Source organism: Leopardus geoffroyi, chromosome B4, assembly GCF_018350155.1.
Source record: "Leopardus geoffroyi isolate Oge1 chromosome B4, O.geoffroyi_Oge1_pat1.0, whole genome shotgun sequence".
Classification (NCBI taxonomy): Eukaryota; Metazoa; Chordata; class Mammalia; order Carnivora; family Felidae; genus Leopardus; species Leopardus geoffroyi.
In genome coordinates this window covers 119,175,626-119,247,714 of record NC_059341.1, presented here as the reverse complement: position 1 = coordinate 119,247,714, position 72,089 = coordinate 119,175,626, and positions in this window count along the sequence as shown.

Sequence of the window (72,089 nt, the reverse complement as noted above, 5' to 3'; positions counted from 1 at the left end):
AATCCTGCTACAGCTAATGACATCCCAAATCTGATTGACGAATTCTAGTTTTAATCCTAAAAAAACTTTAAGGGACAATTCATTGCTCTGTGGGATAGTGAGAAATAAGGTAGGATCAAGAACCCACCTTTTGCCAAGATGGCGTGGCTTCCCACTGTGGGAAGTACATAATGATATGAGCACTGATGAATTGACCCAGTTCCAGGACTGTCTTGTCCTCACCACATCACAAAGAGCACAGAACTAACTGTCCAAACGCTTGCACAAAAGTAATGTCACCATGTACACAGTTCACTAAGTGTGCTTTCTTAGGTATGATCACATGGAGGCATTACTCGGCAAACAAACCTCAGCTCCACCAAAATTTAAATTAGAAAGAGTGGTCCAAAGCAAATGGAAAATGGGCTTTTACTGCACACTGATCAGAAGAAGACATACTCCATTTCTGTGCTTATGCTTCTGAGATTAATTGGCTACGGCTAATGTATCCAAACTCCAAAGAGAGTTAGAACACTCAAACTCTTACAGCAAAGCAGCTACCTTGCATTTAGATAACCTTTCATTCTTTACAAAGTACAGTTTCATACCTGGTATACTTTGAGATACAGTATAGCCCAATCTGAAAACCATGCTGTAATTGCACTTAGGTTTCTTTCTTACCTAATCCATCCTCTCATTCTACAGAATTTCGATTGTGAAATCATTCTCTTATTCCTATATTCCAAATAGCTCATGATAACTGAAAAGATTGAGCCACTGGGCCTGGGTAGAAGTAAACAAACACAATTTCCTGCATCAAGGACACATCCAAAATATGTATTTCCTCAGAAAGAAGGCAAAAAAGAAAACCATCTCATCGCAATTCGCATGCAAAACAAGATAGGATATTCAGTACACATTTTTTTCTCTTTCACTTTCTGAAGCTGTTTCTCCATTTCTCCATTTCTTCACTTTGTCTCGCACACAATGGGATTTGTATTTCATTATCCAAAAGGAAGTTAAGATGCCCTAGGCATCTTTACGTTAAGGCAATAAAGACTTAATAATAAAGGCATAATGATATTAAGCATAAAGGTCTTTGTTTTTATTTTGTTTGCAAGATTACGGTTCTGTTGAGTCGGGAGATTTTCATGGTACTGAATAATAAGATTTTGTCTTCTTCAGCTTGGACCCTCACCTGATGATGAAATATGTCTATCTGTCAAGTAGCAGAGTAGGGAGCACACAACAGAGAAGGTTAGATACGCCATTCTAGGTTTAACAAATCATGGCTATAGACATCTTGAGGAGCCCATTAGAGAATGTCAAAGTCCCTATCAATCGATAAAGGCCACTAATAGTAAACTTTATACCAATACATTCACAGAGCCTGAAAATCATCTCCAAAAAGACATAAGGTCTAATACAATGATACTACCAACCTCAGCACGGATGATGAGAAACACACATGAAACCAGGAGAGTCTGAATAAAGAATCCATAATAGATGAGACTTTTCTTTCAACTTTATTGGGAAAGGGTGGTCATCGCTTTCTAAGTGAGGACAAATTGGTAGTTTATTTCGGAACTTGGTATACACAGAATTTATCATTTATTTATGTATGTATAATATCCTAGTCTATTTATACTATGTAAGTCATGTCATTCTTAACCATTTTCTTTTGTTTTTGTGAAGTCTTGAGTTAAAGCCCCTCCTGATGATATTTCATATTGATTCCTTTAGGATAGACCCTCAAAGGCTATTTCAGTTAAACTTCATAAATCCAGAATGGGTGCATAGAAGGCTTAACAGGGCTTAATCTTGTCAGTGTGCTACTCATGCATCAAGGCATTGAGCCATTTAAACTTTTTATGACTCTGCTGTTGTTTAGTATAGCATGAACATGTAATCATACAATTTTTTATCCTATTTTCTTGTGATATTTAAATAAGCTAGCCTCTTTATCTGCTTATGGGAGGCATAGGAATTATCTCACACAGTTTAGAGAGAGTAAACAGGAAGATAGAAGTAAAATGACTTGCTTAGAGGCTCAGTGGATTCTCTGGAAAATGAAAAACTGCTATCAGAAGTCCTTCCCCTCAGGGCTAATTCTCTATTGCACTTCCTTCCTGAGCAAATATACCAGAATCAAATCATCTCTCATCCTTGTCTTAACAACATCTACTTATGTAAGCTCTGCAAATTCAAAATCCCTACAAGAAAAAGGACAGAGCATTTATAGTTGTGACCCACACGATTTAAAGTTAGCTGGGAGGCTGGCAAAACACAGTGTCATGCTGAAGTTATTTCCAGAACAGCAGGCATCTCTTCAAGCAAAGCAGCTAAAAAGATGTCAAACTTGCCAACCTATTTTCTCCAACACAGTTCTTTTAATATTGAGTGAATGGTAGAAAAATTTTATCTTCCCATATATTCACATTAATTAACCAGGAATTATGAGTCAGACTATAAAACAGAGATCCCAGCAGCAGCATGGAGTCTGGAGTTGGACTCTATGGGTTTGAAACCTGGTGCTACCACTTACTGGCTGGGCAGCCTTAGTCAAGTTACTTAATCTCTCTGTGCTCAGGTTCCTCAATGGGAAAGTGTTGGTAATAATAGTACCTGCCTCATAGGGTTGTAACTGAATTAATTCATGTGAAGTGCTTAATGAAGTGCTCATGAATGCTAGCTGTTTTTGTTTTTTGTTTTATATCATATCCCCAATACCTGGTCCAAAGCCTGTCACATTGTTATCTTTTAATAATGTGAGCTGTACCCTTGAACTTTCAAGAAGTTTTTATTCTAGTTGGGAAACAAGATATACATATAAGACAAGAGTAACCAAATAGTATGGAAAACATACGTACAAGGGTATATTTATCATACAATAGTAGATCAGATGAAGGAATGGTCATTGGAGGCCAAGTAGAAATAGAAGCGTCCATGGGAGCAGCCAAAGAATCTGTGTGGACAATAGGTCATTCAACAGATATTCACAGAGCATCTGCAATGGTCTAGACAGTGAGAATAAAAGTTCTTCCCCTGACATCAAGATTAGTTGAAAACTTTCTGTGAAGAAAATGGAAATGGAACACCTATGAGATATCAACTTCAAATTGTAAGAGAAATTATCAGGTTAGCTCTCTTGAACCCATGTTTATGTTTGGATTCAGAGAAAAATCTGTAGGATCCTTCCTGGGAGATGAGAAGTTGGGAGAGCGGGGTGAAATGTATATGAGGTCATTCCATTTTTACTATTGTTTTAATTTTTAAAAATAGTTCAGGTTAATTAAAAAGGAGACAAAATGCATGACTGGGTTTTAAGGATTCTTGTATGTGCATTACTTAGTACAGTGATTAGCAAATGGCGGGCACTCAATATATTTTTGTTGAATGAATGAATGAATGAATCAAATAGTATTTAGATGAATTAGAGAAATACCATCACAAAATCTCTCTACCCAAAACTTTAGAGAATGGTCTCAAAGAAAACAAAAATGGACTTGAATGAGGAAGAGGCATAAAAGTTCACTAATGTATCCATTCATCCATCGATGGAGAAAATGTGTGTGTGTGTATGTATATATATATATATATATATATATATATATATATATATACACACACACACATTGGAGTATTACTTGGCAATCAAAAAGAATGAAATCTTGCCATTTGCAAATACGTGGATGGAACTGGAGGGTATTACGCTAAGTGAAATTAGTCAGAGAAAGACAAAAATCATATGATTTCACTCATATGAGGACTTTAAGAGACAAAACAGATGAACATAAGGGAAGGGAAACAAAAATAATATAAAAACAGGGAGGGGGACAAAACAGAAGAGACTCATAAATATGGAGAACAAACAGAGGGTTGCTGCAGGGGTTGTGGGAGGGGGGATGGGCTAAATGGGTAAGGGGCATTAAGGAATCTACTCCTGAAATCATTGTTGCACTATATGTTAACTAATTTGGATGTATATTCTAAAAAATAAAAAATAAAATAAAAAAATAAGATGTCAGAAAAAGAAAAATTCACTAATGTAAGGATCTCTGTCTTATATTCTGGATGGTACTATAGGAAGAGGCAACCATTGTTCCCTCTTCCCCAGAGAGGCGAGGAAAGCCACCTGATGGAGTGGGAAGAATGGTTCGTGAGTAGAGAAGGACTGAAAGACAAACTATTCCAACACTTTTTTTAAACAGTAAGGAAGACTTTATTCAAGGCTATTAGAATAGGAGAGAAAGATTGAACTCAGTTCCAAGTATAGAAAGGGCAGCTGGAGATTTAGTCAGAGTGAAGGGGGCCGGTAGACAGTTCTTGAGTATATATCAAGAGTAAGGGATTATTGCTAACCTGGCCTAACAAGTTTCTTGGCTAATCAAAGGCCAAGGACCTAAAATTCAAGGGTAGAATGGGGAATTTGATCAAATAGCAGGGTAGGGAGATTCTCATTAAAGTGAATGATTCTCATTAAACTATGCAAAAATGTTTTCTACACTAATGAAGCTTTATGTCTTTATTTTTTGTGGTCCTCTTGTGGAAATCTTCTTTTAAGACCTGATGTTTCAGAGAAACTAAAACATGAAGCTAGTGTGTAGGCAGCTTTGGGGATCCTTGCACCCCACATTCCTCTGTTTGAGAAACAACTCCTTCCCCGATGTCCTTCAACATCTATAGATATTTCTGTGTTCTGTCTCCCTCCTTCTGTAATACAACCCAGAATATTATTCAGAGGTCCTTATGTTAGTGAACTGTTGTGTCTGTTCCTCATTCAAATCAATTTTTGTTTTCCTTGAGGCCATTGCTTCCCTGATATTTTGGATAAAGAGGTTTCACAGTGTTATTTCTCCAATTCATTTAAAGCTTATTTGACTAATTTATTAATTAATTTGTCAAATACACATTGATTGAGTACCCACCATTTGCTCATCACCAAGCTAGGGATAAGGTATACAAGAGCACTTTCCTGGCTAGACCAGAGGTTGAAAAGACATTGAATAACTCCTAAAGTTGAGTAGAGTGAATTGGATTTTATGTTTGGGGATATGGACAGATCAAAGTCAAGCTGGGCCATAGACAAGCAGAGAAAAGACAGTTGCCGAGAGATTGTCTTCACATTCCATGTCCCAGAGCCAGCCAGTATAAAGTAAAGCTGAACCTCCTACAGATGAGTCCCTTGAGGTCCTTCTGTATTCTTAATTTGGCAAAGTTTTTGTTTGTTTGCAATCAAATATTCCCCAATCAGTCCTTCCAGTGGCTCTATAATGGAAGAGGTTATCTACGGTTTCTCCTGCTATGGGAAAATGCCACATCTGCTTAAAAACAAACAAACAAAAAAGTGATGGCTTGAAGACAACTCACAAAGATAAGGTGTAGATCACTGTATTTGTGCCACCTCTGCCCCAATTTCCACTTTCATTTGTGCTCTCAAATACTAAGAATTTATCCAAGGGGAGAAATAATTGGTAGGAATAACTTAGGAGCACCCTCCTAAATCACGGTACTCACAATCAAGGATCCTGGGAATGCTAGAGATTGCCTCACCCTGTGTACATCCAAGCTTCAGGGGATACAAGACTCCTGATAGTCCAGGGAAGATGAATCTAAAATGAGATAAACTCAGATTTCTGCCCCACAGTCACCTGTAGCCCTAGCATTTGACTTGCAAGTTTGCATTGAAAACATTATCCAGCAAGGCTTCCCTCACGTCTCTTTTTCTAGAGAGGTGTTACTCCTCAGGCCAAATTTAACATTTACCATATGCCAAGATCCTAAGAATTTTTGTATTTTATCTGTATGTGCAAATTTGTCTTTTGCTTTAGGGAATAGGAGAAACTCCCTCCCCTCCCACGGACTTTAAAGGCATGGTATACTCACAATAGCCCTGATTTTGAACTTTTATGGAGTGGGGAAAATAAGTTTAGTGTCTTAAAAGGACTCCACGATGGTAGCTCAATGGAAAAATCACGTCTGATGATTATCAACTGTGAGATTTCACTTCACTAAAAGCCCTCTGAATTGGGTCCATTTCTGAATAAAGATTGCAACTACTCTCCCAAACACCTCCGCTCTGCTGGAGATCCAGTCCTTAAGTATACTTTCTGGTCTTTTTAGATTCCTATCGCATTTGCTTCTCAAATTCTTTTTCGTTCATGAAAACTGAAGTGATAAAGGGTAGGTAGCAAATATAATCATGGGTTTCAGCCATGAAAATGCAAGCCGGGGAACAGGTTTGCAACAGGACAGCTTCAGTATCCTTTCTCTGTGAAGGCTCTTTCCCACTGGGATGCTAATGATGAAGTAGGACCAGCTAGGTAAGGGAAAAGATGGAAAAATGGGAGCAAGTGAAAAACTGAAAAGACACTGGTAGCATTTTCTGCTACCAGTAACAGGGCATTTTCTTTTAGCAAAGCTGCCCTATATCAATCTGTTATTCAGTCAAGTTTGTTGGCTTTATTAGCATGTGGATAAGCAGAGTGTAGCTGGCTATCCTGCGGCCAAAAAGATGAGGCCCTAAAACAAGAAATCAGATGTTCTCAACAGAATGAGCTTGCTGATGGGAGAAGCAGTTTGTCAGACGGAAAGAGGACTGCCAGGCTATTATGATGGCCAAGTTGACAGGACAGCAATTGTATTTATAGGAATACAACCTGGGATTGTCACCGGGTATGTCTGGAGTGGTTAAATCCAGGTCCCTGTACAGACTCCGAAGGACAGTGCTGGTTATCAACAAATGAGAAAAGAATTTGCATGTTGATCAGTTTCTAATAAGGAGAACGCTTATGTCAGTTGACCAAAGGTAATGTTGTACATTGTTAAAATTATAATGCACACTGGTGAGTATGAAATCACCTGGGATGTTAAAGCCAGGTATCAGTTCTGCTTGGACTAAAATCGAGAAATGAATTCAAGAAGCAGCCAAAGTCAGAAGTACAAAGCTAGCTACAGATAAGGAAGTAGTCAGGCCTCTGGAGCCTTGGTGCCTGTCTATCCCTGAGAATAGTCTTGAAGATTTGCAACCTGTTAGTGAATCAGAGCAAGGTCTAGTGTTTACTGACAAAGCCAGGCAAGTGTTTGGCATCGAGGAGGAATGTCAGGTAATATCAGATAGGCAGTCACTAGGCACCAGTTCAAGGAGCAGGCTGCCATTGCTGTCAGGAACTGAGGCCCCAGAGAAGACACAAAGATGAAGGCACAATGGTAGAAAAATTGGTCATTGGAGTGGGGCTCAAGTCCAAACTAAAGGTGTGTCCAGAAAGACAATGCAAGGCCCAGAGAGAGGCGCTAGAATCAATCAATCAAACTCTCCCTACGCCAGGTCTGAACTGATTCCAATGGCAAGGAATTCCCCATTTATGAAAAGAGAGCAGGAGTAAGAAAAAGTGCCTGCTATCCTAGGCAAACTCCAGATGCTGCTTTGCCAAAGAGCAGGATGCTAAATATTTTTGAGAAAGTCTTTCTGGACTTGACAAGGGAAAATGAAAGCCAGTCTTGTCATTTGACTTTTAAATGATCTCCTGGAGGAAGGTTATCTTGGAAATATTCAGCATAAGGGGATCTTTTTAAGGCAAAATTAAAGCAAGAATTTTCCCTTGACAATAACCTTAGAAATTACCACGCTAGCTCGAATATTTCAAGCCCAAAATGATTGTATGCCAAAAAATGCCAAAACCATCATGCAATACTACAAAGGATATGAGAAACCTGGCTCTCAAGTCATTTTTTGGAAGTGAGTGCAAATAAATTCTGAGTGTAACAAATAACTTCCTGCTGGGTGATTTATGCTAAAGGACATCTAAAAAGCAAAAAAAAAAAAAAAATATGAGAACTCAAGTTCTAGGAAACAACTATCCAAAAGACTAAAAGAATACCTTCCTAGGGGTGCCTGGGTGGCTTGTTGATTAAGCATCAGACTTCGGCTCGGGGCATGATCTCACAGTTCGTGGGTTTGAGCCCCATGTGGGGCTCTGTGCCGACAGCTCAGAGCCTAGAGCCTGCTTCGGGTTCTGTGTTTCCCTCTCTCTGCCCCTCCCCACTCCACTCTGTCTCTCTCTCCCTCTCAAAAATAAATAAAACATTAAAAAAAAAAAAAGACTTTTTCCTAATGGTCACATGACAATGACTACAAACAATTCCTGTGCCATAATCTCAGATATTGTTGCCCATGCAAGGAATAACACTCTAAAGAAGAGAGATTTTGTGCCGAGAGAAAACTTTGAGTTGAACAAATTTCTTCCATTTTTAGAATAAACGTTGTGCCCCAAACTGAACAGTTAACCAGCTGCAATGCCACCACCGGATTTGGGACCTTGTAGTTTCCAAAATTTCTATTATTCCAAACAAAAGCCTTGAAGTCCAAACCATATCGTGAAATCTCTTGTTTCTAAAAGAGTATTCCCATCTTTCTTCCCTCAGAATTAGACTCATTCAGAGTTGCTTAACAGATGGTTTTAGAAAGTGTTAACTTACCCTTTACACACTGGGAAGGGGGTGGGCACCAGTAGCCGGTCCCCTCCCAGTCTCTCCCCAGGCTTAGCAATTGCAGGCACCGCTTTCCACTCTCTGGGCTGGACATCCAAAGGTCCCATAAGGCCCATGGCAGTTCAGGTTCTCAACTTGCTACCAGGAAATTCAGCACAAAGAGGATCTGGATTATTAGTTATCTATTGAATGAACACAAATCTGGCATTTGGAGAGTCATTTCCATGGTTTAAAGGGAAAAACAACTCAGGAGGGAACGAAGTACTATTTTGCTTACTATAAAAATTAAACCTTCTCTAGCGTTTGCTTTATGTTCAAATAACTCCAGTCCTTGGGGGACCCTGCTGACCCCAATTTTTGATTCAGCTTAGACTGTGCTAAGATTTAGCATAATTAAAGACAGAAAGTAACTTAACTGTCCAAGATTACGATGTTGAGTTTGTGATAAGTGTTTCTCTGCTGAAGAAGGCAGTCTGGTTGTGATTGAAACACCTCCTCCTCTGCGCCCTACTCTTATCAGGCTCTGCAGTCAGCATCTTTGACCTATATTTGATTCCCTTTTGCAATATGCGCTTTTGATCACGAAACTGCCAGGGAAAGGTTCCTTCTAAACCACAAAACAAGGTAAGCTGTTTCTTATTTGTTTGAATATACGGGAAGCTGGTGACAACCAATTTTCTTCTTCTACATCTAAGCAATCGAAAGGTCAGGTGTTAGGAGGGATTAGGGAGAGTTTATGAGGCAAACAGCCCTCCCCACCATAAGCCTTATCAGGAACAAGCCCAGCTTTCTTTCATAAGCCTCTGGTGGGCGTCTTGTGCTCAGAACCACCCTGGCTGGCAGTCCGGGGTGCACACCGCACAGTTTATCATCAAGCAGCATCTTTGAAATGCCAAACTTTATTTATTGATCTTACAATTCTCTGTTATCTTCAACAAGCCATGGGAAAACTAATACGTTTTGTATGGATTAATCCTTGTAATTCTACACAACGTACACCCAGCGATAACTCAAGCTTGCTTTGTCTTCTCATTATCTAAACAGACATGTCTTTTTTTAAGTCATCAACAGAGGTCATCTCCCAAATGCCCTTGTGGAATATTCATTAATCAAATAACTAAATTGAAATGGACCTTCAAAGCATTATTCATTTCCCCATCATTCTCCCAACATCAGTTTAAATGCTTTGTGGGTATAATGATTAGGCTGATATTTAATTAATTGTGAAATTGTGAATTAAGGCTAAGTTAAAAGATTAATCATTCTTCAGTGCATTCAGTAGAAAGAGAGAGAGAGCCAGAAAGGGCAAGTGAGCTTGACTGGTGGCTTTAGTTGGGCATTCTTAGCAAATATCTCTTTATTCACAACACCATAAGAAACATTTGATTTTAAGGTTAACCTTTGTGAAGCAAAGCTTATTTGTCCATTCTTTCCTGATGGACTTCAGATTCGTCACCACACCAATGACAAGATGCTACAGGCCAGAGCACAGATCTAGGTATAACCTGCTACTCTTAAGTATTGTGCAAAAAGTGAAACAACAATCGCTGAAGATCCCAGTATGGAAATCACAGCCCTGATTTTGTTTACTGTGTGTGATGATCAGAATGCTATAGTTTTAACCCTAAGGAGTATAGGGTTGATTCCAAACTGACGCCTTCCCCAATCATTCCTGCCTTCATGCCCCACACCGTGCCTAACACTCATTATCAGGAGCGTCATGATATCAATCCATCTTTATTGTTTACATTTTTTTTTAATTTTTTTTTCAACGTTTATTTATTTTTGGGACAGAGAGAGACAGAGCATGAACGGGGGAGGGGCAGAGAGAGAGGGAGACACAGAATCGGAAACAGGCTCCAGGCTCCGAGCCATCAACCCAGAGCCTGACGCGGGGCTCGAACTCACAGACCGCGAGATCGTGACCTGGCTGAAGTCCGACGCTTAACCGACTGCGCCACCCAGGCGCCCCTTTATTGTTTACATTTTTAAACCCGCCCATTTCTTCCTCTTTGACTATTTACTCCTTGGACTTCAGGGTCCAAGTCTTAATCATCTTTGTATATTCAACATGACTTTTATTTTTTTTATTTTTTTAAGTTTATTTATTTATCTTGAGAGAGAGAAGGAGAGCAGGAGAGGTGGAGAGAGAGAGAGAGAGAGACAGAGAGAGAGAATCCCAAACGGGTTCCCCACCACCAGCATGCAGTCCAACTTGGGGCTCAAACCCATGAACTGTGAGATCATCAACATGACATTTAAAGCCGAATTCTCAAATTGAGCAGAGCTGGCTTTGGGCTTGCTCTTCCTTTCTCCTGGAGCACTCTTTCTCCATATGTCCACTGGCTCACTCCTTGGCTTCATTCACACGGCTACTCAGATGTCATTTGCTTGGTGGGACCTACTTTAATCACTGTCGTAGTCCATTTGGGTGGCTATAACAAAGTACCATACCCGTACTTGGATTTATTTTTTTTTTCTTCATAGCACTTAGCAGTACTTAATACTGTATTTGTATTTGTTTGTTTATTGCCCATTTTCCCCCCTCCTCAATAGAATCTCCATGAGGAAGGAAACTTACCTATTTTTTTCACCACTGTATTCCTTATGGGGGTACATGGGCGTTAAAGAAACATTTAATTTAATTAAATAATAAACGATGGGGAAAATAAGCCTTTCTTTTCATTGTCCTTGTTAAATTCTCAGAAACTACTATAAGAAGAAAGTCTGGTTGAGAATGAAGTCAGCAACAACCAAAAAGCAGATCCCAGAGATAAAGAGACAGATTCTTGGGTTTTTTTTTAATGTTTTTTTTTTATTTTTGAGAGAGAGAGACAGAGCGTGAGTGGGGGAGGAGCAGAGTGAGAGGGAGACACAGAATCCAAAGCAGGGTCCAGGCTCTGAGCTGTCAGCACAGAGCCCGACGTGGGGCTCGAACCCACGAACCGTGACATCATGACTTGAGCCGAAGTCAGACACTTAACCAACTGAACCACCCAGGCACCCCAGAGACAGATTCTTGATTTGAGAGGTTGAATCCAGATATGCCTGAAGCAAACACACCCGTGAACATTTCAGTTTTATGAGCTAACACATTTCCTTGTTTATTTAAGATGGTTTATGTTAAGTTTCTTTCATTTGCAACTAAAAACTCAACAAAGACATAGTCACCTACAGGTCATCCACACATTAATTTTATTATCATCCACCTGCTTAGAGTACCAGCTGGTTCCATCTTCTGTGATCTGTCAGTGTGGCTGTATTTGCTCACCTTTAGGCACCTCAGCATCTCAGTCCCATTCTTCACCCCTGCCAGGGTGTCTGGTTTCCAAGGCTCAGCCCTCCCAGCCTAGCCCATCTCACAGACTATTGGACGGCTACCTCTATGACATTTCTGGCTGATGGAACCTGTCCTGAAACACCTGCTCTGTCCCCTGTCTGGTCTCTAAAAGCCAGTCCCAGCTGGTTTCACCCACCCTGGTGTCTATTGAGCCCTGGTTCCGACATAGCAATCTCTCAGATGCAGAGTACTACAGCACATTCCTTCTATACAAGAGCTGTCCCAGCAGCCCCCTGAGTTGGAATGTTAGCTCCACTACCTAATAGACATATAACCTCACGCAAGTCACTTAATCTCTCTATGCTTCAACTTCCTCATCTATAAATCCAGAATAATAACACTGTCTATCTCATAGGGTTGTAAGTGAGATAATATATGCAAAGCACTTAGAATAGCACCTGGAACATAGCAAGTATGCAATAAATATGGCTGTTATTGTTTTCAGTAATAGATAGAACCGGCCTTTCAATGAGATGCCAGAAGGATGAAAAGATTTTATACTCCCTTATAGGTTTCATCAAGCTCTATTGAAAGCAAGACTGTCTTCTTTTTCTTTACCAATCTTATTTCCCAACTGGATAATGAGGGCCTGTAGGGCAAGGCTTGCATTTTGTCTTTCTGTGGCTCCAGCCCAGTGATGATCATTAAGGACAGTCACTAAAGCTGTGCTTGGATTGATTGGCAATACCCCATAATCAATAATCATTCTTGTTATCAATAAGCACAAATTTTATGAACGAAAAATCAGGGTAATTAGTGACTGGTCTCTATTCCTTTCTTTCCCAATGAGCTTTCTTCTGGGTTTAGTTTCCAGGGAACAATGCACTCCTCCAGGACAAGCAAATGCTGTATTCTGTATCCTTCTCTGCTTTTCTTCCCTGGGGAATTGACTGTCCCTGGGAAGCACTTATCAATATCGTGTTTCTCTCCCTTAAAATATTAGGCTTAGAGCAAGCCCTAATCTGTCAGTTGGACTGCTTCACCTCTTCTGAAGTAGAAGCTTGAAACCCGCTCAACACTTCTGAGGCCAACTATATGCCCAAGAGTGCTCAGCATACCAGCAAACGCCTTAACTCTAGGTTAACATGAGTGTCCTATGGGGTGCCTGGGTGGCTCAGTTGGTTGAGTGTCCGACTCTTGATTTCAGCTCAGGTCATGATCTCAGGGTTCGTGAGATCAAGCCCCACATCAGGCTCGGCACTGACAGTGTGGAGCCTGCTTTGGATTCTCTCTCTCTCTCTGCCTCGCCCTCCCCTGCACTTTTCCTCTCTCTCTCTCTCTCTCTCCCTCAAAATACATAAATAAACTTTAAAAAATAAAAAATAATAAAATGAGTTTCCTAAAATCCCCTTTCCTTTCAGTCCATTTTTATTACCTCTCTATCTCACTGTCCTAAGAATATCTTGCATAAAATAGTCACTAATAAAACTTTGATTTTTAATGGCCCAATGAATGAAGGAATCAGCCAATCAATGAATAAACCAATGCATGAATAAGAAATGGGTAAGGGGTGTTTACTGTCTTCTCTATTCTGAGGCCTGGAGGGTGAGGCACTTATCTTCTAGATCACACTTATTTTTCTTGCTTACTGGCTTTTCGGCATTGTTTACCTCCATCGTTCTTCAAGAAGGCACCAAAACCCAAAGAAGCTGGGGGAGGTAAAGAAAGTGGATTTAATAGTACCACCTAACAAAAACTCAGTACTCTATAGAGTGACCAGTATGTTACTCTTGAATATCTCTTTGCTTTCTACTTAGGCAAAGAAAACTCATCCTTCTAAGTCCCAGGAAAGAACGGTCTTATGTCTGACTGGCTTCTTAAATAAGCCTTCACAACGCTACCCCCCACCCTACTTCCAACGGTTGTTCTAACAGGAGTGGTTCTGGTGGAGGGACCATGAGCACTTGCAATGTGATGGATGATGTGCAATTCAGATGTCACCAACCATGAGGTTTGGCTGAAGCATGCATATTGCTAACTCGGTGTGATGGCTGTTGTGGATAAACAAATCAAAGTAAAATTCACAGGTCAATTACTCTGAAGAATGCCCTGCTAATTTTCCTTTTTGAAAAAGTACGTGTAAAGGTTTTCAGATGAATCAGAGGCTTTCCACCAGCTCAGTTTCTTTGGCTAACAAGTGTTTCCGAACCCTTGGGTAATGCTGGAGAGGCCTTGAGGCTACAGGAGTTTAGGAGGTACCACATGCATGTCTCACTCCAGAGTAGCACGTCCCCTAGCAACCAGTAATGCAACTAACAAGCTACATCTCATCCTGAGCAAAACAGAGTTTTCTTAAAATATGCCAGACACAGTAAAAATCAATTCAAAATCAAGGCCACCTTTCTTTTTCTAAAAATGAATGTTCTGAGAAGTCTCTTGTAATTTCTCACTGTGGTTGTTCAGTTCTGAGGCTTCCCAGTGAGATGAAGCAGTTGGTTGAGACCAGGGATCCAAGGTCAATGGATCTCATGAATCAGTAAAATCTCCTTCCTGCCCCAAAATATGGAAAGGCACCATAGGGCTGCCAACACTTTCACTTGCCAAATACAGGCCATAAATTAAATTACACAAAATAAAAATTACTTTCCACTATGATCATGGTTTAATAAAATAAATGATAGACTAACAAATATCAAAAAAGTAGAGAGGATATAATTTTAGGGAGAAAATGCAGCCCTTTAAATTGAATTAATTCAGCTTAAAAAAAAAGTTCCATGTTATTCTTATTTTTCTGATTACAGAAGATGGACGCAAACATTACTTGAAAACTGGTTTTCAGAGGAGCCTCTGAAAAACAACGGTCTAACTTTTAGCTCTATAGGTAAAATGCTTAAGTAAATTAAGGCAGGGATAGAGGTAGGAATTATGGTGAAATGTGTTTTGAATATCCACCCATGTCTCCTGGCACTGGCCCTCTCCCTGTCTGGTTTATCCTGCTCCCTGGGTACCTCCTCCCCTTCCTCCTCATATTCAGGTCAGGTAGCCCCTGTCCTCTAACAGAATGCCCCTCACCGACTGTTAGGTACAGGAGCCTTTAGAAACTCCCTCCCTGTGCTTTTTATTCCTCATCTGTAGAAGAGAATGTAGCCAATAGACTAGCCTTTAGAATCCATTCAGTTCTGAAGCATAATTCCAAACACCTTTCCATTATCCTCTCCCAGAATGCTCTAGGCTTGTTCCAGAATCCTATCAGTGATATTTCTTTCTTTTTTTTTAAATAAAGTTTATTTTATTTATTTTGAGAGAGAGAAGGACACCATGAGTGGGGAGGGGCAGAGCGAGGGAGGGAGAGAAATCCTAAGCAGGCTCCACACTGTCAGCACAGAGCCTGACGCGGGGCTTGAGATCATGACCAGAGCCAAAATCAAGAGTCAGATGCTTAACTGACTGAGCCACCCGGGAGTCCCGTATCAGTGATATTTCTTTAGTTCACCTTCTCCTGTTTTTCTAATGGCAGAACTTTTTTTTTCTCTTGAAACTCAAATCATGTCATTCTGGTGGGGCTGAACTCCACAACCCAGCCCATTCATCACAGATGTGGTACATGACCCAAGCTGGGCCAACTGGAGGGGGATCTTTGTGCTATAGATGGGGGAAAGATGGCTTTGCCAGGTGTAGCAGGTTGAATAATGTCCTCTTAAATTTCATATCTACTTGAAATATGAAACTTGAAATATGACCTTGTTATTATAAGTTCTTTGCATATGTAATTGAGTTAAGGATCTCAAGAAAGATCGTCCTAGATTTAGGATCGTCCCTAAATTCAGTGACTGATGTCCTTTCAAGAAAAAAGAGGGAGATTTTAGATAAGGAGACACAGAGTAGAAATGCAGAGAAGGTAGGATGCATCTAAAGGCAAAGGAATACCAAGGATTTCTGGCAAACACCAGAAGCTAGGAGGGAGGCATATGATAGAGTTTTCCTCAGAACCTCCGGAAGACATTATCTCTGTTGACACCTTGATTTTGGACTCTGGGTCACCTGAACTGTGAGAGTCTTGGTTCTGATTTCTTACAGCAGCCTTGTAGAGCTAATATATTGACTTTGCTGAGAGCTATTTGAGCACCAGAGAGAAACTGTCCTAAGAATGGAGAGAGGGAGGGGCAGCTGGGTGGCTTAGTCAGTTGAGTGTCTGCCTTTGGCTCAGGTCATTATCTCAGGGTTCATGGGGTGTTAGTTTGAGCCCCATCTCAGGCTTTACACTGACAGCACAAAGCCTACTTTGGATTCTGTCTCCCTCTCTCTGTCCCTCCCTCTCCCCTCTCAAAAATAAATAAACATTAAAAAATAATAATAATAATGGAAAGAAGGAGAGCTTTGATCATAACATTGGGTCCCTGGTTCCAGCTTGGCTTGGAGTCAGCTGCACCTCTGGACTTCCCAGTATGTGAGCCAGTAAATGTTCTTTGTGTTTAAGTTCATTTGAGTTAAGTTTCTGTCACAGATAGCTGACATGCCTCTGATGAAAACTCCGCTCAGCCCCAAGATAATCATATTCATCTTCCAAGGGCCAGCCATAGTGGTATTTTCTCCACAAAGCCTCCCCTGGGCTCCTCAGCCTGAATGGTTTGTTTCTTCCTCTGAGTTCCTACAGCTTTGTTCTCCTCCCACACATAATACTATTAAACTCGTCTTATCTCTCCCACTAGATCTCCTTCCTTATCTTCTTTCCTTTACTGAACAAGCTCTATTCCATTTACAAAGCAGGTGCTTGGTGCATATTTGATTAACAGATAAATAGAAAAATGATGGAACCAAGAGTGGGGTTGGAGTGTTGATGGCAGAGTGTGGAAAGGACAGTTTTGTAGTAGCGGCTTTCCTGGGTCATACCAGGAAATACTTGGGTCATACCAAACACACAAATCCCCAGTCCACTTTCTCATAAATCACCCTATATTAGGGAAACCAGCCACAGACCAAGACTACTGGGAGCAAGTGTTGGGGTGGGTCCTTTGTCAGCACAATAATTGCTAAGCTTTTGTAAAGGGCATTTGTTACTTTGCATCTGAAGTACTTATCATATCACTCTCTCCTGCTTGAAACCTTTCAGTCGCTTCCCACTGCTCTTAAGAAAAAGTCCAAACTCTTGTTCATGGCTTCAGAGGTCCTTGGAGAAACCTGGCTCAGAGCTCTTCATGTTTCTAATCTCACTTCCTCAAATGCCCTCACCTTGAATCAATGCTTCTTGCAATTCCCTGACCCTGTCAAAAGCTTCCTGTGCTCTCTTTCTCTGTCTCCCTCTCTCCGCCAGGCCTTTGTTCTTCTGGAACAATCACTCTGCCCTGAGATCTTTCACCAAGCTTATTCTTATGCATACATTAGACCTCTGCTCAGTCATTATTTTCTCTAGAGGTCTTCCCTCACCCACCATGTCCCCCCATTAACATGTTCCCAGAGCTCTCTGTATTTCTGTAGCCTAACTCAGTATACTGTATTGTGATTGCCTATTTGCTTGACAGTCTCCTCATTATATTTTTTGAACCCTATCTAGTTAGATCAACATGTCATTCTTAGCACACAGCACATAACAGAGATGTTTAATACATAGCTGTCAAATGACCCACTGATTACATAAATAAATAATGGGGAATTTAATGGTGATTCTCAATGTCTAACTTGATCCTAGCTGTGTCCTCCTTTGTTCATTTCTTCACTCTCAAGGAGTGACCAGGTCTTCCTACTTGGGCTGGAGAGGAAGAAAGGGAAGTAAAGGCTACAATATCTTTAGAGAGAGGGAGGTGGGTCCCCTCCAACACAGAGCTGCTGTTCTTTTAACTGTCCATGAGGACAATAATGGGACGTTACCATGATATGTTTAGTATTTTCAAGGCCTGAAAAACGTCATACAAATGCCTATGACAAGTCTGCACAGGCAAACAAAACCAGACTGCAGGTGGGATGTCGGGGCAAAGTCTGTGTGTGGTTTCTTTCTGCCTCTCCACCTCATGAAACCGTTGAGGGTTGGCACTGCTACTTGTAGGCAGACGTGGTCATGCAAACAGAAGAGCTTGTATCTCTTTCTGATAGAAGCACTTAATTATTGCTACCAAACTTTCTAGTCTGGTCTTTCCTTGTCTCGGGAAATGTAGCCCAGGCTGCCATGGAGTTATCACATGGACCTCATGGACTTGGTGTGAACCAGAAACAAACTTGTTGGGTTAAACCATTGAGATTATTTTAAGCTTATTCGTTACAATAGCATAACTCAGTCTATTTTGACTGAAGGACTACATTATTCCTCTTTTAATCTCCAAGACCAAGCATGGTGGTTGGCACAGAAAATATACCCAGTGTTTGCCAAATAAACACATGAATGAGTGGATGAATAGAAAACAATTGTGAAACAATCTCAGTGTAGACCCTCGCAAATCAGAAAACAGACTGAGGGTAAAAAAATTACATATGAAATAGATGCCTCCAGGGAGTGCTTCGCAGGGCCTTATTACTTCCTGTAGTAGGAGTAAATAATTTTGCCAATAGAATTCGGTTAAAACACACATATTTTATAAGAACTACTGCTAATAAATCCAAGCTCTTTGATTATCTCAGTCATGAATGACTTTCTCCAAAATATCAGGGATGTAAGATTCATTGATATTGGTCTTAGCTGCTCAGTGGGATTTAAGACTTCATAATGAAACCAGGAAGTGGTTTGCCACTCACTTGACCAAACAAAAGCCTCCGATAAGTAGTATTAAATCAGTTGGGGACCAATTTTCAGAATCTCTTTTGGTAGAACTTTGTGACTGCATGACTACGGGCACCTGTTGGAAATAATAACATGGCATATGCTATTGTGTGGGTCTTTGCTCCTGAGTTTGCAGAAGCCCACAGTTTGACATCAATACTGCAGGCAGGGGCTTTCTTCTCTAGTATATGGATTTTAAATTAAATCAACGCTGATCTTTAGGTCGTCTCCTAGATTATAAAAGCTGAATGCCTCATTAATGAGGAAAACAGTAGGAGTAAATGTATTGGAGCAGGTTGAGCAATTTAAGTGCTTTGAAATACAACTAGTCCAAAGCAAAAGTATTGCAAGCTATCCAATTAAAGGTTGATTCCAGACATGCTGATGGGATAAAACTACTCGAGCAGTGTTACTCTTGGGAAGTAGTTGGAATCTTCTGAAGACAACTTATTTCTTGCCCTCTACTCTTTGAGTCCTTCTGCTGTGCTAGCATGAATCTTCTTTTCCACCCGAATGATGATCGTCCATCTTCTTCTACAACATCTTCCACTTTCAGAAGAGTATATTAGTTATCTATTGCTGCATAAAAAATTACTCCTAAATTTAGTGGCTTGAACCAACAATACTTATTTTCTCAAAGCTTCTGTAGGTCAGAAATCTGGGCACAGCTCAGTTGGATCTGCTGCTGCAGGTATCTCACAAACTGCAGCCAAGGAGCCAACTGGGGCTTCAGGCATCCCAAGGCTTGGAAAAAAAGACTCCTCTTTGGGAGGGATCCACTTCCAAATTCAATTATGTGGTTGTGGGAAAATTCATTTCCTTGCAGGAATTTGAACTGAGGGGTTTCAGTTCTTTGAAGGCTGTTGGTCCAAAGCTGCCTTAAGTTCCTTGTTACATGGACCTATTCACAGGGCAACTCAAAACATGGCCATTTGCCGCATCCAAGCAAGCAGGCAAGAAACAGCCAGAGAGAGAGAGAGAGAGGGAGGGAGAAAAGAGACAAGAGATAGCAAGATGAAAGTCACAGATTTTTAGGATCTAATTTCGGAAGTGCCATTCTAACATTTTTGCCACATTTTAACCATAAGATACTCTTAAAAACTGAGAATAAACTGAGGGTTGATAGTGGTTGGGAAGGAGGGGAGGGGGGTGATGGGCACTGAGGAGTGCACCTGTTGGGATGAGCACTGGGTGTTGTATGGAAACCAATTTGACAATAGATTTCATATTAAAAAAATAAAAATAAATTTAAAAAAAGAAAGAAAGAAAAAAAAAGAAGTGTTTCACTTGGTCCAGCCTACCTGCACAAGGAGGGGATTTCACTGGACATAAATATCAGTAGGTGGGGCTCACTGAGAGGCATCATAGAAATCAGGCCAGCATGAAGAGCAAATGCATGGTTGCAGAAATTCATTGCTTCTCAGACTTTTTCTTCAACTTTATCCCATTAGAAGAGGATAACAAATGGATATTTGCTATTGAAGCAGCCTTCTACAAGTGAAAAAACACTATGGTATGTTTTAACATTAAAATTAAAGGAATTTTGCATTTTTACTTCATCCATCCAATAGTGTAACAGCAGTTAATAGATATGCAGGACTTCTTACATTCCAGGTACTATTCTGAGTGCTTCACACATGGTCTGTGCTATTTGTTATGGCAGCCCTCATAAACTAATATACCTGTCATCAGGAATATTAATGTCCCAGGGTGACGTGCCATATATTAACTGTGGTTTCTAGCATCCCCTGGCACACCCCAGTTTCGCTGGCCCAGGTGTGATGGAAAACACTTGGGATTTGGCAGCCAAAGAAAGAATGATCTTGAACATGTAAAATTAGGCCAGCTCCATAACTTCTCTGTAAAGTGAGGCTAATAAGACCTACCTCACAGGGCTGTTGAGGGGATTAATGAGATAATGTGAAAGTGTCTGGCACAGTAGCTGACATATATTAAACCCTTAGTAAATGTCATTTATTGCTTAAATGGCAAGTCACATGTTAAAGCAATTACTAAAGGCACATAACAGAAGCATGGCCCCTTGTTCACTCTCTATCTATGTCCATGTTGAAAAGATGGAAAAAAACTCTCAGTTTTTCTTCAGTGCAGGAATTCTCTTTATTGGTCCATTGCAATTTTGGTCCATACTGGCCCAGACCTTTACTATTATTTTCATTTTATATACAAAAATATCAGGGGAACTCCACAATGGTCCAGTTTCCAGTATTCTGTGATTTCTTTAGACTGAAGATAATTCAGAAAAAAATATAAGACTCCATGTAACAAAGAACTCCATCAGAGTAGACTCCAGTTCAATTATCCAATGCTTACTGCATACCTAAAATACCAGGGAGTAAACTACTTGCCTATAAACTGCAATCCAATAACTAACATAGTAAACACAATCTCAACTTGTACGCAAGCAAGAGTAGTTACAAGAACAGAAAAGACAGTAATTTCTTGGCGTTTGATATTGATCAGATCACATTTAGAATATTGTTCTCAATTGTAGACACCCTTTCTAAATATAGAAATTAATAAGGGATATAGTAGTGCTCATGGGAGGGTGAGAAGTCTATATGAAAAAATCATTGAAATAAATGGGGACATTAAGCCTAAAGATGAGAACTAGGAAGGATAGTTTAAGTATTTTAAATTCTAAAAAATTTGTCATATGGAAGAGGGTCTACTTTCTGTTGCTCTTGGTGACAAAATTATGACTTATAGTGAGGCCAAATTTACTTAAATACAAATAAAAATGTTTGCTATGAACTGAATCATGTCTCCCCACCCCCCTTCGCAGTTCATATGTTGAAACCCTAAACCCCTCATGTGACTGTATTTGAAGATAGGGCTTTTAGGAGGTAATTAAGACTAAATGAAATCATAAGGGTAATCCCATAGAATAAGTAGCCTGTAAAAAAGAAGAGAGAAAAATCCTTTCTCTCCCTGCACATACACCAAAATAAATAAATAAATAAATAAATAACTAGTCATGTGAAGACACAGTGAGAAAGCAACTGTCTGCCCATCAGGAAGAGAGCTCTCACCAGGAATTGAATGGGTCAGACTCTTGATCTTGGACTTCCCTGATTCCAGAACCATGAGAAAATAAATTTCTGTTGTTTAAGCCAACCATCATGATATTTTATTGTGGCAGCCTGAACTAAGACAATGCCTAAAAATTGAAGTTGAATGATTTAATAAGCACTGAGTAGCAAACAGAGGCCCAGACGCATGTGTGCTCAGGCCCATTATAGAAGACATTTCCAGAGTGGTTTAGATGTTGGAGTGGCTGATTTTTATGGTTCCTTTCTCCTCGGAGATTCTATGATTTCACAAGTCTTTAAAGCCATATGGACACAGAATCATCTTCTCACTTTGTGGAGGATGGAGACTAGACAAATTGGTTTCATCTCAGTGTCAACCCTGAGTAATTGACAGAGGCTGCCTGAAACACTGTTTTGAGAAGGATTTTTGAAGCTGTGTGAAAAAATAAATCCATGATAAAGAGAGCTAATGCTTATTGGGTACTTGCCGTGCATCTGGCCTTACTCTAAGCACAGTATTTGTATTAGTTGACTTTATACTTGGAACAACTCTAAAAGCTGGATCCTAGTAGCTTCAACATTTTTTTGATGAGAACATCAGGGCATAGATAAGTAACTACTCAAAGGCCACATGACTAGTAAATGGCAGCTTCTGACTACAAATCAAGTGGTTTGGTTCAAAAGCTTTTGCTTGTAACCGTTACACTACATACTTCTTCAACAATCCGTTTGCAATATTTATGCTGAGTACAGAGGTTGAAGAGTTACGTGCTCAGAAGTCCTTATCTCAGGATCTGTTTTTGGGCAAGGGCAAATTAGACAAGTGGGCATAGACTATTTTTATTTGAATGCCATCACCATTCAGACACACACCAGAAGCAATTTAAAGACTTTAATAGTTGAGTAACAGCTTGGTACTCGTACTCCAGATACTGCAAATTATATGGAAGCAGTGTTTGGAATTCCATTATTCCTTCCCAAATTCTGGGACCATGTTCTTCCAGTTTGTGCTATGATGGGTAGTAGAAAGAGGTAACATCTGTTGTTAAATCATATTTTGTTGACTCTTTAGCTCTGCATCATTGCAGGAACACCAACTCCTTTCTTAATCAACTCTCACCCTCAGGTATCTATTTAGATAAGTGTCCTGAGGATCAGGTATGCTTAATACTTGCCCCAGACACCTCTTTCCTTCCACACTTCTCTCTCTCTCTCTCTCTCTCATCTGCTGTTGAGTTTACTTATGTGATATCTTGCTTGGGTTACTGATAGTTGCAAAACCATTTCCTGTCCTGTCTTGTCACCCACCTGTGTCTGTTGAAAGTAATGTCATTGTCTTTCTCTTCTCTAGTCTAGATTTGGTCAGTCTGCTCAGGTACACGTGTCTGTGGAGCACTCTATCAACCAAATTTGACACAAAGTACGCTTTCCCCCCAAGGCAAACACAGTCTTCTCTCCCATTAACCCCATCATGCCCCTCAGGATCTGATAGACAGGCAGTGAGAGGCACTGGAAATTCCATGTCTACCCTTATGCAAGTCTCAATGTGTCTCACTTTAGAATTTATTTAAAGTAATTCTTTCTATCAAATTGGCCTCGAGAGTCCTGCATCTTTTCTCCTTCCAGAAAATCCCTGTGTTCCTTTTATTGTAGAGAAGGCTAAGGAAAGATGATAAAAATCTACAGTCCTTGATCCTGCATTTTAAAATGCAAGATGTTAAAATCAAATAAAGTAGGTCAAGGCTTCTCCCTATTTAGCAGAGACTAGCGCTTTCCCGTATCAGCAAATATTAAAGTTGATAGGCAATCACAAGTGCTATATCTTCCTTTAGTATAAGAAAATGTTATTAAGAAGCTAACATTCTATTTTTATCTTAGCCAAAGAAATGGAGCAAACCCAACTATATAACTTTATTGCTTATGATTTTATAGATGGCTATTTTGTACATTTAAGTAGAGGTACTTTATTTTGCATTTATTTGGACAATGGGTAATAGTTAAACACATTCAACTAATTCATTATGAGTGAAGTCTGTTTAAATGCAGTCTGTGGTTGAGCTTATAAAACCCTCAGGGGTTTGAAGCAATATTTAAAGTTGGAAGGTCTGACAGAACAAAATGGAGGAATGCACAAGGAGGAATACTATTTGAATTCAAGGCTAGAGGTACCGGGGGAAAACTTTAAGTCTTTGGTTTATTTTGAGATTGGAGAACGTTATGAATATCCTCCATTATTCTGGAACATAATAGCACTCAGTTGGACAAATATAATAAAATGTGTAAGTAAAATTAAATGATGCTGCTATACTTCCTAATAATAGCAACTGTAACATCGAGGGCGCATGCTACATTCCTTTAATGAAAAAAAAAAAAAAAAAGAATATAAAAGCCTCTAAAGCAGGCTAACACTATTAATACAATAAATTATTTTGTAAAAATTCACCTCAATCATGATTTTAACAACAACTTGCAAGATAAAGAGATGTAGCTGTTAGCTTAATGGAGAGAATCACTGGGTTGAAGGACTTGGTCAGGGAAGGGACTGCAACATGAACCCTCGAATCTTTCACCTCCTTCCAAATATGGCACCTGTCCTTAAAGTATGCAGAAGAGATTCATACTTACGCCTATTTGAAATTGGAATGATTGCTAAATGAGGATTTCATGAACTCCATATCTAATCTATCCCTTGGAGTCCATGCTGCTTCTCAGAAGAAAGCCTCTTATTTCTCTTATAGCCCAGCCAATAGCCAGACCCAATCCTTCAAAGTAGGAAACTTTGGATTTGAAGCAGTTGGGGCACTGGCTGCTAGCTTTGCCCTTGATGCCATCCATAGGTTACTGCCCTTGACTTTAGTTTTGCATCCGTGATACTATATCCGTTTTGGTTTTGGTCTAGAACTTACACTGAACCCACATCTCTGAGCGTCTCCAGTGGACTCATTCTCCATCCCTCAGTTGCTTGACTTCCAATCTCTTATTCAGACTTCAGATAGGTCTCCAAACTTTCCTGGCTCTGTTCTTGGACTCTTGGGAAACATGTTTATCTGAATTCCTCCCTTGTACAAGAACTTCCCCCAACTCCAACCAACTACTTGCAATTTGGCCTCAACATTCTCCTTGTCTAAATCAGGGGCTCCACTTCTGCTATTTGCCCTGTGCCATCCACTGGTACCACAAAAGAACAGCCCTACCTGGAATGCAGGCTGACCTCTTTTTGGCTGAAAGTATTCTTCTTAGTGGATTTAGTTCCCATATCTCTTTCTCTTAAACAAAGTGAAAACTAAATATATAGGGCTTATCAAATGAAGAGGAGAAAGTAGAGGCAGGAAGAGGAGAAAAAAGAAGGGGGGAGAGGCAGGAATAAGAAGATAAAGCTGACAACATGCAGGAAGGGATTGCTGCAAAGGTCACTAACATGATTGTGTGTGTGATGTGGTTAAACATCCTGACCACTTGCTAGAAAAGAAATCTCATTGAGTAGCCCAATGGGAAAGTCTTTTATCAGCTCAGACCTTCCCCTGCCCCAATAAGTGAATATTCCCCAAGAAAGAAAGAGTTTTAAAATATCTTTCTCTGTTGCAACATCAAGAAATTGACTTAACAAACAAATAAAACCAGTGTTGTAAAGAGCATAAACACAGGTCAAGTTCACTAAACTGTGTGTGTGTGTGTGTGTGTGTGTGTGTGTGTGTGTAAGAAAGGGAGATATACACACAAAGAGTGAGAGACACTTCTGTCAGAGATGAATTTAAATTTTGGGAAACCTGAAATGTTTACAAATTAGGAAGCCCACTTTAAGAAAAAGAACACAAAATTATGACAACTTAGTTATTACAATAAATATTTATTTAGAACAAGAATAGAAATCACAACAAATGATACATTTTCGACAACTGCCAAATACCACAAAAATTGCAAAAATAGCAATATTTTTCATTAATTAGCTGTCTGACATATTTCTTTATTACTTTTGGCTGCATGTTCTCTGATTGCGTCTTCATACGACGATAATTTTGAAATGTAATCCTTTCTAGAGAAAATAGAAAATAGTCTTCTAGCATTATTAATATTATTAATATTTTATATTAATATTTTAATTATTATCAATAATTTAGAACAATTTCTTTTACCTTTAACATCAATTATTGGTAACATTTCACAAATTTAAGCAAGTCTGTCGAGTTTCTTTTACATGTAAACTATTACAGATGTGCCTACTATTTGTAATACGGGTGTAATTTGGGGCCCTACAAATGCAGGAATTCTGATAAATTCTATTTGTCACTATTACCTTCAAACAAGGAAATGTTTGGTACATTTGTAATTGCATATACCATATTATGAATATATTTCTTACAGGAGACAATTTTGTTTCTGACCAGACACCAGTGAGAACTAACTCTTCCGTTTTCAATTTTACACATTTGCTGACTGAAAGATTTTCCACAGGCCAACTTCTGTCTGCACATGTTTCAAACCTTGTTTCTCCTCCAGGACCCGCACGCTTCCTGTGCTATTATGACGTGACTTACGGCCTTGTACTTTGGTGCTGTAAAGTTCAGTGAATTAGCATAATGAAGGGCAGGAGGGTACCTGGAAGCCATTTAAACTTCACGAAGGCCAGCAATATTTTAACTGTTTATGGAAGCGACTGTGAGCCACATAAATATATCCGCTAAACACAAATTAATGTATAAACAATTCCGTCTTCCCTTGGTTGGATCTCCAAATACCTGCAGCTAAGTCAACCCTACCTGATTTGAAAGGAAGCATAAAAAAAGTGGAGATTGGAGTAGCTTTAAGTAGTTGTGGTTAAATTACCTTAGTCATGCAAATTTTAGACGGTCATAGGGCCTCTCCCAGAGCCTTGGAAGGGGCTGCGCAATTGAAGCATTCTGAAACTTAACCTCATTAGCTTCATGGTAAATCTACCTCTGACACCTGGCAGCATTTTCTTTAATGTTTAGGAAATATGGGAAGCTAAGCCCTCCATAAAAATTAATGGATAATGACTTAGTATTTGGAGACCATCCTATGAGAAAAGGCATTATCAAAGACTAGAGATAAGTTATTCTTGGTAATTAGGGTCCTAAAGCAAGTTATAGACATTTCTCTGAAGATATCAACTGATAGGAACGGCATGGAACAGATTACAGGAAAAATCCAAAAGGGTATTTAAGTATTCCCATAGATCTAGTTCCTTATTAAGGAGAAATTCTATTTTGCTGTCAGAACCCAAAGTATCTTATTCATAAATTTTGAATATGAGTATGTTTCAAGACATATATTATTTTTTATCCTATTGTATAGATTTCAGTCATTCTCAGATTCTGCTGTTGTCTTTGTAAACCTTCCAGGCAGGTAACTGATCTCTGTGGACACTACAGAACTGTTATGGTCCTGGGTTTTGTGGCTGAGTTGAGATAAACCAGGAGAAATAGGCTCCACATAGATTCTATTTTACTAAGGCTTATTTTCTGGGTATGCTACAAGTTACACAAGAAGAAAATATCCTAAGGACCAAAACAATCACCTATATTATGTATACACTATTTTCAGTAGCTAAAACTATGTGTCCTGTGCTGAAAATTTCAACTTTAAACTATGGCACCTCTTCAGGTGACTCATAGAAATTGGAGCAAACAAAGAAAATGATCACAGTGGATTCAAGGAATTGATGGCTATGCTGCATGACAAAGTTCAAATGAGGTTTAAAATGACAATTATAAGCTCCATGACCATTTGTTGTAAAATATACCACTTTTCTATTATGAAGGAGAGGTATAGAAACACCATGGATTCCTGTGAGAAAAAGAGATTCTTTTTATTGAACAAAACTAACTGTGAGACATGGAGAGTCAGGAAGTCAAGGTTCTGACTCAGAACATAGAAAAATAGAAGCATAAATTACCAAGACAGCATTCCCAGGCATACCTTTTGGCTTCTCCAAAGCCTACCTCAAGTTATTGAAGGAATCAGTTTTGCTTTATACATTTGTCTGTTTCTTTTTTGAAAAATGTTTATTTATTTTGAGAGAGAGGGAGGGAGAGAGAGATATATATATAGAGAGAGAGAAGCACAAGCAGGGAAAGGGCAGAGAAAGAGGGAGAGAGAGAATCCCAAGCAGGCTTCACTCTGTCAGTGTGGAGTCCAACAAGGGGCTCAAACTCACAAGCAGTGAGATCACAACTTGAGCCAAAATCAAGAATCAGACACTTAACTGACTGAGTCACCCAAGCGCCCGACATTTATCTATTTCTCATATGTATCACAAAGAATTTGTTGAAGAAATATAGAGCTGAAAATACCAAAATGGGGTTACCTCATTTATTTTTCTTCGGGATAAAAATGTATCTAATCCTAGATAGAAAACATTTTCCATTCTCAAAGATTTCTAGAAAAGGAGATTCAGAGCCATGCTTATACAGAATTCTACTGTTTGCTTGGTTCTCAAAGATGAATTTACAAATCTCACTATTTTACAGAGTGATCTTGGTTTCTGTTTTGTTCCCGCTATAAAAAAAAAGACCAGCTTATTCATAATCTTTTCCATTTTAACCATTCACTCAATTTTGCTAAACTCTCTCCAAGTTCTGTATTTTTGTTTCTGACCAGAAAAATTCTTGTTGTTTTGATATTTTCTCACAAAACTCTTAATCCATTTTTTATGACTCTTCTCTTAATGTGATCCCTCTTGAGTTGTGCGGTTCAGTTTAGCTCATCTTATATAAAAATTTGTTATTGTATCAGTCAGGAATGTGTTTGCCTGAAAGTAACAGAAACATCAACAAACAGTATCTTGAAGAGGAAGGGGGCTTATTTGTCTTAAAATGCAATTAAAGTACCGGAGTAGGCAGTAAAGGGCAGGTTGGTAGCTCGGTGATGTCATTAAGGATCCTTTCTTTTCCCCAATCTTCCCTCTCTGCTACCCTTATGATGAGGTCTTTTTGAGCACTCTCATAACCTGGGCACTAGATGACGGACACTTTTCCAGGCTCATGTTCGTGTTACACACAGGAAGGTGAAGGAAAAGACTTAACTCCTCTTGTCAAGAGGTGGAGGCTATTTCTCTACCCATCAAATCTGGGTTGGCCTTATGACTTGCCATGACCAATAGAATATGAAGGAATTCAAGATATTCCAGTGATAAGCCGAGGCCTCAACCTGGCTTGAGGCCACTGAAACAGCCTTCTAGAGGATGAAAGACCATGTGGAGCAGAGATTCGCTAAGTTGAAGCTACATTAGATCAGTAAACCCCCAACTGACCCACATCTAACCACAGACACTTGAGTGAGTTAGCCTAGGTCACGAAGACTGCCTGGCTGAGCCTCCACCTAAATCGGTAACCTAAAGAGCCATGAGCTAAGTAAGCGGTTGTTTTGTGCCACTAAATTTTGGGGTCTTCTCTTATGCAGTAAAAGCTAACTGATATGCTTGAGTTCTCCCAAGCTGCACAGTTCCCCCCAACTAGTTCAGTGACTTAGATGAATTCACTGCAGTTCTGGCTGCATGCTTACATCTCATTTATCATTAGTAGAAACTGAGTGGTGCCTTTAGCTTCTTTCTGCAAAGTTTCTATTTACCAGTTTTAGACAACAATGAGCCCAAGTGGATTTCTCTTGTGCATAGCCCATACACGGTCCTATATTTTTTGCTCAGATTAATTGTAGGAGAGTAGGCTGCCTGGCACAGTCATTCCTTTCTGTCTTTAGACATTGCGGTGAGTGAGAAATGTCAAAATATAATATCCCCCAAACTTCAGAGCATAGTTATCAAACTCTCTGAATCATCTTAAACTCCCTCTCTGTTGGCTTGAGGGGAACAGGGAAATACCTTTCCTACACCTTAGTGAATGAATGGGACTTACAGTATACCAGCTGCCTCCAAAAATCCCTCTATAATCTCCAATAATCTAACATTTGGTACCCAACTTGGGGTACTGGGTTAAGAGTCCTTTAACTGATTCTTTATCATTCCCTTCCAAATTGCACATTGTGGCTTCTCACCTCACATTAAAATGTGACTCTTATTTCCATTCTACTATCATGCATGTTGAAATAAACTGAAAGATATGCATGTGGACGCTACTTTGCCAGAAAACACTGGAGCCATTTTGGGCCAGAGGTAGAGAGGGGAGGAAGTAAGGCAACTGCTTTCCAGAACTCAGAATTTAGCAGAAAGTATGCCCTGTCTTACCTCAAATTTTAGTAAAAAACTTTGCATTCAATTGAATATTATCCTTATCACTTGGGATTCCTAGCTACCTGAGGGACTATAAACAAAAGGTAATGAATGCCAGGGAGAAGGTGCCATAAATGCTGAGGGGGGTCCTGGTGAGGTGCCACAGGGAGCAGCTGTCCTACAATGTCTGTTCTTAGTGAATATCTTCACTCACGAGCTGGAATAGGGAACAGACAGCACACTGACGAAATTCACAGATGGTGCTCGTTTGGGAGATATTATGAATACCAGGGATATCAGAAAAAAATGATATAAAAGGACCCAGAAAAGGAATAACAATGAGACTTGACTTTGAAAATGCAGAGCAATGTGTCTGAATATAAAAAAGAAATCTTCAACATTTAAATAGAGGGGAGAAAACTAGAAGTCGATGTTGAAAGTGACATCAAGTTGGGATAATGGAGTTAAACTTAAAAATGGGTCGTTTGAAATATAGCAGTAAAATTACTAGTGTATTTCTTAATCTCCTGTGATCTCTGAAAGACAAATTAGGTGTTCCTGCTTTGTGCTCCCATATTCTTAGCTTCTCACATTGTTTTTATAAAAATTACATTTGGATTTGTCTATCTTTCCTCATGAGACTATGTTTCTTGAGCACCGGGATTGAGTTACATTCTTTGCTGTAAATCTCGGGTCTGGCTCATTGCCTGGGACATAGTAGGTACTGGATAAACACTTCTTGCAGGTAAAAATGAACTGCTTCCAACAGCATCTCTTTTAATGAGATGTGATGGTGTAAAGTTATCAGCTAACACTTTTATTTCAGGATTCTAAGTAAAGAACGAGCAAGAAAGAGTTACAAAGAAATTGGGAATAACAATAACCACCTTTCCTTTGTACAGAACTTTCAAAACTAGTTCCCCCCCCCCCACCCCTCTTCCAACGGTAAGTTGCATATTCAGAAGGGACAGAGGGGTTGAATTCTTCACTATGGAGATAAAGTGCTTGAGAATTGTAGAGCTCTGCTCACCAAACTCCACACCCGAAAAACAAATAACCCAGTGAAGAAATGGGCAGAAAACATGAATAGACACTTCTCTAAAGAAGACATCCGGATGGCCAACAGGCACATGAAAAGATGCTCAACGCCGCTCCTTATCAGGGAAATACAAATCAAAACCACACTCAGATATCACCTCACGCCAGTCAGAGTGGCCAAAATGAACAAATCAGGAGACTATAGATGCTGGAGAGGATGTGGAGAAACGGGAACCCTCTTGCACTGTTGGTGGGAATGCAAATTGGTGCAGCCGCTCTGGAAAGCGGTGTGGAGGTTCCTCAGAAAATTAAAAATAGACCTACCCTATGACCCAGCAATAGCACTGCTAGGAATTTACCCAAGGGATACAGGAGTACTGATGCATAGGGGCATCATACATAGGGGCACTTGTACCCCAATGTTTCTAGCAGCACTCTCAACAATAGCCAAATTGTGGAAAGAGCTTAAATGTCCATCAACTGATGAAAGGATAAAGAAATTGTGGTTTACATACACAATGGAATACTATGTGGCAATGAGAAAGAATGAAATATGGCCTTTTGTAGCAACGTGGATGGACCTGGAGAGTGTGATGCTAAGTGAAATAAGCCATACAGAGAAAGACAGATACCATATGGTTTCACTCTTATGTGGATCCTGAGAAACCTAACAGAAACCCATGGGGGAGAGGAAGGGAAAAAAAAAAAAAAAAAAAAGAGGTTAGAGTGGGAGAGAGCCAAAGCATAAGAGACTGTTAAAAACTGAGAACAAACTGAGGGCTGATGGGGGGTGGCAGGGAGGGGAGGGTGGGTGATGGGTATTGAGGAGGGCACCTTTTGGGATGAGCACTGGGTGTTGTATGGAAACCAATTTGACAATAAATTTCATGTATTGAAAAAAAAAAGAATTGTAGAGCTCTGTCTTTTCATAGAAGATATTTCTGTCAGTTTGAGCATTCCATCAGATGTGCAAAGCATGTTAGCATAGAGGGGAGAACGTGAAAGTTGATAATTGCAGTTCTCTGAGCATGAGCATGGTTTTGGGACCGCTACAGGTCATAAAGATTCTTTCAGAGGGTCCACAAGGTCAAAATTACTTTCACTTTATATTATGATATGTCTTTTTTAGTCTTATTCTTTTTGAGTGTACAGTGGAGTTTTCCATGGGCTAAATAATGTGATGACATCATTGCCTTAATGGCTAATGGAGTGTTTGCTCATGTATTCTTGTGTTTTAAATTTCTCACAGCTTGCATTTCTAATGCATAAATATCAATAGATATGACACACACAAACAAAAGCTTTGGGGGGTCCTCAATAAATTTTAAGAATGGAAAGTCATCCTGAGACCAAAAAAGCTTGAGAATTACTTGCTTTGAATTCAGACTTTGGACTCAGACATAGGTTAAAATCCTCATTTTGCGGACCTCTCGGTTATTTACCTTTCCTAAGTCTCAGTGTTCCTGGCAGAAGGGTGACATTTGCCACATGGAGTTGTGAGAATTACGTAAGAAAATATGGACAAAGAACACAGTTCAGTGCCGAGCACACAGTCAAGCCTTAATAAGTAAGTGGTTTATCATCATTGTAAAGGAATGATAACGTGCAGTGACTTCCAAGACCATTTTTATGACCCTTTGAAAACCAGGTTTCCTTTGCAGGACTGCATCCATCCTCCAAGGACAGTAGAGGAGAGGAGTTAAGAGGGCAGAGCCTTCCTTCCTCCTCCTTGAAATCGATGAGAAATTGATGATTCTGCCGCTTCTGACTTCTGGAGGCTGTGGGTTCATTAATTTCAAAACTGCCGCTAGAAGCTCCTGTGTGTAAATCAGAACATGAAACAGATGATGTCTCCCTTCTGGTGGTTAGAGCAGAAGGGCATCAATTTTGAGCAGGAGGAGCAAAGGGCTCTATGCTTCTTACCAATGGCCTTTACAGAGACAAATCTTTGCCACTGACAATAGTTCCATGTGGAGGGTATCAAAGACCATGATTTTTCCTTTCTTAGAGAAGGCTGGTTCCCAAGGACTATTGCATTCAAAATAGTAATACTGATACAAATATAGATCATAAGGGTAATCAAGTTTACATTTCTCAATTAATGCTTTCATATGCATGGACCTATAACACCAGAGCTAGAAGGTTCTTGGTGATTATCTAAACCAAGACCCTTGCATAGAGGGGTCTTGACATGGAGCGAAAGGGACCCAAACAATTTAAGTTACTTGCCTGAGATTATACAAATAATGGAAATACCTTGATCTTATTCAAGATAACTTGATAGGTGCAGAATGGATGTTACTTATAACATCCAATTTGTAGATGAGAGAATGGAAGCTTAACATATTATCTCTGGGGAAATAGTTAAATCTACATGTAACACAGCCATGATTCAAGTCCAGGTCATCTGAGGGGACTTCACCACTTTATCTATAGAATCACTGTCATATTTTTGGGAATTCTTATTTCCCAGAAAAACTATGGGGTAGTGACTCAGAAAAGTAGTAGCATCTCTACCCTTACCCTCCTTTCTTCCACCAGACATTATAGTTCTGCTATACTCTTACATGGGCCAGTGCTGTCTTCAGACTCCTCAGTATCTCACTACATAGGATCCTATTATATGGGGGAGAATGAGTATATTCCTGGGAGATACTGATACCATGGGATAATTGATCTTCCTTAGGCAAAGTTGATGACTCTAATATAAGAAGCACCAAAAGGCTCTCTTGCTTAGAATTCTTTTCTCTACTACTTTGCTGCTAGAGTGGAAACCACCCCAATACCCATTTATTTACATTAGACTTCTGAAGGCCTTTACTGAAATAGAAATGCCATTTTAGCAGAGTGATGCATTAACTTGATCAAACATCATAAGCTGGCTTTTCAAATTAGTGTAGATTACACCTGTATTAAGGTCAGAAAGAAATAGGTGATTATGGTAAGAGCTATAGTGGCGAGCAAGTATTGAGGGAAGTCTTTCTGTAGTTTCCTGTATTCTGATCTTATAAAAAGATGGTCTCATTGATCTCTAAAGCTATCAAAGCTGACTCATCTGTGCCCATTTCCATAGGACCTTGTATGCAGCTCTATCCTGGACCTTCGTGTTACCAATCCTTGAGTCTTGTTTCTTCCCTCTCAGACGCCAACCAGGAAGCCCATTTGTACCTCCCAGAAGTCATTTTATGTCCAAACCCCAGGCACCTCTCCTTCATACTAAACACATGGCCAACTGTAATACACTACCTGGAGCTCTACACACTGGGCAGGCTTCGAGCTCACCCACGGTGTGGCTATCATGCAATAGCAATTCATTCCAGCAGGCACCGATGGGTCCTGCTGACACATCTATCCACTCTGTCTTCACTCCACAGCAGCGGGCGTGAGGGAAGTTTTGCTGAAGCCCAATACTTGGCAACAGAACCGGTAAAGCCGGCAGACCAAGTAGCGGCAGCTGTAGCCATTAAGATGGTGGTGGAACCTGGGAGACAGGTGAAGTTAAATTATGTAGAGTGTTTCGCAGAATTATTTGACCACAGAACAAATCTCGTTAATATCTGGAGGATCAGGTTGCACTGTTGTAAGCATATATTTGTTTTAGGAGTACCGAACAAGCTTGAACTACATGAATGAATCAGTAAACATCTGCCTAATATCGTAAAAGATCTTCATTCTTACGTGTAGCCCCTGATTATGACCCTCACGGCATATTCACGGACACGAGGCTTTGGTTCAAAGCCTTTTTCTGCTTCTTGTTAACTGTCTGAGCTTGAGTAAGTTACTTGACCTTCTGAGCTTTAGTTTCGTCACCTCTAAAGTGTAAATGATAATTACTGCCTCACAGGACTTTTGCTATGGATTTTATAAATGCTATTTTATAATCATGATTATGAGTTAAGCAGTTATCTCTCCATCAAGATGAACTAAGTTATGCTACAATAATAAATCGATTTCCATCTCAAAATCCCATGGCTAACACAACCAGGTTTTTTCACTCACGCTCTAGGTCCACTAGGGAGGGCCATAGTGAGGGCCCTACTCAGGCCCCAGGCTGACGGTCTCCTCCACGTTGTAACTCAGCTGCAGGAGACGTGAGGCTCTCTCAGTCACCCCAGCACAGGAGGGAAGCTCTGGAGGGTCTTGCCCCAGCCATCACAACCTTCGACCCAGACAGGACACACGTTTACCTCAGCCCAAATCCTTCACCTCAAAGTTTATCCTCATGAGCTCACCTAATTGCGTGGTGCCTAGATGTGGTGGAAGCCCAACACACGTTTATTGAATGAATAAATGAAGGAATAAGCCAATAAGTAAAAATAACAATGATTTATATATAGCATTTTTTCCATGTGCCCCAAACTGGTATACCCATATTTACATAGTCTTCTTATTCAACGATGAAATGGCCACAACTAGATAGAAGGTTGGCTGCGGATACATTGACACAAATGCACTTTTATAATACACGATTTGAGAAAAATTTGAAGTCATTCTTTTCTCTTCCTTTGCAACATTAGCTTAGAGGATAACACAGAAGCCCTGAAGTCCCATATTTGGGTTGTCTCGTTTTAAAACTACTCGAAGGAATTTGACGACGTTAGGTGGCTTCATAGATCAGTTAATGTGAGCTTGCTTTCAAGTTCAAATCTGAAAGTCCAGGTACATCTTAATCTGAACGCTTTGAAGTTTACCCATCCTCATTTAATGTGATAATGTAATCTATAAGTTCAGAACCCATCTGAGGGGCAGTAAAGGGAAAATGGCACGCAAAAGGAAAGATGAACCACTCTTAGGGACGAAATCTATCTCGCACGTGCATTTATCTTGGGCAGACGCTGTTGTTTAAACTAAAAATAATCACAGCCAGTTCTGTGACATTAACCTGCTCAGTTACTCCTGCATAAAACCAGGAATGAAAATGAGGGCAAAGGTTAGCAGTGAGTCTGAGGATGATTCTATTTCTATGCTAACACTGTTTCATCCCGCCTGGAGGAAAATGGTGCGGTATGTGTTACATGCTAATGTTGATTTCTCAAGTTATAATTAATTTACTTGGGCTGTTGTTACATATAAAAGATTAGAATGCTGAATACTTCCTTTCACAATGCGGCCAGATTACCACTTAAGTCTCTGAGAAGACTTTGCCATTACTGTGAGCTCCGTGTTATTCAGAAGGGCCCCCACTTACTCGTTTTATTGTCCTTGTCTTCCACCATGCTCTAAATAGGTAAAAAGGTAAACATATTAATGGTCTTAATATATCCCTATCCACCCCAAAATAACGTGCATAATAACATCTACAGGGGAAAAAGACAAAAGAGAAGAAAACTCATTCAGAAAAATAAAGAGTAGGGGACTAAGCATTGAAACCTGAGGGGAAAAAAGGGAAGCTAAACAATAGAATTTACATAATGAGCAAAGGAAAAAGGTTAAAGCATTTTTTTTTTTTTTATTCAAATGCTGGCTCTTTTTAAGAGTGCCGCAAGGATTAGAATAGACATTACTCATCTTCAAACCAAATATGAGGAAAGCAGATTTAGGGTATTACTCCTTTTTTTTTTTTTTTTTTTTTATGCCTCAAGAAACAAGCAATTATTTCTTATCTATGGGGGAATCATTAGGAAGGGGGGGGTTGCCCAGTAAAAAAAAACAAAAAACAACAAAAATGCAAAAACCCTGAGGAAGTAATGTCTCACACTTTAAACATTTCACATGGCTCTGTTAGTTATTGTGAAGCAATCCTGTCAGGTAATCTTAAAATCTTTTTAATTCTTCCTTACCACGTTTCCAACTTCAAACGAGAAGCAGTTGTCTATAACAAAATGCCAGTTATCAAAAACTAAACAAAATGGCAGTTGTTTGCACAACAGTCGATCTGTTCAGGCTGACTGCAACAGACAGAATGAAGTTGAGAAATTTCCAATAGTTTTGTAAGGTGAATGGCTCCACTATTTCCCCACCCTCCCAAAGGGCCACTGCGATTTTAATATTGGGTCAGGTACACATTTCTTCCAATGTTTATCTATTTATTTTTTTTAGAGCGAGAGAGATAGTCTGTGAGTGGGGGAGGGGCAGAACGAGGGGGAGACACAGAATCCGAAGCAGGTTCCAGGCCCCGAGCTGCCAGCACAGAGCCAGATGCGAGGCTTGCACTCATGGAACACCTGAGCCAAAGTCAGATGCTTAACTGACTGAGCCACCCAGGCGCCCCTCAGGTATACATTTCTTAGCTTCTCTGATAGACTCAGATGCCCCTATTTGTATTCTAGTGGCCCTGGGTACTTCTCCTTTGTAACACTACCACTGGTATTTGACATTGACTCAGCTGCTTGTTTCAGTAATGTTTGCGTTCCCTACTTGGTTTGTTCTCTGAGGACAGTAGACGGGCCTCTTCCTTGTTCCCCACTGTGTCCCCGCCTCCTAGCACAGGTCCTGGTAAATGCAGACTTCTGATCCATCTGTGTTGCAGGAATGGAGGTAGATAAAACCATTAATTAGTCCAAGTTAAAGTTTGGCACCCTACTTGTGTCCCTTCAGCATTTTTGTCTATTCATTACATCCTTAATCTATGTGCCCTTTACCCAGGGCCTCTATCTTCAGCCACTTTTTCTTATATATGTGAACTTTATATTTTAGAACACTTTTGGGATGCATGGGTGGCTCAGCCGGTGGAAAGTCTGACTCTTGATGTTGGCCAGGTCATCATGATCCCAGGGTCGTGGGGTCGAGCCCCGCATCGGGCTCAATGCTGAGCGTGGAGCCCACCATATTCTCTCTCTCTCCCTCTGCCCCTCTCCCCCGCTCACAGTTTCTCTCTCTAAAATAAATAAACAAAAATTTAAACAAAGAGAACACTTTTAGATTGACAGAGAAATTGCAAATATAGTACAGAGTTCTCACATGCCTGGAACCCATTTTCCCTATTAACACCTTATATTAGCATTTGTTATAATTCATGAACCAATATTGACACATTATTATTTACTATGTTCAGATATCCTTAATTTTAACTAGTGTCCTTTTTCTGTTCCAGGATCCCGTCCAGGATGCCACATTACATTTAATTATCAAATCGCCTTAGTCTTTTCTTGGTTTATAACAGTTTCTCAGACTATGCCTGCTTTAATGGCCTGGACAATTTGCAGAGTACTGGTCAGGTACTTTGTACACTATCCCTCTACTGTAGACTAGGGATGGGTGTGAAGTTTTTCTCATGATCAGACTGGGGTTATGGATTTGAGAGAGGAAGACCACAGAGGGGAAGTGCTATTTTCATCACATCATGCCAAGGGTACATATTATTAACATGACTTTTCACCGAGGTTGTTGACCTGGATCGCCTGGCCAGGTTTCTTTATGATGTGCAGCTACACTCAAGGACCTGGGAATTATGCTTCAGATCCTTGAGAGGAAAATGTCTAAAAGTATTTGGAATTCTGCATGGGCAATTTGCCCATTCTCCCTCATTTATTTGTTTATTCAACTCTTTTTATATCAGTATGACTGATGAATATTTATTTAGTATCTAAGGTTATAATCCAATACTACGCTATTTTGTTGCTTAAATTATTCCAGCTTTGGCCACTGGAAGACTTTTGGGTTGGTTCCTATGTCCTTTTGACATATCCTCATCATTGTGAGTTTTGGGGGGGGGGGGGAGGGGGTTGTTTTGTTTTGTATTTTTAGCACTTGTTTTCTGGCACTATAAAATACTCCAGGCTCAACTTTTCCTATCTCTAGAATCAGCCATTTCAGCCATTTCTTCAAGGAGCTTTTGTTCCTTTTATTGGAGAATGGTATTAGAAACCAAGATGGGACTGCTAACATGTGCTCATTGTTACTGAGGTATTATTGCTTCTAGGGCCCTCTCAGCTGAAACAGCAAGGACATGTATGCATATATAAATCTATAGATACATACACATCTATACACGTTTTTATGTGTAGTCATCTGTATCTATGTTAAGCTAAACATGAGTTCATAGTGATGTCTCCAACCTAATTCACTGCAATATGGATCACCAGAGCCTCCTCCCTGCTCATATCTGTATACTTCCACTCCCAGCAGCCATAAACTTGGCTTTCATCAGCCACCACCTCTCTACCTGACTGTTCAATTCCAGTGCACACACATGGCGATATTGTTAACTGTTACCTTTATGGAGTAGGACTCTATCAACTAGAATACGGTGCTTATCGACACTCCTTCTAGAGTCATTTCGGTCTGTACCTTCCACCCCTCCACCTCGTCTGGTAAGGTTGTTTCGAGCAGTGGCATTACAGTTGGACTGTTTTGTGGCATTCTGCTTTCCATCCTATGGTCACCAGACCTTCAAAATGGCTTTTAAATAATTTCCAAAAATTAAAATTCACTCTTTGTGCTGTAAAGATCACTGGGTTTGGTAAATGCACAATATCATTTTTCCACATGACAATATCATACAGAATTGTTTGACCTCCCAGCCCCCTCCCGGCCTGCCAAAAAAATCACCTGTGCTTCACCTGTTCAACCCTCCCTCCCCTTTCCCTCAAACCTCTGGCAACCACTGATTTTTATTTTTACTATTACTCATTTTTGCCTTTTCCAGAATGCCATATAATCAGAACCATCCAGTGTAGCTTTCTTAAGCTGCCTTCTTTCACATAGGAATATGCTTGTAAGATTCATCCATATCTTTTTGTGGATTGATAGCTCTTTTTTTTATTGCTGGGTAATATTCCATCGTATGGATGTACCACCATATATTTGTGGAAAGCCATAGCGGTTGCTTCCAGTTTTTGATCAATTATGAATCAAGTTGCTATCTATTATTCACTGGCAGGTTTTTGTGTGGACATAATTTTTTAAATCAGTCAGGCCAATGCCTAGGAGTGCAATTTCTGGATAAGGTCTCCAGGAACCTTTAATAACCTACCAGCTAAAGCTCATTGAGGCGTTAACTGAAAATATGTTTTTAAACCAACCTTTATTGAAGGCTAATTATGTCCCCAGCTTGGCAGCAGGGGCTTTTACATCCCTTATTTATTTATTCATTATGAAAATAGTTATTGAAGCTCTACGACTATGGTCAGACTCTTCTAGGCATCGTGGATAGAACCATGAACAGCAACAGTCCTTCTTCTAAGGAACTTTTATTCAAGTTAAGGGAAACGTTATAAATGAATCAATGACTAAATATATAAAATAGCAAGTGAAGATGAGCATTTACACACGAAAAAAACCTATGGAAGGATAAGGCGGATTAGAGTGTCAGGAAGCATGTATTTTAGGTCAGGTGAATTGGAAAAGGCTTCACAGGCAAGGTGACATTTGCTCAGATACTTGACTGAAGTGAGAAAGTGGGTCAGGAATAGTTAAACTTATAGGCAGAGGCCCTGAGGCTGCAATATACGGGGCAGGTTCACATTTCAGAAAGAGCAAGGAGGCCAGTGTGGACAAAGCCAATGAGAGAAGAGGCGGGTGTGAGGCGATGTGAGAAGAGAGAAAGAAGGTAGGAGAGCAGGCTATATAGGATCGTTAGGCTATGGTAAAGATCTTGTATTTTATTCGGAGTACAACAGGAAAGTTTGAGCAGAGGAAAGAAGTGATCCACCCAACACCTGCAGTGCCCTCCCCTGCTTCTCACTCATCACCGAAGTTGTGCCCTGGGGGAACGGCCCACTGGCAAACGGCCAGTCTGGTATGATCCCAGCAATATCATTTCAAAGGATGTGGTTAGACAAATTTTACTTGAAGGAGGTACCATGAAGGAAGGGCATCCGATTCCCGCAAGCACACTCGCGGTGCTGTCACCAGAGAACAGCTGTAGAATGCCTTCTGTTTTCTCAACATGCCACCATGTGCATGTTCTCACTTTCATTCTGTGGGAGAGTCAAGGAAGACAAAGTCCTATGCTAAATTTCAGGAACTTTAAGCATAAGAATTTAAAAATGTTAGCCTGCCTTCAGCATTTAATGAGCACTTACCACATGCCAAGCATTTTTAAGAATATATATATTATACAAAATATATATATTGTGTAAAATACATATATTATATGTGCGTGTATATATATGTACATATAACATATGTATTTATATGTATAGGTATACATATATATTTTATATATATATTATACATATATATGGTTTGATCCATTTAGTTTTTTCCAAAAATTCTATGAATTGCACCATTTTACAGATGAAGGAACTGAGTTACGGAAGGCTGATGAATCCTGCTCAAAGTCACACAGCTGAAAAATGATAGAGCCAGAATTCATCCAGTCTGGACTAATTCATCTTAGTCCATCTAAGAATTAGGCACCAGAGTCCTAATTCTTAACAGGCACTCAATTGGTTCAAAGTTGCATGGCTTATAGACAAGAGACTTGATTCTCAGTTTCTTTCCCAAAGTGCAACTATAACTTGGTTCATTCGCACTAATTCTAGACACTTTCCTTTGGAGGCCTCCCCCAACATCTGTCCATACTGTTGACTGAACTCTACCCCTCAATCCAGGAGTGTGTAGATGACCCAGTTCTGGCCCACTGTCCTGGTTAGAGTGATTGGTTCAGGGATGGGCATGTGACCCAAATTGCCTAAAAAGATTTAGTTTTGGAAACTTTTTCTGTTGGGAAAAGAGGATCTTTATTTCCACTGTGAAGCTGTTGGCGGGTGTCTTACCAACAATTGAAGAGCAGGACAATCTGCCGACATGGGGCCAGTGGTCAAGACAGGGATAAATCCTACCCAAGAGCCGTCAAACTTGTTTGGGTTCCTGAATTCACCTCTACTTAAAACCGGTTTCTCCTGAACTTTTCTGTTATTTTAGCCATTTAGTTCTTTTTGCATATTCCAGTACAATCTGGGTTTCTCTTATTTTTGTCTAAAGAATTCTGACTGACGTAATAAGTTACCGAGTAAATCGTGGTTACAAAGCCCTAGATAAGGCTTCATTTTTCAAATCTCAAGTTCAAATCTTAAGACCCCTGAACTTTGCTGGCACATGTGGCTGAGGACGCATTGGGGAGACAGGGGCCCTAGCATGGGATTAGAAAACTTGGATCCAAATTCTAGCCCTAGCAGGTAGCAAATAGTTTCTGAGCAGGTGGTCCATTCCCTGAGCTTCATTTTGTCCCACTGCAAAATGGAAATTATGCAAAATACCTTGAGTGTTGCAAATGAGGTAACATACATGATCAGAGTACCTGGCGCAGAGTAGGGGCTTAAAAAGCATTAGCTGTAGGTCAGCTGCGCTTTACAAAGAAGAGCGTTTTGACAGGCAGTTTTCTGAATTCTAAGACTAACAGCTTCAGCATCCATTACTTGTGCAAATACCGTGTGAGACGTACCAGGAGGCTAAAGTGATGTGAGTCCTATTGCGTCTATTTTCCCTCTGAGGGGAAAAATAAAAAGGGCTCAGAGAGGTAAAGACACTTATTCTAAGGGGGCGCCTGGGTGGCTCGGTCGGTTGAGCATCTGACTTCGGCTCAGGTCATGATCTCACAGCTCGTGAGTTCGGGCCCCGTATCAGGCTCTGTGCTGACAGCTCAGAGCCTGGATCCCGCTTCAGATTCTGTGTCTCCCTCTCTCTCTGCCCCTAACCCACTTGCATTCTGTCTCTGTCTCTCTCAAAAATAAATAAACATTAAAAAAATTTTTTTTAAAGAAACTGATCCTAAAGATAAGCAATTGTAAGTGGCAGAACCAGGATTTGAACCCAAATAGGTGATGACTGAAGCCTATACTTTTTCCCGTTCATTGAAAATCCTCCCCCAAAAGACTGGCCCACTTTCATCAGAAATCAAGATGATAAACCAGAGATGTCTCTTGACTACAGCACATATCCATGGAGGCCAAATTTAACCCCATTCAACTGAAATATCAAGAAAAGTTGGGAGGGCACACATTTCTTTACTCTGGAGAAGGTGCTGGAAAGTCTATACCATTGAGGTCCAACCATTAATTCAGTGAAAATGAAGAAAATGCTTCTCTATACAAAGTTCCCATTTTTCTCCTAAAAGGAGAAGAGGGGAAAAAATCCTCATCTCTTCATCAAACTCTCTCCTCTTATTCCCAATCAATCTTAATTTTTAAAAGGATTCTCTGAATAATTAAAGTGGTCATTGTGGAAAGAGGCATTATGATACAAGGAGACAATTGGTTTTATATTTGCCCAAGGTTCTCAGGCCTTGGAGACTTGAATGTTCAAATGAGGGCAATGGTAATATATTGCTAAAGAGCTCATTCATTGTTTGTTCATCAATAATAGATACTTTCACTTAGGAAGGTTAAGTGACCCATACGTTATTTGCCCAGTGTGGTTTTGTAGCCTAAAACACACCCAGAAGACAACCGCATTCTTCTCTCCCTTCAGACATCCCCTTGCACCTCGAGACTTGTTTTAGTGGCGGTGCTGTGTAACTGGGACCGCAATTTAATGCAATTTCTCGTCCATTTCACTGATTGCAACTATTTAGTACATTCTCAAAGAAAGATGATTACAACTGGCTGGTTCTTAATGCTTAATTTATTTACATGCATGCCTGCTACAGAGTTATTTTATTCATCTCCCAAATGATGGCATAAAATCATTGAAAAATGATGGGCACTAAACATGGCTATTTCGCGGCAGTCCTCAGCGGAGAATAACACCCACCGTCACTCCTAACATTGGTTGACCTGTGTTCCACTGCTCTTAAAACCCAGCCATAATGAAGGCAGCACAGACATAAAACTCCTTTATTGCTACTTTGTTCTGACAATACTTGCACAATAACAGATTATTTTAGTTAAAATAAAACCCGTACCAAATTGGCATTTTTGTGTTGGTAACTGAAGCAAAACCACATGTATTTCCCCTTTTCTTTCTCTTTCCTTCCTTTCTTTTCTTTTTGAAAGAATGTCATATTAGTTGGAAAAAAGGGGGAATTTTTGGAACCACTACTGCATTCTAATTGTCTCTACTGTTGTTGCCTGGGCAAGGCTATTCACATTAAGGGAACAAATGCTACATTTGCATTTCCGATAAGTGCCAGCATTTTCCGCATTTCTCTGGCAATTCTCGTTTCAGTAAGAACACCTGAAAAGTTACCGGACTGCTCGTCATCCCATCATAATTGGGAAGAAAAAATAGGACTCTTCTCCAAATTGCAAAAAGCCTTGAATCAGCAGAAAGACTTTGCTCTTTTTATTTGGGGATTAGAATAAGAAAGAGACAGTAAAGTGAAAACAGGCAGAATGGGTATTTTCTTCTTCTTTTTTCTAACAAAATAGCAGAGGCGAGTTGGTGCCAGCAGTCAGTATTAGCCCACATGCCAGACGGCAGGATGCATTAATGAGTATGCTCTCCCGACTACTTCTTATCCAAACAGCATCTAACAGCCTTACATTCCTCCATTTCAAAAAAAAAAGAAAAAAGAAAAAAGCAGATTTTTTTTCAGCCCAAACAAAATCCACAATCATGCTGCCTCTTTCGAAATCACATTATGTTATTGCATTAAAAAAATTTTTTTTAACGTTTATTTATTTTGAGAGAGGGGGAGAGAGAGAGAGAGACAGAGCATGAGCATGAGCAGGGGAGGGGCAGAGAGAGAGGGAGACACCAAATCCAAAGCAGGCTCCGGGCTCTGAGCTCTCAGCACAGAGATGGATGCTGGGCTCGAACCCACAAACTGAGATCATGACCTGATCTGAATCAGATGCTTAACCGACTGAGCCACCCAGGTGCCTCCACATTATGTTATTATAAATAAGGACAAGATATTTCCCTTCAAGGAGGTCACTAAAGGACTGCCATGCAAGTACTATTTGTACCACAATTATTAGAGCTTCTAATGATGTTTGGCTCCCCAAAGATGGCCAAGAGGAAAAAATCAAAATGTAACTGAGCACTCAATCCCCAACCTCATGACCTTCCGTCATGGACTCATTGCTATTAGGTTTTTGAACTTCTTTCCGGTAAGAGCTGAAGTGAAATGGCTTTTGAAAATTAAACAGCAAACACAAGAAGCAGGAAGAAGCCCTATTTTCATGAGAATTTCACATTTCTTTCCCCTTTTTAGCCTGTAAAGCATTCAGACTCAGTGTGAGGCAGTTCTGGTTTCCCTGAAACACAGGCATACGTCTGACTTTCTACCCTCAACTAGTCTGAAAGAAGAGCAGGCTTTGCTTTTTTCATCATTACGAATGTCTCCATTGCCCAAAGAGATGCACCGAAAACATTCCCGCAGTTTTGTCTAAAAGTCTGACCCAAAGGAAGAGCATGGTTTTGAAACACTATGAGATGACTATAGATATTCCATCTGACACAGAATGCTTCAACTAAGAAAGAGGAGAAAAGGAAAAAAAAAAAAAAAAAAGGAAAGCCTGGATGTTCCAGACCCCTCTACAGAGAGAGAATTTCAAGGGAGAAAGCAGGGAAAAAACACGGAGAGAGAGAAATTGCTTGTCCAACCCATGCTCTACACCACCCCCACGTCTCACATGCCTGACATTTCCTCACCATCCATCCTTCGCGCTTTGCTCCTTTTATCACGGCAGGAAATGCTCTGAAAGGGCCATTCTCACCTGGTAAAAGAAGTGGTCGGTTCTCACACAAGCCTGGGAGCCCACCTACAAATGTGTGCATATTAATTAGGGAGTGGCTGTAAATCAGAATTACCTGGTGTTTGGGGTTGACTGTTGGCCCCCCGAAAGATAGGTCCGTGTCCTAATTCCTGGATCCTGAGAATGTACTTTATTTGGAAAAAGGATCTTTGCAGATATAACTGAGTTGAAGTCTTGAGATAAGATCATGCTTGATTATCCAAGCGGGCCCTAAGTCCAATGACAGGTGTCCTTATTAAAGTCACATAGACACACAAAGGAGGTGACATGGAGACGGATGCAGAGATCAGAGTGATGTGACCACAGGCCAAGATGCCAAGGAATGTTGACAGCCACAGGAGGCAGGAAGAGGCAACAAAGGATTGTCCCCTAGAGCCTCCAGCAATTTAATTTCACACTTTCAGCCCCCAGAACTCAGAGAATAAATTTCTGGTGCTCTAAACCACCTAATTTGCGGTAATTTGTTGCTTTCGCCCTAGGGAACAAATACACCTGGGGAGAGAGCAAAGCTTCTCATTCCAGACTTCCCCACAGAACAATTAAATAAGAATCTCTGCAGGTAGGCTCTAAGCATCAGTGAGCTTTAAAGTCCTCCCAGGTGGGACGCCTGGTGGCTCAGTCGGTTAAGGCATCTGACTTCAGCTCAGGTCATGGTGTCATGGTGTCATGGTTCCTGGGTTCAAGCCCCAGATCCTGCTCTGTGCTGACAGCTCAGAGCTTGAAGCCTGCCTTGGATTCTGAGTCTCCCTCTCTCTCTGCCCTCCTTCACCTGTTCTCTCTCTCTCTCTCTCTCTCTCTCTCTCAAAAGTAAATAAGTAAACTTAAAAAAAATAGAGTCCTCCCAGGTGATTCCAACGTACGTGATGGCTGAGAACCAGTGACCTTGGGCTCAGGCTCTTGCACCTACTTACACGCTAAACCCACTCCCATGCAGACCCCGAGGCAAGGCTGAACTGAGAAAATGTCGCCTTTGTGAGTCTGTTAGTCTGATTCTTCTGATAGAAAAGTTGCTAAGTTGCTCGCACAAAATGGTCCACTTATCCTACTGTGGATGATACTTAACACCAAGAGATACTATATATTGAATACTTACTAGATGCAGGTACTGGGTATAAAACAAACAAGGCAAATGTGATCCCTGCCCTGTGCAACTTAAAGTCCAGGGAGGGATTTAATATGTAAACAGGCAATTAAAGTATGGAACGGTGAGCCAGGGGTGGGGAAAGTGCTTTGGAAACTCATGGGGAGGAGGCACGTGACCCAGAGCCGGGCATAAGGAAAGATCCCTGGAAGAAGTGGCATCTGAGCTTAGGCAAGAAAAATTCAAACCCACCTAAAAATGAGTCACTCGTATGAGGGCAAGCGGAAGGTGTCCCAGGCGGAAGGAACAAATAGCACGAATAAGGTTGTAGAGGAGCGGTTAGCAAACTGAGGCTCATGGGCAGAATCCGCATCCCCACCGATTGCCCCCACCCTCCCATATGCTGGTTTTATTGCCACACATCACACGCATTCATCTGTGTGTGTACGTGGCTGCTTTGGCAGCACAATGGCAGAGGTGAATAGTTGCGGCAAAGACCATCTAGCCTATGAAGACTGAAAGAATATGGACCATCTGGTTCTTTATAGGAAAAGCGTGTTGTTCTCTGCTCTAGAAACAAGCAAAAGAGCTCAGGATACTGAGAGAGATGCCAGAGGACTGGAGTTTTGAGAGTGAAGGGGAGAGTCGTGCGGGGAGCAGTCAAGGGGGAGCCGCGGCCCAGAATCCACAGAGCCCGCAAGCCAGAATGCAAGGTCTGGCCTTCATGCAGAAAGCAATCGTGAGCCACGGAGGAGGTGTAAGCAGGGCAAGCACCTGGTCAGAACTGCTTCTTGGGAAGAAAACTCTGACTGCAGTTTGGGCTGTATTGCTAAAAAAAGCAAGAGCTAGACTCTGAGTTTAGAGCTCTCTGGGGCTAACGGCCATGCTCTCTGCATTGCTGCCTGCTGACTCCTGCAGGTGAAGTGCACTACCAGCAGTGTGCTTCCTGGGAAGGCAGCCTGGTGAAGCCAGATAAGCCCAAGGTCCCACTGAAAGCAGTGTCTTTTCTCTTCAGTCTGACCTTCAGGCCTGGCAGGAGGGAACTGTGGAATATGCTGGGGTCACTTCAGAAAGAAAAATAAAGGCCTGGTGACCAGCAGAGAGCCAGCTGGAGGCTGGAAGGCATGATTTGTATTTGTCTCTACAGGGCTCATTTCCTTCCAGGATGAAGCAGGGCACAAGTGAGTTCAGGAGAGAATGTGGCGAGGTGGGGAGAGAAGCACTGAGGTGGCTGGTGGGGGTTTCCTGAGTGAGCCCTTGCTGAGAATCCTCCAATTGAGAGACTTCTAGGTGTTTATCAGAGAACTCTAGCTCGGTGATCTTTCCTACCCCTATTCTAACAGTTTGTTGTGGATGCTGTTCAAGTCAGTGCAGCTTCTGCAGTCTCCTTCCTTCCTTCCTTCTTTCCCTCCTCCCTCCCTTCCTTCCTTCCTTCCTCCCTCCCTTCCTTCCTTCCTCCCTCCCTTCCTTCCTTTCTTCTTTCCTTCCTTCCTTCCTTCCTTCCTTCCTTCCTTCCTTCCTTCCTTCCCTCCTTCCTCCCTCCCTCTTTTCCTTTTCTTCCTTCCTTCCTTCCTCCCTTCCTTCTTCCTTCCTTCCTTCTTTCCTCTTTCTCTCTTTCTCGCCTCACTCCCTCTCTTCCTTTCTCTATATTTTGGTTTGGAAAGTGTAGACATTTCTGCATCTATGTAAGTTGGATTTCAACCAATTGGAGATTTGTCAGTAAATGGGGTCATAATAAATAAAGCACTCCAGACTTTCTTGGCATTGAAGTAGCAATTTCATCACTATGTTTTATCAGAGGCGGTCTTCTGTAAGCCTTTTTGATGAGTTTTGTAAAAACAAAATCCATGTGGCCTGGGATTTCTAAAACTTAGTTTCAGGTTAAATTAAAAATAAACATTTACTGAGAGTTGATATTTTGCAAAAAAAAAAAAAAGTCTTAAAAAAAGAAAATCTTTCAAAGACATCTATAATTCCAGAAAACTTGGCATGCTTTCTGAAATTCAAACTTTCGTGTTGTTCATCTTCTCCAATGCCCGGTGATGTGACATACCTGAAAAGATCTAACTTAGGAATAAAACTTAAGCAATCAAATTGGTTAACTTTTCAATTTTGGCAAATCACCTTAGCAAATATTATGGCAGGTGCCATGTGTGATGGTTGATGTGTCCGGAAGGGACATCAACTGATGGTTATATCTGTCACTCCAGTGGAGACGAACAAGAGTCATTGTTTCATGGCTCTGCAGACACACTCCATTGACTTTAAGTCCACCCATCAATTGCATTTTTTAAAAAGTTATAGCTTATTTTATGTTATCTACTCACCAATGAAAGCACAGCATAAACCATTGAAAAATACAATAAGTCTACTTGCTGTAGAAAGGGCTTTGTGGGGTTGATAAGGTAGAATAATGTATGATTATTGAAGGAGGGATTGATATATATATATATATATATATATATATATATATATATATCGATTATTCAAAACCATATATATATGGTTAAACCAGGAGATACAGATGAGTAAAACAGGGAACAGGGAACAAAGTGATTTGGAAATCCTCCTCCCTGGTGACAAGAGGCAAAAGTGATGTGCTTGCTTCCTTACTCATATGCCTGGATTTGAAGGCTGTTTTTTTAAATTGTGGTTGCCCAACCGGTGAATAGGAGATGGTATTTTTCACCTTTTCTGACATGACAGTCTGGAATGGTCTACGGTGAAACGTTAACAACGGAAAATGATGTACATATTGTTTGAGGTCAGTCATGGAAAAGTAAGACCTTAACTTATGACCGTCCCGTTACAAATTTGTACGGGGCCGATGCTATTCTCAGTTGCTACACTGTATAACACAGGAGTTACAGCAGTTCAGAAAACTAGTATAAGAACTGATCTCCTCCATACAAGTTGCAGTAAAATGCTTTACAGATTGATCTGAAATGGGAAATAGGAAAATTGGACTATTTTGGGCTTTGCTAAATAGAAACACCATTTTCTCACTCTTGGCTCCCATGAGGAGGGGAGGGATTCTCTGGTTGTTTTTTTTTTTTTCCCACATTGGAGAAGAATAACTGAGCATGCTCATCCTAGCTCGCTGTTCTTCCTCTTAATTTGTTTTTAATGTTTACTTATTTTTGAGAGACAGAGTGTGAGCGGGGTAGGGGTAGAGAGAGAGGGAGACACAGAATTGGAAACAGGCTCCAGGCTCTGAGCTGTCAGCACAGAGCCCGACTCGGGGCTGGAACTCACAGACCGTGAGATCATGACCTGAGCTGAAGTCAGATGCTTAACCGACTGAGCCACCCAGGCACCCATCACTGTTTTTCCTCTTGAAGAAGCTGCCCGCCAGGAACATATGTTTGCCTTCGCTTCTCTACTGTTCCTGCAGAGGAGGAGACAGGAGGCCTGCTGGCTCCAGCATTGGTATGAGCCAATGGATAGGTCTGCCTAATTCTGAAATTGGATAGTCCTAAGTTCACTTGGCTTCCAGAACTGATTTGTCTCTCCAACTTAGTCTCCATCAGCATTTCTGTTCTTTATTGCTTTCATTTTCTCAAATTATTCAAAACCTGAAGAGAACAAAACCCCAACATTTGGCAGGTCTTCTGCATCACCTCAATTAGTATTGGCAAAGATGGTACCAGAAACTAGTGGTCTCTGAAAAGTTTTATCCTCGCCTGGATGTTAAGTAGTAGATGTCAGTTGTCCCAAAGTCACAATCCATGAACTTACACACTGTTGGCAGAAATGTTCCCACAAGAGCTTAATTCTGGCACTCCGCATTTACTGTGTATTAGAGGTAAAGCAAATTTGTCTCCCTGTTGACTTCATTCCCAGAGAAAATCATGTGAGATCTTCCTAACTTCTAGCAATGTTTAGGAATTTGGATGGTGGCAGCTCCAGTCACTCATGAACTCTGTTTATTTTTTATTTTATTTTATTATTTTTTTTAATTTTTTAAAAAAAATTTTAAACGTTTATTTATTTTTGAGACAGAGAGAGACAGAGCATGAACGGGGGAGGGTCAGAGAGAGACAGGGAGACACAGAATCGGAAACAGGCTCCAGGCTCTAAGCTGTCAGCACAGAGCCTGACGCGGGGCTTGAACTCACGAACCACGAGATCATGACCTGAGCCGAAGTCGGACGCTTAACTGACTGAGCCACCCAGGCGCCCCTATTTTTTATTTTTTTAAGAGAGAGAGCACAAGTGGGAGAGAGGAGCAGGGGGAGAGAGAGAGAGAAAGAGAGAGAGAGAGAGAGAGAGAGAGAGAGAGAGAGAGAGAGAGAGTCCCAAAGAGTCTCCATGCTTAGAAGGGAGCCTGATATGGGGCTCAATCGAACAACCCTGGGATCATGACCTGAGCTGAAATCAAGAGTCGGATGCTCAACCAACCTAGCCGCCCAGGTGCCCCTCATGAACTCTGTTGAGTACTTTGGCCTTCACAAAATCTTGTGAATGTTTTGGTTTTTATGCTGCTATGTCCATTACCACTGATTCCTATCATGAAATTGGTTAGGCCTGAGAGATCTTCCTCCCAAAAATGTTTCTGCTTCCTATGTAACTATTAAATTCAAAGTCAACTTGAAGTCCTGTAGGAAAAGTATCTTTTGGGGTATGAACCAGCCATACAAACTTGAGGTTGGTTCCCTTTCTTAGCCATGAAGGCAGCTCAAGGCAATATGAAAGAGGAACAGAATTTGATCCAGCTACTCTTTATAAGTTTACCAATTATTATTATTTATATGATAAATTATTTCATCCCCACTGGGCAAAAGTGAATAAAGGGAGTCTTTGAAATAGTCCCCCTACCCCAAAACCAGAAGGGGAGATGTGGTGCTCAGAACACATTTTACATCGCTTCTTGGTAAAATTCAATTTTCTTCTTCAAAGTTACAAATAGAAGAGAGTTGCCACAGGTAAAACATTTGGTAAAATGTCTTCTTGCCTTTTAGCAGCAGCTGGGAAAAATGTCTGCACAAATGCAGTGTAAATAATTGATATACTTTTGGACAACTTCCCAATTTATATTTTCCTCTAAAAAAAGGTAAAAATAAAACCCAAACCAAAAAGCAACCCATGGAGATCAACTAGATGTGTGAAACTCACTTTTTCTAAAATAAAACAAACCGAATTCTCATCCCAGCTTGGGCTGAGATGGTATGTGTGCTGGCATGTGGACTGGGAAATACATTTCCCAAAGGGCAGAAAGCGAGATTCTAGTGCCTATTATTTTAGTAGTTACCTGAACTATGAAGAGTTTGAGAAAGAAAGAAACTGGAAAAGATTGAACTGACTCGTGCATCTATGTCTGGCGGTCCTCCGAGAGGCCGTTAATCAGACGGCTGATGAACAGGAACTCCAAGTGGGGGCACTAATCAAGGGAAGCTGGGATACTTGTGCAGCAGGCAACTTGTGAGAGAGGCGGTGTAGTCAAGTAGTTCAGGACTGAGACTCTGGAATCAACATGGGTCAAATTCTGGACCTTCTACTTATCAGCCCTTTAATCTTGGGCAAGCCACTCGACATCTTCTTTCTCCTATGTAAAATGGTGATGATACCTCTGTTAAGATGGTGTGAAGTACTATACCGAAGGCTTTGGGAGCAGTGCCTTCCACCGGGTAAACACCACCGTATTCTTATCAGATCTACCCAAGCTAAAATGGAGTGCGGCCTGGTAGAAAGAGGTCAGAGTGAAGTATTGGAGACATGTTGGGCTTGCATTACAGTTCTAGATGTGCTAGTAACTCACAATAACCGGTACTAACTACCTGTCACTTAACTTCTCTGAGCCTCAGGTAAAGTGTGGAAAACAGAGCTTAACTCCATAGCACTGTCATGACGATTAAATGAACACAAAGTTTCTGCGGGTCCTATCCTGTCGTAAGTTGTCAATAAATATTTATATTCCTCTTTTACCTTCTTCTCTAGCCTAGCTCCCAAAGGTCTTCATGCTTTCTCACAATGAAAGTGTACTCTAAAAGCCTAACACATCACTACATTTACCCAGATGTTATACTTGACCTAGAATTAATGCTGGAAGTGAACTAATGAAGTAGATTAGGAAGTGAGGAGAATGTAGAGGCAAAAAGGACCTTCCTGGCTCCTAAAGTCTTGTCTTGAAGGTTCACCTATCCAGAAGCATCCCATTCAACCACAAATGTTTATTTGTACCAGAACAATGCTAGTAGTCAAGGGAGTTATGATAATCAAAATACCATCTTTTCTGACTACCGAGAACTTACATGAGAGGAGAGAAGAGAAGGAAAGCTCAGTAGTAGTTCTTCTGCATAATGACTATGATTCATATACTGACAGATGTACAAACCAAATGTTACAGAGGCTCAGAATAGTAAGTGATCCTATCTGGTCTGTCCATATGGAAAAACTTTAAGACAGAGGTAATATCTGATGTGGTCTTTGAGGCTGAGTAGAGTTTGGCTTGCTTGTAATAGAGAACAAATATGTACCAAAGCAATGAGCATTGTTATGGACTGAATTGTATTCCCCCCCCCACCCCCGAAAAATTCATATGGTGAAATACTAGCCCCCAGTACCTCAGAATGTGACTATATTTGAAGATAGGGTCTTTAAAGAGGTAATTGAATAAAAATGAGCTCATACGGGTGGGCCTGTCCCAGTGTGACTAATGTTCTTATAAGAAGAGCTTAGAACCCAGGTACACAGGGGGAAGACCATGTGAAGACACAGGGAGAAGTTGACCATCTTGATCCAAGAAAAGAGACCTCAGAAGAAACCAGCTCTGCTGACTTGATCTCAGACTTCCAGCCTCCAGAACCGCAAGGAACAAATTTCTATTGTTTAAGCCATTCCATTGCTGTGCTTTGTTCTGTCGACCCTGGCAGACTGATACAATCATCAGCAACAGAGGCTAAAACAGAGTAGAATGTATAGTGAGGGAAAGTGCAATTTTTCTCTTAGATGATTTGAGTAGGAGATGAGTGGGAGACAAGAGTGAAAGGGGGATTTAGGCAAAAGAATGGAGAACCTGGGACACAAACTAGGAAATCCAGCTTCTATTCTGCACACGAAGGAGTGTCATTCAAGAATTTTGAATTGAGAGTGGCATTATTAGATGGATCCTTCAGGAAGATGATGTCAGGGGCGGGGCATCTTAGCATAGGAAAGACTGGGAGGCACAGAGCAATCTGGAGGCCATTTAAGCAACACTTGTGAAAGATCCTGAGCTGTGAGCATAAGGGGAGATGGATGACAGCAGCGAAAATGGAGAAGAGGTGACATCTGTGAGCCATGGGACTGACTGGATGTGGTGGTGGTGGAAGGGAGTAATGAGACCAGGAGAACACGTGAGGAGAGAGGTCAGAAGGTAAGTTGGAGCAAAGTGGATGAATTCGGATTTATACAGTGAAGTGTAATGCAAACATGAGACTTCCTGTGTGACTGTGCAGTAGCTGGACAACATTTGGAACTAGAGCTGAGGATGGAAGTCAAAGTTCAAAGGAAGATACAGAAGCCTCCCGAAGGGTCGAATAATTGTCACCACAACAGTGGTGGATGGACAAGCCAATGGAGAGTATACAGAAAAGCAATGATTTCCTATAATTGGGAGCTAAAGATGATAAAAGATTTCAAGGTGAATAGCATAGTTAACATTGCTCAAAGTTATGGAGATGGCAAACTAGAAGCACAGAAAATCGGTTGATTTTGGTGAGTTTTGGGAGAACAGTGAGAGTAGAAGCCAGACCACAAGGGATTGTGAGTCAAGCATCACAAAGAAATGTCTTCAAGAGCAAGGCAAGTAATGCAAAAGAACAGGGTTGTGTGGATGACACTGACCGTGAAGGCCTCCTTTCCTCTCTTGCCTCACCCTGATCCTGGCTCTGTCGTAGAATAAAGTGGGCTTGTCATGAGGTAATAGGAATTCATAAGATTGAGCCTAAATGGAGAGAGAATGACAAGTTCAACTTGTTTTTAAACCTACTTTATTGTGATAGCATTTATATAAGATAAAATGTGACCATTTTAATTATATAGTTCAATGGGTTTTGATAAATTTTTGTAACCACCAACAAAATCAAGGTAAAGAATCTTTTTACCAACATATGAGATTTAATTATTTCCTTTCTCATCTAATATCCTCCTCACCCCCAAGCCCAAGGCAGGCCACTGCTCTGCTTTCATTCACTATATATTAGATTCGTCTTCTCTAGAGTTTCATAAAAGTTGAACTGGGCAATAGAAACTATTGCATGTCTAGCTTCTTTATTTTAGCATAAATGCATTTGAGATTCACCCATTTTTTGTTATTTTTTTTTCTGCTAAGTAGTCTTCCATCGTAAGGTTGTACCATTAAAAAATTATTTTAAAAACATCTATTCACCTATTCATGGATATATGGCTCATTTCTCATGCTTTTACTATCATAAACAAAACTTCTGTGAACATTCATGATGAAATTCTAAATGGTGTGGTATTTTGAAATTTCATATCCCAATTGTTTATTTCTCGTATGGAGAAAAACTTGATTTTAATATTTTGCTTTATGTATTTTAACAATGGTGTTAAAATGACTTAGTTCTACTAACATTTCTATAAAATTTTGGGGATCTTTTATGTGTCCAAGGAAAAAGAGTATTTTACTTTTCCCTTTGAATCTGTGTGCTTATAATCCTTTTTCTTTCTTAATTGCACTGGCTAGCACCTCCAGGACAATGTTGAATAGAAATTGTAAGAGTGAATATACTTGCCTAGTTCCCATTCTTAGAAAGAAAGCAATCGGTCTTTCAACTTTAAGTAAAGTGTTAGCAGAAGATGCTCTCTCTCCAAATTAAAAAGATTTCTTTCTATATCTAATTCCACTAATTTTTGTTATGAATGGATATTGAATTTTTGCATGCTTTTCCTGCATCTGTTAAGGTAACCATATACTTCTTTATTTCGTTAAAAACTTGCATTGGTAAATTATAATGGTGATGAATTAAGGTTATTGATTTTCAAATGTTAGACCAATCTCGCATTCCACTGATCATTATATGTTATTTTACATAATTAGCTTTGATTTTAATATTTGTTGAGGAACTTCTTGATTCTATGTTTTTGAAGAATATTCTGTAGCTTTTTCTTTCTTACAGTGTTTTAGGATTGGTCTTAAGTCTTCCTTAAATGTCTGGTAAAATTTACCAGTGAATTGATCTGGGTCTGGGGTTTTCTTTTGAGAAAAGTTTTAATGTATGAATTTAGTTCTTAAAATTGAAGAGCTTTGAAATTTTCTATTTCTTCGTAAGTTCTGTAATTTGTGTCTTCCAAAGAATGTATCCATTTCATCTAGGATGTCAACTTCAGAAGCATGAAATTGTTTAAAATATCCCCTAATTAGAAGAGAAGGAAAAATAAGATAAAAACAGAAAGGGAGGCAAGCCATAAGACACTTAAATGCAGAGAATAAACCCAGGGTTGCTGGAGGGGGAGATGGGTGAGGGAGGGCTAAATGGGTGATGGGCATTAAGGAGGGCACTTGTTGGGATGAGTATTGGGAGTTATATGTAAGTGATGAATCACTGGGTTTTACTCCTGAAACCACTGCTACACTGTAGGTTAACTAACTTGGATTTAAATAAATACATTTAAAAATATATATATCCCTAATTATTCTTTTAATATCTGTAGCTTCTGTAGTGATATTTTCCCTTTCCTTTCCCATTACTCCTCCGCTGCCCCCCCTCCACCTTAAAGGTCAGTCTAACTGAGATTCATTAATTTTATTGACCTTTTCAAAAAGCCAACTTTTAATTTTATTGGTTTTTCTCTACTAATTATCCATTTTCTATTTTATTGATTTGTATCTTATCTTTGCTATTTCCTTTTCCGCTTATTTCACTCCTGTTCTTTATTCTGTTTTCTTTTTATAACAGAGGCTTAAATATTTTATTTTAGACCTTTATTCTTTTCAAATGTAAGCATTTAAAGGTATCCATTTTTCTTTAATTATTGCTCTGGTTGCATCCAGAAAATTTGATGTTTGTGTTTATTTTCTTACAGTTCAAAATATTTTCAATTTTTCTTGTGATTTCTTCTTTAATAAACTATATGCAAGTAGGCTAATTTGTTTCCAAATATTTGAAGATTTTAAAGATATAATTTTTGATATTCAATTTAATTCTGTGTGGTTTTAAAATATATTTCCTATGATTGCAATCTTTGTTTTCTTAGGACTCAGAATCTAATGTCTTAGTGAATATATGTATGCACTGAAAAAGAATATATATTCTACTCTTATTGGATAAAATGTTCTAATATTTAAAATTTGGTCAAGTTGATTGATAAGGTTGTCCATTGATAGTGTTCAAGTCTCCTATGCCCTTCCTGATATTTTTGTCTATTCTATCAGTTGTTGAGAAAGGGGTTTTAAATCTGCAACTGTAATTGTGAATATGTTTATTTCTTCCTTTCTTCTATGTTTCATGTATTTGAAATTCTATTGCTAGATGCGCGTACCTTTAAATTTGTTATTTCTTCTTCATGAATTGGTGCTTTATTAGGTTATGTCCCTTTTACCACTGGTAATATCTCTTGTTCTACTTTCTTTGATTCTAATTTAGCCATTCTAACTACTCTATAATTGGTGTTGTGTTGTGTATCTTTCCCTTACTTTTATTTTTAAACTATCTGTTTATATTTAAAGTCAATTTCTTTTCTTAAGTTTTTGTATTTATTTTGAGGCGGGGGGCTAGATGGAGAGGAAGAGAGAGAATCCCAAACAAGCTCCACACTGAGCCCGACACGGGGCTCAATCTCATGAACAGTGAGATCATGACCTGTGCTAAAATCAAGAGTTAGATGCTTAACCAACTGAGCCACCCAGGTGCCCCTTAAAGTCAATTTCTTATACATGGCATGTTTTGGGGGTTTGCTTTTGTCTTCGTCTGTTCCGGTTGCTATAGTAAAATACTGCAGACAGGTAGCTTACAAACAAAAGAAATTTATTTCTCACAGTTCTGGAGGTTGGGAAGTCCAAGATCATGGTGCTGGCATCATCAGGTGAGGGCCTTCTTTCAGGCTGTAGACTTTTCTCTGTGTTTGCACATTATGAAAGGGGCTAGGGGGTTCTGTGGAACCTCTCATAACAGCACTATTCCCATTTATGAAGGCTCCATTCTCATGACCTAATCACCGCCAAAGCACCCCCACCCCCACCCCACAAACAAAAATCATAACATTGGGTATTAGAACTTCAACATATGGATTTTGTGGGGGACACAAACATTCAGACCATAGCAGCTTTCTTACCCAGTCTGAAAGATCAGATTTTAATGTAATTATCAATATGGTTCCGTTTATATCTATTATCTTTATGTCTTTCTATTTGTCCTACTTGTTTCTGTTCACTTATTTGCTTTTCCTGCTTTCTTTTGAATTTATTGAGCATTTTTATGGTTACATTTTATTTTCATGACTTATTTATTAACTTTATCTGTTTTTTTGTTTTTCTTTTGTTTTTTTTTTAGTGGTTTCTCCAGGGTTTACAACTACATTTTTAAGCACAGTCTATATAAAATAATATTATAGCACTTCATCTATAATGTAAGCATCTATTTTTCCTCTCCCAGATTTGGTGCTATTGTTGCCATGCATTTTTCCTTTACATGTTATAAGCCCCATGATATATTGTTTTGACCTTAAATGAGTATTCTTTAAAGAATTTTAAAAGTTAAAAAATGTTTTTTTATATATTCCAATATATTTACCACTTGCTACATTCTTCATTCCTTTTTGTAAATTCAAATTTTCATCTGGTATTATGTTCCCTTTGCCTGAAGAATCTCCTTTAATATTTCTTATAGTTCAGGTCTGGTAGCAACAAATTCTGTTAGCTCTGGTGGGTTTAAAAACACCCTCTTTTCATTTTATTTTTGGAAGATATTTTTACTGGGTGTAGAATTCTAGAACAATAGTGTTATTTTTCTTTCAAAACTCTAAATACATCATTCTATTAGGGCACCTAGGTGGCTTTTTCGGTTAAGCATCCAACTCTTGATATTAGCTTAGGTCATGATCTCACAGTTTGTGGATTCGAACCCTGCATCTGGCTCTGTGCTGACAGTGTGAAGTCTGCTTGGGATTCTCTCTCTCTTCCTCTCTCTATGCCCTTCCCCTGCCTACTCTCTCGATAAACAAACAAACAAACAAACAAAAAAACATTTAAAAATAAGTAAGGAAATACATCATTCTACTCTCTCTGGTTTACATAATTTCCATGAAATCTGAGATGATTCTTACCTTTATTCTTCTATACCTATTTGATATTTTTCTTTTGACTACTTTTAGGATTATTCTCTATCTCTGTTTTACAGCAATTCAGCTTTAATCAATTTGGGGTGCCCTTTTTTCTTTTTCCTATATACTGTTTCCTGACTTACTTGGATCTATATTGATTTATGATTTTTATCAAATTTAGAAATTTTCTTGCCATAATTTCCTTAGGTATATATTTTGTTCTCCCTACAGACCTTTTATCTTGGACTTCAATTATAGTTAGATCACTTGATACATTCTACGAGGTTCTTGGGTGTTTTGCTTTTTTTTTTTTTTTTTTTACTCTACATGCTTAATTTGGGGGTGGTTTCTATTATCATCACATTTTCAAGTTCATTGATATTTTTTCATAGTGTCTGTTATAAATCCTGTCCTGTAAAATTTCATTTCACATCTTTTTCCATTTTTAATTTCATTTGGTTCTTTTTTATATCATCTATGTGTACTTTTGTTACATCATATTTTTCCTTAAAATATTTGAGCCTATTGAGCATTTTTAACATCTTTGCTAATTCTGTTATCTCTGTTGTGAATGGATCTGTTTACACTGACTGTTTTCTTCCCATATAAACTCATTTCCTGCATTACATGTCTAGCAGAAATTTTTTAGTGAATAATGGACATTATAAGTTTTATATGGTTGAGTCTGCTTATTACTATTATTATTATTATGCTCTTCCTTGAGAGTGTCGGTAGGCTCTTAAGTTATTTGTGGATCATTTTGATCCTTGCAAGACTTGGTTTTAAGCTTTGTTTAATAGTAAGCATAGGGCTAGGTAGTCCCGCTTGTAAGCTGTGGGTGTTCTGAAGTATCTATTGAATGCCCTGTGTATTCAATACCATCTCTCCATATTGGCTGGCTTCTGGAAACATAAAAATTCCTAGCCTCATGTGAACTCCGGGAACTTAGGCTTATAACTCCCTGGAATTCTTTCCTTGAAAATTGTTCTTTGCTAGATTGCATAGTTTCAACTTACTCATGGCAGATAAGTATTCAGTCGAAGACTCAACGTGAACCCCATGTAGATTTCAGGAGCTTTCACTTGTGCCTCCATTTTTTCTGATACTCTCCCCTGAAAATGTCAGCTCCCTCAGCTGGTCCAATGTATGATTTCTGTTGCCTCAACTCCAAGAGACTGAAGGGCTCTGTTTAGGTTCCCCCTCTCTGTACATCGATACAGAAATCACCATTAGGAGAAAAGCCAGGGCAATCTTAGGGCTCATCTCTTGCTTTCCTTTATCAGGGTTCACAGTCCTGTGCTGCCTGTAGTCCAATGTCTGAAAGCAGTTGTTTACATATTTTGTCCAGTTTTCTAGTTATTTATGGTGGGAGGATGAGTCTGGATCCTGTTACTCTCTTGTGGCCAGATAGAGAAGTTGTCTAATTTATTTTTTCAATGCTGTGCAAAGCAATTGAATACAGTATTTAGGGCACCAATTTATAGGACTATAGAGTGGAATTCTTTTGCTTTTTAATAACATCTGGACGTTATTGAGAATCTTTCGGTATAAGGCACAGGGCTAGATGCTTTATATGTCTTTTCTTACTTTGTTCTCGTAATAGCCTTTAAAGAGATGTATTATTCTCACTTAACAAGTGAAGGAATAGCAGCTGTGAGCAGTAAGCATTAGATTTAAGACTTACTCAGACCCAGGGCTGTCTTACTTCTGATGCTGGTCCATTCCCCTGGGTTCCTCTCCTCCATGTGAGCTGCATGAAAGAAGGATAGTGTGGCAATCCTTGCGGAATTATCACAGTGGAAAGAAGGTTTTAGGGGTAGGGAAGGAACTAGAGATTAAACAGCATGGCCTGGCAGAGTCACTACGTATGGGCGGCCTCTCCCCACTTCATGACGTGCAGCCCCTGTCCTCACCTAAAATGAAATTTATCTTCCTCACTATGAAAAGTTCAGTTTCAATTCATTTGCCCTCATTTTCACAGGTTCTCCACACCATTCCAGAAAGTTTGCAATTTTTCCTCCTGCCACTTGGAGTCTTTGGTTGGCATGGGCTGTGTCTGGTCTCTTACTAATTTCCTCTACCTTCTTGTCACTTGAATGTGCCCCTGCTGTTTTTCTCTTTGGGACTTTTCCATCTCTTTCTGCTGCTATTATGAAATAGACCTTTAGTCTCTGGGGTTCTTTCTGTAGAGTTTTAAGCATATTTTTGTGATTCCTGTTATCAAAAAGTCCTTCCTGGATCATCAACTTCTCCCTAAGCAGGAGCCAGTTCCTTCACTTGCATTTTTGGCTGCTTGAGAATGGAACTCAACCCTCTTTTTCTGCAGACACATGGACAATTGCAGCACCTCTCCCCCACCCTGGATTCTTGAGCTGGTCATAGCACACAAATAGCAGTCAGAGATTTACTTGAAAACCTCTTACTACACAAATCAAAAAGCTTTTCATCAGCCCTGATTTTACTTAATCTAGCTTCTGATTTGGGGATTCAACTGGTCCTTAACACCCTTTACCAGCTTCCATTATCCTCACTGTCTTTTCCTGTTTAAGGCTTACCATGCACCCTGGCTACACTTCACACAACTGGATGTTACTTTACAGTCTTCTCCTCTCTGGGTAGCACTAGAGTCAGTTTGGAAATTAAGATGATTTTTGCATCCAAACTTGTTACCTATAAGGTGCAACTGGTCCCAGAGCATTTGACCTCACTTCTTATTAGGATAAAAATTAAACTCGTGGTAGCAGATAGGTTGCATCAATCATATCAACTCTAATGCTGAGTTGATAAGGACTCTGAGGACTCGACGAGCTTAAAAGGGAAAAGTGTGGTCGTCAATAGCAACGGCTACCATGTTTATGGAAGAGGAGGACAGTGAGTCAGATTTCAAATGTTGCCAATCCTGGAAACCTTTCCTTCTCTGATGACAATGGCTATGAGTTGACCTGCCAATAACTAATTTAAAAAAATAATAAAATCTTAAACTTTCAGACCTGAAATAAATCTTATGGTTTAAATAACTTTTATGAATGCTTATTCTAGGACAGAAACTGCTAAATTCTTTTATAATTCATCTACTTAAACCTCACAGGCACTCTGTGATGTATATATTATTATCCAATTTCAAAGCAGAGAATGGGACTCAAAATTGTATGGATCTTGCCCAAAGCCATATAGCTAATAACTGGGGGAACCTGACTATGAATCCAGCACTGTCTGATTTGAGACCTGAGAGCTGAATGAGAAACGTGAGACAAAAAAGTTTCACCTGTAGGTTTAAGTGGCAGAGATAACCCTGTTTCATTCTCTGCCTTGACACAGAGGAAGACCACGTTTCCCAGCTTCCCTTGCAAATAGACGGGACCATACCATTGAGTTCTGGCCAGTGAAATGTGAGTGGAAGTAATACATGCAGATGTATTCTTCCAGATTCCAGGCCCATAAAACTTCCCCTGCCGTCCCTCTCACTCTTTCAGTCTTCCTCTCCTGACCAGACAAGGAGGGGAAGACTGGGAGGCCCTAGGAGTTGTGGGTCCAACAGAAGGAAATACCTCAGGTCCCTGCATGCCTTGGCAATGCAGAGCTCACTGCTGACTGCATCGGTCTGTGACATGTGTGAGAATTAAACGTTTATTAGGCTAATTCACTCGAATCTGGGGGTTCTTTTTCTCAGGAGTTAACCTACCGTGGACAGTTTTTCCCACCAGCCAGCACAGTGAGTCAAAATGTGTTCTCCAAAACAGGTTTCTCAAGCTCTGGTCATTTGATTTCCCATCAGTTCTATATTTTACCACAGATGCAAATGCCTTTGTTTTCCATGTATTGCTACCTTAATGAGATCATACGTCTTCTCCATTTTCATTTATTTTGATGCCTAGCAAGGTCTACTATGGTGGCAGCAGCAGGATCCGTGTCCTCTAATGGATGCCTGCCATTTCATACTGACCTGACTTCTGGTTCTGTTTCTCCCTGTCCTCCAAATAAATATCTCAAGTAGAACTTCTTTTCCCATCAGATGTACTTGCTTCCACGCTAAATTTCAATTTTTACACTGAAATAATATTGTCATTCTGAGGATAAAAAACTCAATCTGTTTCTTTAAAATTGGAATTCATGTTGTGTAGGGTTTCTTTCTCCTGGTGTATTATTCCTTGTTTGGTTGTTTATCTGATATGAATCTTATGTTCCAGACTCACTGGCATCCTTTGAAAGGAAAGGCACGGCTTAAAGAAGTTTTGTACTATGCTTTGTCAAACACAAAAACATTTGGGCTTGTTAACATTCTGTTGTTATTATGGTGTCTATCTGACGCTATCACATATGTTTAATACATGGTAATAATGTTTATGGAATCACTTCATTATAATTACAGTAGGGGCTTATGATCACAGCAGCAGGAAAGAAGCTATAGGCTTGTCAAATCAGATCATTATAAACCAACTGCCCTCTCTCTAGAAGTACATATGGGCAGACTGGAAGCCTGCTGCCGACACCACCTTGCTCTTGGGCTGTGTGTTCATATGGGGCTCAATTTGCATCCCTGGGGCACATTTCGACACCCCCACTGAGTTACCTCTGCTTAAAAACCCCATGTGATGGGAACAGTGCCCAAGAAACTGCCATAGGGGTGCCGGAGATTGGGGCAATAGAAAAAAATTGAGCCAATAATAATAATTAAATACACACACACACACACATATATATATATATATATACGTGTGGTATATATATTTCATTATATGTCAGCTTTCAGTATGACACTCAATTCTGTACAATGCCATTCGTGGAAACACCACTGTACATGTTTCCTAGAGGAAAGCAAAGAGCAAAGTTACTCTAGAGGGGGCACAAAAAACATTGGCAGAGATGAAGCAGGTTTTCTTCTAAGATTTGTGACATAAAACTAATGAGAAGTGGAACATTCCAAAGAAGGAATTGTCCATCCAGGTCAGCATTTCCAAAAGTGTATTATCTAGAATTCCAGTCCTTGAGAGGTTAATAGGTGCTAACATAAACGAAGTGTTTGTGTTCAGATGAATTTTTTAAAACCTGGGTTAACCAAGTTAAATTGGTTTCTTCTAGGCCTTTTAATATGGTAATGGACAATTAGATTCTAAAAGAGGGCAAGAGCAGAGGCAACACAAGGCTGGTTTTGCAGGAACAACTAATCAAGATCTTTAATTACAGAGATAGCCTCATCAAAATTAAAGTTGAATCATCGCTACCATTAGCAATAAGCAATGAGAGGCGCTTCTTTGCAAAAACGTTTTGGCCTGGAAACTGGGATACACAGAAAATCTAAGGGCTTTTAAAAGACATTTGATTTCCTGTTTGTAATGTACAGGCATAGGCTTTATGCCTTGCTTTCAGGCTTTTTTGAAAATAAATAACTGCTCATTCGGCATATTGAATTTATGAGAGGGAAATTATAAATCCTTGATGATACCGACCTGATTTATTTCAAATTGACTTTCCACATCCATGAGGTTGGCGGAGAGGACATGGAATCTTGCCTTGTCACTTTCCTTCTTAAACCAGGAAAAAGAGGTCACTCTTGACTGTTACTGCTTTACAAGACTCTTATTTCCAGCTATATCTGTCTATATCCTTTTACCCACCTCCTTCTCTGGAACCACCACCACCCCATCCCATCAATGATCCTATCTTTCAATCTGCCACTTCCTGCGGTCTCCTTCTTCCCTTTCTACCTTCTACTGTGCTTAACTACCCCTCAAGTTTAGAAAATACATCTTCCCTAGTTACTCCTTTCTCTTTACTAGTTAATCTCTCAAGGAATAGTCTGCCTTCCTGTACTTCTTTATTTTGCCTCACTCCTTAACCTTTTGTCATATGGCTTTTATTGAAACGATCTCTCCGAACAGAAAATATTTGTACATCATAAATTCCAGTAAAGAAATTAACATCCAGGTCATATAAAGAACTCCTAAAACTCAACAATAAGGCAAGTAACACAATTTAAAAATGGGCAAAGGACTTAAATAGACATATCTTCAAAGATGATATACAAGTGGCCAATAAGCACACGAAAGATATTCAACATCATTAGTCATTAGGAAAATGCAAAGCAATGCCACAATGAGATTCTACTTCATACCTACTAGGACAGCTGTCACTGGGGAAAAACAAAACAAGTGTTGACAAGGATGTGGAGAAGTTGGAGCCCTTGCACGTTGCTGGCGGGTGTCCAAGGTGCAGCCACTATGGAAAATAGTCTGGTGTCTTCCTCAAAACATTAAACATGGAACTATCATAAGATGCAGCAATTCTACTCCGTGGCATAAACCCAAGAGAATTGAAAACAGCCACTTGAACACGTACTTGTAAGCCAATAATTATCGCAACCTTATTCACAAGCACCAAAATGTAGAAATAACTCAAGGGTCCATCGATGGACTAATGGATAACAAAACGTGGCATATGCATACAACGGGATATTCCTCAGCCATAAAAACCAAGGAAATTCTGACACGTGACATGACATGTATGAACCTGGAACACATGCTAAGTGAGTAAGACAGGCATAAAAAGACATATTGTGCAATTCACTTATATGAAATATCTAGGATAGGCAAACTCATAGAGACAGAAAGTAGATTAGAGGTTACCGAGAGTTCAGGGGGGAGGAAGAATAGGAGGTTATTCTTAACGGTCTAGTGGTTACAGAGTTTCTGTTTGGGATAATAAAAAAGTTTTGGAGGGGCTCCTGGGTGGTTCAGTTGGTTGTCTGACTCTTGATTTCCACTCAGGTCATAATCTCATAGTTCATGAGTATGAGCCCCACATTGGGCTCTGTGATGACAGAGTGGAGCTTCTTTGGGAGTCTCTCTCCCTCTCTCTTTGCCCCCCCTCCCTGCTCTTGCTCTCTCTCAAAATAAATAAACATTTTAAAAACAGTTTTGGGGGGCGCCTGGGTGGCGCAGTCGGTTAAGCGTCCGACTTCAGCCAGGTCACGATCTCACGGTCCGTGAGTTCCAGCCCCCGCGTCAGGCTCTGGGCTGATGGCTCAGAGCCTGGAGCCTGTTTCCGATTCTGTGTCTCCCTCTCTCTCTGCCCCTCCCCCGTTCATGCTCTGTCTCTCTCTGTCCCAAAAATAAATAAACGTTGAAAAAAAAAATTAAAAAAAAATTAAAAAAAAAAAACAGTTTTGGATATAGTGGTGATGGTTGCCCAACACTGTGAATGTAATTAATGCCCTCAAATTGTACATTTCAAATTGGTTAAAATGGTAAATTATATGGTATATATAACATAACAAAAAAAGCCTTTCCAAAGAAGTGCATCTCTTGAGGTGAAACAGGGCTTTGTGTACTCATGGAGGTCTGTTCCTCAGGGTCTTTGCCACTTGCTCAGGTGCCATTCTCGGTAATGCCTTTCCTGATGACTTTATTTAAAATTGCCACCCTCCCCTGCCTTCGCATTCCATGCCTTTCCTTACTTTATTTCTCTTCATTTGTCTTTTTTTTAATGTTTATTTACTTATTTTGAGAGAGAGAGTGAGCGCAAATGGGGGAGGGCAGAGAGAGAGGGAGACAGAATCCTAAACAGGCTCTGCATTGTAGGCGCAGAGCCCGACATGGGGCTTGAACTCACGAACTACAAGATCATGACCTGAGCTGAAATCAAGAGTTGAACACTTAACTGACTGAGCCACCCAGGCACTCCATCTCTTCATTTGTCCTTATCCAGGTGACATAATTTTAACTAATTATCTGTTTTTAGGGTACCTTTCCCAGGTAGAATGTAAGATCTATGAGGACAGGGATTTTTACTGATTTTTCTCCTCCCCTACTCTTTTCATGGTTCCTAGGATCGTGGTGAGCATAACATAGGTTGTAAATAAACATTTTTGGAATGACAAATCAGTGAATACATTCCTAGAAGCTCAAATAGTTCCTGAGTGGGATGAATACTCTTATTTCATCTTTCTTAGCTGCCCTTCTAATAACACAAGGATTAATTTTCTTGTCTTTTAAGGAAGTTGAGCCAAGGACTGAGAAGAACAAGAAACCATATGAAGTGTAATAAAATGTATTAGGAGATGGGAGGGCAGCAGATGGGGGTTAGGACACAGCATCCCAAAATATGGCAACTTGGAATATTAAATATTTTAAACTGAAGGAATTTGTGAAACAGCAGGTTCTGGGATGCCTCTCTGACCCTCCCCTGAAGTAGGTCAGAAGCTCTCATGGGAGAGGTGCCCTGCCCCCCACTTCCCCCAGGAAAGGAGTGTTCTTATCTCAGAAGACAGAACACCAAGATGAATCCAAACAAACAGGCCTAGGCCTTGCTAGGTTTCTCGGTTTCCTCACATTCAGCTCATACCCTTTGTCCTGTCACATCTTCCCATGATTCTCCACTGTTCATCAAACCTCACATAAAAGCACTCAGGTTTAACCACTTCTTAGGGTCTTCATTTCTTATGAAGGCTCATGTCACATAAAACTGACGTTAAATAAATGTGTATGCTATTCTCTTGTTAATCTGTCTTTTTTTGCAGAGCCCCAGCTGAGAACTTAGAAGAAACTTAGATGAAAAAGATTTTTTTCCCTCCCCTACACATTGAAATTAGAGTTTTTCAAAAATGTAAAACCACCACAGTTGCATTTTTTTAAATTGTTGCTATTTCCTCTGCTAACCTAACCGATAGGCTGGGTTCCTCTTATCCCAGAGGAGCATACCTACCTTTTCCAGGGATTAAGCAAAGACAAGAACAAATAAAAATGACCATTTTTTATTTATGTGGTGATAGCCCTGAGAAAAACGGGAAGAAGAGGCAAAGGAGGAAATCTTCAGCACCTGAGTTAATGGAGGCCCTCACTGCTAGGAAAAATCCAGGATGGTGAGACGTCCAGCCAGGTGAACCCTGCTCTCTGGGTTCAGCTGCCAGCTCCTGCCCCTGATGCTTTGAACCCAGAAGAGGCCTTCTGTTCCGGGCTCCTATCTGCCCGCCCTGGCCTCCCTCTCTGGGTTTGTGCTCGCCAACATTGACAACGTGTCTTGTCTCCAACATTCCAAGAGCCTGTAGGATGCAGACCGTGTATGTTGCTGCTTTCTTGTCTCCCTCAGTCCCTGCCTCAGAGCAGATGCCTCACATGTATTTGTCGAGTGATTCCAATTGAAATAGGAGTTATAAACAATGACATTAGTCACACTGCCAGCACAAATCCACAGGCATTTGGGAGGTCTAAAAATATTTAAACCCTTGTAGCCTGCTGAAATTGTTATACTTGAGACCCAACTCAAATATCTCCCCTGCTTTGAAGCCTTTCCAGAATGTCCCCCACTGTCCTCTCTGAGGACAGTATCCCCTCTTTGGAGCTGAATGTTTGCATGTTTGCTCCCTTTCTATTCTGAGAACCCCTTCTGGACAAAAACAACATTCACATACATCTGTGTGGCCTATTCCTAACATCATGCCTAGTATAGAGGAGGTCACGAATAAGCAATATTTATTGAACTTTTCTGATTGCCTCTGCCTACCTGCCTGTCTCAACCCTTGTCTCTCCCCTCTCCCTCCCTCCTCTCTTCCTTCCACTCAATTTTCCTTCCTTCTTTCCCTTCTTTTAGGATCTGAACCTAGAGCTTTCAATGTACTCTTTGAGAAACTGAGTCATGAAAGTACATCCCAGGATTTGTTATCTTACCAGGAATCCTTTTTCTACCATCCTGCACATATTACCCCTTAGTATGTTTTCATCCTTTACCCAAATTGATGGTTCTTGGAACATGAATTCTTTAACATCAAATACAAAATTGTGTGTGTGTGTGTGTGTGTGTGTGTGTGTGTGTGTAGAGGGTCCAAGCAGTCTATGAGTCTTGCTTCCCCAAGGAAGTTAAGAACCACAGGTCCAGCTACTTTGTTGTATTATAATATAAAGATGAATTCATTTTTATAACATAAATACAAAGATGTGAGAAAAGATAAAAATCATTTAAAATCCTTCCACAGTTCAAGGCACTCATCTACCCAGAGGGGAGGCATCAAGGGGACTCTTCTGTAATCAAACGTGGAATAGTGACCTGAGCTACCCTTCATCATATCAGCATATCAAATCCACTCTTGAAAACCGCTCAGAGCTGTGATGCGCAGTGTCCTACATTCCAGGGAATGTGCAATACTCTCAACGAGATGACAGATTCAGGGTTTTACCCAGAAACAAATTGTCTTTGTTTGCTGCTGACCTGCAGAAGTTCAAATTTCTTCGATTATGCAGACTTGGAATGCATTTGCCATTTGAAAAAGGAAGCGCACCATTGCTGCTCAGACAGACAGAGTGTTTGGTGTGTGTGTGCCTGGTACATATGTGCCAAGTCCAAGTCACCTTGAGCAATTAGGAATAGTGGTCTTGGACGCCTGGTATGCAGTAGTCTGTGCAGCCACTGGCATCTTCCTGCATGTGGACTTCCCATACCCTGCGCCCCGCCCAGCCCTCCAGACTGGCTGGCTATTGGCCTATTCAGAGGTTTAATTAAAAACACATAAGGTCGCAGGCTCTCGTTGGGGGATCCCCTGCTCCAGTGATTAGCAGAGGAAAGAAACTGTTCATGCCGGATGAAGGTTCCTTTCTCTCATTAAAAGTGTACAGTTAATGGGGTGCCTGGGTGGCTCAGTTGGTTAAGCATGCGATGTCAGCTCAGGTCATTATCTCATGATGTGAGATAATTATCTCATGTTTGTGAGTTCGAGCCCCGAATTGGGTTCTGTACTGACAGTGCAGAGCCTGCCTGGGATTCTCTCTCTCTCTGCCCCTCCCCTGTTGCATTTGCACGTGCTCTCTCTCTCTCTATCTCAGAAGTAAACAAACATTTAAAAAAAAGTGTTGAATTCCATTCTTGAAGGAGGAAACTGGGATGATGGGAAATTAAGTAATTTCTCCAAATTCCTACAGCTAATATGTGGGGAGCATGGTTTCTATCTAACCTCAAAGTTCATATCCTAATCTACTACTTTCCACTGCTTCTTCCCAAAGAGTAATCAGCAAATATTCTATACTTCTGGATTTTTCTTCATTTTTTTTTTCTAAGCAAAGGGTTGTAATCATAAGGCCTACCTTTTTGTGCATGGGCATATACTTACAGTTGGTCAGGTCCTGTGCTAAATAAGCTGTTTTCTCAGAGATACAAATGAAAATATTATTAGCCTTGTATTGGTCGGGGTTCTCCAGAGAAACATAGGAGATATATATGGAATTGGCTTACGTGATTATACAGGCTAAGAAACTCCAAGATCTAGTCAGCAAGCTGAAGACACAGGGGGAGCTAATGAATGGCATACTTTTTAGTCTGAGTCCAAGTCCGAAGGCAGGAGAAGAATAATGTGTTAGCTTGAAGACAATCAGGTGGTGGGGGGTGGGCAGCAAATTCTCCTTGACTCAGCCTTTTTGTTCTATATAGGCCTTCAACAGATTGGATAAGGCCCATCTACATGAAGGAGAGCAATCCACTTTATTTAATCTACCAATTCAAGTGTTAATCTCATCCAGAAACACCCTCACAGACATACTCAGAATAATGTTCAACTAAATGTTAGGGCACCTGAGGGCCCAGTTAAGCAGATACATCAAATTAGCCATCACAATCCTCCAAGTATTTGTTAACAAAAGAGGAAGTTGAGGCTCTAAGGAAGTTGTCTGATGTTCTCTAGCTGGTGAGAAGGCGATGCATTATCCAAGCATTTGCTGCTAAAATCTAATTTCCTGTTGGCTCTTCCTTACTCCTATCCATACCTGTTTGAGTAGGTTTTATCCTTTTAATAGTGGCAAGAAGTGAGGAGAGTAATCAGTGAAGAGAGTTGTGTAATTCCTAGTAACCCAAGGAAATTTCCAAAGCCGTGGCGTGTAGGTTATGAGCTCTGTCATCTATCTGTCCTGTGGTTTTCTTCCTCGAAGTGATGGCTCCGGGTGGAAGAGGAAAGGTTTCAAGGAATCACCAACATACACCTACTTCAGTAACATCAGAACGAGATGAAACAAGAGATTAGCCAAGAGAGTCTGCAGCTCCCATGTGTTTGTAACCCAAGATAAACTCATCCTTTATCTACCGCATATATATCCCAACCCTGCAAATTGTATTCTAATACTTCCTCCAAGAGGGAGTTAATTAGGTCACATGCTACTCTATACCTAATTATGGTTTCCTTCACTTGCATTTGTTATCATTATATCATTAATATGAGGAGGGTGCTCATATTAGGTGGCCTAGTAGCTGGGGCAACTAGGAGTGATGCCAGCATTGCTCATCTTTTCAACTCATTTGGAGCTACTGGTGTCCAGCAATGTTTTTGGCTTACACTTGGGGTACCCAAAACGTAAGCACTCTGTAGTGCTTTTTGTATTTGATGGTTTCTACTGATACCTCTGATTAATTTACTGATAATTCTTTCCACTTCTTCCAATTAAACACAATATATTTTTCTTCTCCAATGCAAAACCTTTCCTTCTATGTTATTCAGCCTCAGAATTTAACACTTCAGCCTCTTCAAATGGAAAATCATGATAGTATGACCTGTCTTGCTGACTCCATGGGGTCATGAAACACACATGCAGTACCTGGGATTCTTCTACTTCTTTTCATAATTTAATTTTAATTCTGTCTAAGTAATGCATAGCAATGTTTTTAAAGGTCAAACAGTCACTATGATACCTGTAAAGAGAAAGAACACTCCACAATTGATGCTCATTCCCCTTAGGCAAATACTTTCAATTTTCTGCTAGTGTGCCTGTTTGTTTGGTTGTTATTTAACTCAACTTTTTCAAAAGACCATGCTTTTTAGGCATCAGGCCAGGTAAAGTCTATGGGTCCCATGCTCAGTCTGCTGGCTTGCATGCAGTTCTCCTAGTTTGTGTATGATTTTCACTCCATATCCACACCCCAGCTATGTCATATCCCCAACTATAATGCCTCTTTGTTCCAACTTCTCCAGAAAGTAATCAATATCATGTCTTATCCTGAAGGGGAAGAAATATGCAAGGTGATGAAAAATCACCATGATCCAAACAGGAGTCGTCAGACTGGCCCACAGGCCAAACCTGACCTGCCACCTGTTGTTTGTAAACTAAGTTCTGTTGGAACATAGTCCTGTCCATCATTTAAGTATTATCTATGGCTGTTTTTGCATTACAACTACAATAGTTATGGCAGATCTATGTACAAAGACATACAAATCTATGTACCAAATGATATGCAGAGCCTAAAATATTTACTGTCTGGCCCTTTACAGAAAAAAATTTCCAGCCCCTAAACTACACTTATATAATCAATCCACCTATTTCTAACTCATCTTGCACTACCAACTTCAAAATTACCCTATGACTTCTATTCCTGAAACTTTCCAGGAATCTGTGGTACAGTATGAATCAACTTACTTATTATCAG